General features: G+C 38.8%; 6 protein-coding genes and 1 long non-coding RNA gene across 7 annotated transcripts; 1 reads left to right on the top strand and 6 right to left on the bottom strand.

The window, feature by feature from the left end:
- Positions 1-4,253: 4,253 nt before the first annotated feature.
- On the bottom strand, positions 4,254-21,571 carry LOC109204381 (nuclear factor 7, brain-like). Its single transcript, XM_019365208.2, has 3 exons — positions 21,453-21,571; positions 18,715-18,719; positions 4,254-6,939 (listed from the first exon to the last, which is right to left on the bottom strand). Exon 3 carries the CDS (start codon positions 6,928-6,930, stop codon positions 5,491-5,493), a length of 1,440 nt encoding a protein of 479 aa, XP_019220753.1. The 5' UTR covers positions 6,931-6,939; positions 18,715-18,719; positions 21,453-21,571; the 3' UTR covers positions 4,254-5,490.
- Positions 18,929-21,438, bottom strand: LOC106096968 (nuclear factor 7, brain-like). The gene is made up of 2 exons (XM_025897111.1): positions 21,397-21,438; positions 18,929-21,048 (listed from the first exon to the last, which is right to left on the bottom strand). Exons 1-2 carry the CDS (start codon positions 21,436-21,438, stop codon positions 19,984-19,986), a joined length of 1,107 nt encoding a protein of 368 aa, XP_025752896.1. The 3' UTR covers positions 18,929-19,983.
- Positions 21,572-29,130: 7,559 nt separating the features above from the next.
- On the bottom strand, positions 29,131-31,403 carry LOC106096970 (nuclear factor 7, brain). The gene has a single exon (XM_013266286.3). The coding sequence runs from the start codon at positions 30,644-30,646 to the stop codon at positions 29,195-29,197; it is 1,452 nt and encodes a 483-aa protein (XP_013121740.2). The 5' UTR covers positions 30,647-31,403; the 3' UTR covers positions 29,131-29,194.
- A 2,332-nt stretch (positions 31,404-33,735) lies between these two features.
- On the top strand, positions 33,736-35,260 carry LOC106096973 (uncharacterized). The gene is made up of 2 exons (XR_003222423.1): positions 33,736-34,798; positions 34,957-35,260. It is a non-coding gene; the product is annotated as an uncharacterized LOC106096973 (long non-coding RNA).
- A 533-nt stretch (positions 35,261-35,793) lies between these two features.
- On the bottom strand, positions 35,794-44,326 carry LOC106096969 (tripartite motif-containing protein 35-like). The gene is made up of 3 exons (XM_025897110.1): positions 44,288-44,326; positions 42,928-43,957; positions 35,794-39,761 (listed from the first exon to the last, which is right to left on the bottom strand). Exons 1-3 carry the CDS (start codon positions 44,324-44,326, stop codon positions 38,278-38,280), a joined length of 2,553 nt encoding a protein of 850 aa, XP_025752895.1. The 3' UTR covers positions 35,794-38,277.
- A 6,358-nt stretch (positions 44,327-50,684) lies between these two features.
- Positions 50,685-51,824, bottom strand: LOC109204424 (zinc-binding protein A33-like). The gene has a single exon (XM_019365274.1). The coding sequence runs from the start codon at positions 51,822-51,824 to the stop codon at positions 50,685-50,687; it is 1,140 nt and encodes a 379-aa protein (XP_019220819.1).
- A 4,926-nt stretch (positions 51,825-56,750) lies between these two features.
- Positions 56,751-58,341, bottom strand: LOC102060415 (nuclear factor 7, brain-like). The gene has a single exon (XM_019366045.2). It carries the CDS (start codon positions 58,217-58,219, stop codon positions 56,789-56,791), a length of 1,431 nt encoding a protein of 476 aa, XP_019221590.1. The 5' UTR covers positions 58,220-58,341; the 3' UTR covers positions 56,751-56,788.
- Between the last annotated feature and the right edge of the window lie 6,413 nt (positions 58,342-64,754).

The following is a 64,754-nucleotide window of genomic DNA, read 5'->3' as shown; positions in this document are numbered from 1 at the left end:
TGACATGAAGTTTTTTCCAACTGACGTTTATCAAAATTAGTATTTAAAGACCAATAATTTATGTATAGGGAAAGATGCATCACTCTCCACTTTAAAATCCCATTCTCTCTTCTGAGAATATGTTAAACAACCAAGATTGAACCTAATCACATAACTTTAAAAAGAGGCTATTTAAAAAAAAAAGAAAAAAAGCTGTGGCTTTATATTTGCTGTGACCTAAATAAGTATCATGTACAGTTTATAATGTACTTTATGTAACTTTTAATTAGAATTAATAAAGCAGAACATTTGTCACCTTACAGCTTTTATCACATTTTGTTGAGATGGTGAAAATTTTGTTAAATAAATGTTTTTATTTTTTTCACACTGAGCAGCTGACATGTTGTACTGCACTCATGTCTCGTCCCATAAACTGGTTTCACCCTGCTCTAAAACAAACAGTCAACAGGACACATGTTTTTACTTGTTTTTACTTTGGTTTTGCTTTATTTTCTACTAAATGCTGGTATACTCGACCTTTCTCTCTCTATTTTCTCAGCTTTTTAAGTGCATAAAACTATTTTTGTCTCAAGATGATATAATGAAGATGATTATAATGATAAGGAATATTATATATAGATTATAGCACTGAGGATGACTATGAGGAAGTTGACAGTTATGATGATGATGTGATGATGATTATTTGGCATGCTTCTCTATGGGGCTCTGTGTTGCCAGTGCAGACTGGCTGCCTTTTGTACATAGCTGAGTGACCGTCAGCACCAAGAGTCACTGCTGCTTCAAACAGTAAAGATGCTCCAGCAGGGGGCGCTGTCACACAGAATAAAGCACAAACACACACTGACGGCAGCTTGATGCTTCTAATGTAGCTGCAGAATAACTTTAGATCAAACAGACAATCCAGTCAGAGACATCAGCAGTTCATCAGTGTAGAAGAAGAACCAGCTTCCATTCAGATTATTGATCAGAGCTGCACAGTTAGGACTAAAATGGCACTGATGCCTCTAATAAATCATCATCTGTTTGAATTATCAAAGGTGAAATAAGGAACAGTGATTCATTGTGCAGCCCTACATATAAACTACATGAAGTGTCCTCCTCTTGAGGCCAGTGTGAGCTCTGCTGCCTTCCTGTTATTTAGTCAGATGAAGCATCACTGAGATGAGCTGGAGCCACTCTGAACTTCTGCCATCTTCTTTTTACAGTCACTGACTGAGCTGCACTGACAACACTGAGCCGGCTTCTCTTCATAAGGTGTCTTTCACTCTTTCCCCACTCCCTCTGTTTCCAACCTTGTTCCATCATTTCTCTGCAGTTGGCTCTTTCTACTTTCCCTTTGTCTCTTTTTGTCACTTTGGGTTTCTTCTGTATAATAATATTAATCCTCTAGTTCTCTGATTCTTCTGATTATTGCTCTGTTCTCTTCCGTGCTTCACGTGTTTCTCTAACTTCAAGAAAATGTGTTAAGGTGTTATCAATAAAATGACAGTTTAAATAGAAAGTTCAGCGTCCTTCTGTGTTTACAGACACATCAGACTGCAGCCAGGCTTTGATATATTTTACTGACAGAAAAAAACCAGGAGATTAATGAACTTGTTTTTCTGATATTTTCACAATATTTGTTCATCAGGAGAAAAACTTGAACTCCACAGTTGGCAAGACTAATTAGGATTAAATAAAAATACAGAGGAAATGTCCTCAGCTTCAGTATTTGTTATCATCACTTACCTGATGAGTTTTTCATTGAGACTCTGCTTTCAAAATGTTCAGTGTTTTCAATATAACATCTTCAGTGAGTTTTGTAAATCCTCCATGCAACAATAATAATTAAAAAGACTCAAATTGCTGTCAAATACAGCAGGTGTACAAAAAGGAAGGAGAAAAAAACGTTATTTTTAGTGTTTCAGCCACTGAAACAACCAAAAGATGAACTAGTCAAATTGTTATTTAAATAGTTTTTGGTCAGTCATAGTCACTGTGATTTGGAGTGACAAACAGAAAAGTTTCATGTCAGGCTTCTCAGATTTCTGCCTGCAGGCCTGTAGTGACAGCTCTTGACCTTAAATGACAAGAAATGAATACATGACTGTTCTGTGTTTCAGTCATCAGCAGTTCATGTTGTACATTTCTTTTACTCCAAGAGATATTTTAGTGTTTTCTCACATAGAAAGAAGTTGATGGAATTGATCAAAGATTGAAAGATGAAACAAATACATTCACAATAATTTACACAAAAATTTCAAATAAACCAAAGGAAAGAAATTCACTGAGATCTCACTGAACTACGATGAAAAGTTCTAAAAGTCTAAAACATGTTATTATCAACTGTTTTGGCATCTCCTGCTTTTCCAATATTAAATGTTTCTCAATGAAAGTGTCTCTGTGAGTGCAGATGTGAGTCATGTCTTCAGGGTCATAGAAGGACACCTCCCCCCTGTCATAGTCCAGCTGGACTCTGATCCTCTGGAGACTCTTCTTCAGTGTGACAGTCTGACCAACAACATCAGGACTGCACAGTGGGGACTAAAATGGCACTGATGCCTCTAATAAATCATCATTCTGTTTGAATTATCAACGATTAAATAATAAACACAGTTTTTTTGTGCAGCCCTACACATAAACTACATGAAGTTTCCTCCTCTTACTTTCCCTTTTGTCTCTTATTGCCACTTTGGATTTCTTCTGTATAATAATATTAATCCTTAAATTCTCTGATTCTTCAGGTTATTGCTTTATTCTCTTAGGTGATGCACGTGTTTCTCTAACTTCATGAAGATGTGTTAGTGTGTTATCAATAAAATGACAGTTTCAATACAGTAAGAGTGTAGAGATCAAATTTCCTTTGATGTTTAGAGACAAATCAAAATGCAGCCAGACTGTACAAATGTTCAAGAATGATAAAATAAATGTTTCGGGTCAGTCAGTAGCAAAGAAAACAGTTTCATGAACACCTAATAACTTTAAAATCACTGTATATTTGGGGAAAAGGCAGAAAATCAACAAAAGATGAACAAGTAAAAATTTTAAACACCTTCAAACTGAATTTGCAACAAAATAAAAAAAATTACACTTATGATTCAGTTTTGCTCTCTGTGCTATGAAAATAATTTCAATCTCATTGTATAAATTGCTTCAGGTGCTAAATTTTTCTTTCTGCAATTTCTCACATAAAAATGACAACAGGAGTTGCCTGAATTGAAAAAACAAATAACCACAAAAAAGCTGTAACAAAAGCGAGAATGCTTGAAACAAGAGAAACCAACCCCGCTTGAACCCCGTCACTCTCGGTCAGCTCCCCTGTAGCACTGCTTTTTAATGTGGTTACATGAATATGTATAGTTTCATTAACATGTGACATCTTAAACAGGCATATATGTGAACAAAGAGTACCTGTCTGTGTGTGCTGGTGTGTGTGTGTGTGTGTGGGTCAAAATATGACCCTATGAACGACTCCTGAGAGCTGATGCCAGGAGTCTCCTGGGAGAAGTCCTCCTTGCTGCAATCAACTAAGACTTGACACTGAACAGATATGGAATGTGTATGAGTTATGCCAGAACACTATAGGGAGTAAACGTCTCCCCATCTCATCAAATCAAATCAAATCAAAGTTTATTTATATAGCACATTTCAAAGACCGAAGTACACCAAAGTGCTTTCCATAAGAGCAAAGTACAAATAAAATCAATATATAATAAAAATTATAAATATGAAAATAAAATGGTTACATAATCCAATGCAATCCGGATGCAAAATTACCCTAATTGACCTTAAATACAATATCGAACATATATGTTTTTAAACGTGATTTAAAAGACTGAATAGAGTCCGATGCGCGTATATGAAAGGGAAGTGTATTCCATAACCTAGGTGCTGCAACGGCGAAGGCACGATCACCTCTGGTTTTCAAACGAGACCTGGGTTGCACTAAGAGCAGTTGGTCAGATGATCTTAGTGCTCTTATGGGGCTATATGGGCAGAGAAGATCAGCTAGGTAATCAGGTGCCATATTATTTAGAATTTTGTAAGTAAGCAATAAAACTTTAAAATCAATTCTAAATTTAATGGGAAGCCAGTGTAAGTTTGCCAAAACAGGGGTAATAGAATCGTACTTTTTTGAGCCAGTCAAAAGGCGAGCTGCGGCATTTTGAACTAGCTGCAGCAGTTGAAGAAGGGAGAGTTGTAGACCCATATACAAGGAGTTACAGTAGTCTAGCCTTGTAGTAATGAAGGCATGAATAAGTTTCTCCAAATCCTTGTAGGGAATATAAGATTTAGCCTTGGAAATTAGGCGTAGTTGATGAAAGCTAGATTTAACCACACTGGATACCTGTTTATCTAGTTTAAATGAGCTATCCATAATGACTCCGAGGTTCCTAACAGCGTCAGTAAGATGACTAGCAGCAGGACCAAGTATGTCATTCAGCCGTCCTGGGGATGTATCTCTGTCAAAGACAATAATTTCTGTCTTCTTCTCGTTTAATGTAAGAAAATTTTGTGATAGCCATTCCTTAACATCCCTTAAATAATCAAGCAGAAGATGTAATGAGGAGGACGCAAGTCCTGTCAGATGAAGATAAATTTGAATATCGTCAGCATAACAATGGAAAGAGACATTATGTTTAGCAAATATGGAACTCAAAGGCAACAAGTACAAGGAAAACAACACAGGACCCAACACCGAGCCCTGGGGGACACCACAACGAAGGAGAGCAGGTGTGGAAGAATATTTTCCTATCATGACTGAGAATGACCTATTAGAGAAATAGGATTTAAACCATGTGAGGACAGTTCCTTTAAGGCCAACTACTTGTTCAAGCCTTGTCAAGATAATATCATGGTCAACAGCGTCAAATGCTGACGTCAAATCCAGTAAGACTAAGATTGCGGGACACCCCGTGTCAGTAATTAGAAGCAGGTCATTGAAAACCCTTAATAAAGCAGTTTCAGTACTATGGCGCTGTCTGAATCCAGACTGAAATTTTTCATATAGACCATTTCTCTCTAGATAAGTCTGAAGTTGTTGAAGCACTATTTTCTCTAGGATTTTTGACAAAAAAGGAAGTTTAGAAATCGGTCTGTAGTTCGCTAGCGTATTGTGATCAAGGCTGGATCTCTTTATGACTGGTTGCACGACTGCATGTTTAAAGGCAGTCGGAACACAGCCAGATGACAATGATAAGTTCATTAAAATTAGGATACAAGGCCCGATAGTATCGAACGCCTCCTTAATTATGCGCGAAGGGATGGTGTCAAGCAAAGAGTTTGAATTTTTCTGGGTATTAATTAATTCTTTTAACGTCGTGAGCGAAGCCAGTTCAAACCGATGGAAGGCAGCTGAACATACTGAGATTGGGGCATGATTTACAATCTCATGGTACACAGAGTCTTACTAAGGATGAGACATTCTATCAATATACAAACGATTGTATACCTCTAAACATAAATGATTATATGTTTCTAAGTACAAATGACAATCCTAAAATATTACTCTTACAACCTCGCTGCAGTTTTCAAAGAAATCTCAGTCTCACAGATTTTGATATCAGAGGTTTTGGCGTCTCCTGCCTCTCCAATACCAAAATATGGGAAGAGTTTCTCAGTGAAAGTGTCTCTGTGAGTGCAGATCAGAGTCATGTCTTCAGGGTCATAGAAGGACACCTCCCCCCTGTCATAGTCCAGCTGGACTCTGATCCTCTGGAGACTCTTCTTCACTCGCACAGTTTTACCATCACTATTATTGTATTCTCCACTGCGATGGAATAAACACCAGATTCCATATTTTGGTGAAACAAAAAACTCTCCCTTCCTCTCAACAGACTCTTTAGCTAAACCTATAACCCAGACAGGATGGTCTCCCACCTCCACCTCCCAGCTGTGTTTCCCTGAGCTGAAACCCTCAGAGCCAAAAATATTGGCATACTTATTGTTTCTCTCTGGATTATCAGGAAGCTGCTGATTTGTGTCTCCTTGTGTCACACTGGTCAGATCATCAGACAAATAGAGCCAGCAACTTGCAGTGTTTGGGTCCAGAATGACAGGACTGAAGTGGACCTTCTCCTTCATCTTCTCCCACACTCTGAAGGACAGGTTGCCCAGGTGTTTGGCCACATCTATCAGTGCTCCTGAGACCAGCTGTGGATCTGACACTGAGCTCTGGGCTCTGGCTCTGCTCTGAGTGTCTTTATAACTGCTGAGGAATGGCACGCTGTGTTTCTGCAGCTCTTCTTCAACAGCAGAGATGCTGTCTGACAGAGAGGAGATCTGCTCCTCAATCATCTTCATCTCTCTGCTGATAGTCCTCCCCTTCTGCTCCTCTTCCTCCCTCAGAGCTGCCAGTCTGGACTCCTCTTCCTCTTTCAGGAACTGCTGGAGCTTGTTGAACTCTGCTCTGATCTGCCTCTCTGTGGACAACAGCTGCTTCTTGGAGTGTTGAATCACTTCATTGTATGTTTCCTCCACTTGTTTGTATTTGTTCCTCTTGTCCTGCAGAGACTTTAAGTCAGATTTCAGCTGCTCCTTCAGGTCACTGACTGCTTCTTCTACAGGAACCACTTTGTGACTCTGGTGGAGAGAAAACTCACACACAGGACACACAGCTCTGTCTTCATCCTCACAGTACCAGTAAGGGACGTCTGGATATTTATCACACACCACCTCCTCCTTCTCTTCCTCCTCTTGTTGAGGTAAGCTCTCACTGTGCCTCTTAGCAAATGAGTCAGCAAGTTCTTTGAGAGAAACGTTTATAGATGGTTCATCTCTTGAAGATTTTCTTTTACAAATGGGACAGTTTTTGTTTTTAGCTTGTTCCCAGAATTTCTGCAGGCAGCTTGAACAGAAGTTGTGGCTGCAGCTCAGAGACACAGGATCTCTGAAAGTCTCTGAACACACATGGCAGCTCAGGTAACCTTCTAAAAGCAATTTCTCAGCCATCCCTGATAACTTAAAGGACAAGACTCACCTAAATACAGTCCCTTTGACTTTTGAGCTAATTTGTATTCGTCCGTACAGATCCCAACCTTTAATGTAATGTGTTCCGCTCAAAGCGACAAAGTGACTCTGTAGGTTTCATTTACTCTGTTACTGGTGGAGCTGAAATCAATGACCCCACCGTTTCACTCTGTCCTGACTAGATGGTGCAGTTTCTCACAGTGTTAAAGAAATACTGCATCAGACATGCTGATAGCTTCTCTATGTCTCCTAAGTTGTGCAGAAATAATATTCACATGTGTTCTCATATGATTTTTGTTAACTGAGCTTTTCAAAGCCCCTCTTTCAAGCCAACAATTAGCCATAAACAATTTTCTTTTTATTAAAATTCCCTCAGTCCTATCCTCACTGTGTGTCATTTTCACCCCTTTGAACATTTCACTGTGAGGTCTTTTTGTTATCAGTTTTCACTCTTTGTAAATCAAAACACTTGTGGTACCCTACCACAGCTACACACTGGTGAAGAAGTGTATTTTGCACATTTTTTATGTTTCATACAACAGCTGTAGTACTGAAGTTGTTTATATATTTGGGGGCAGAGTGTTGGAACCTATCCCAGGAGTCAGGTTTAAAGGTCGGCTACACTCTGGACAGGTGACAGCAAACTCCACAAAGAAAGCCCCCAGCATGGATTTGAACCCAGGACATTATAAAGTGTGAGGTGACATGAAGTTTTTTCCAACTGACGTTTATCAAAATTAGTATTTAAAGACCAATAATTTATGTATAGGGAAAGATGCAGCACTCTCCACTTTAAAATCCCATTCTCTCTTCTGAGAATATGTTAAACAACCAAGATTGAACCTAATCACATAACTTTAAAAAGAGGCTATTTAAAAAAAAAAGAAAAAAAGCTGTGGCTTTATATTTGCTGTGACCTAAATAAGTATCATGTACAGTTTATAATGTACTTTATGTAACTTTTAATTAGAATTAATAAAGCAGAACATTTGTCACCTTACAGCTTTTATCACATTTTGTTGAGATGGTGAAAATTTTGTTAAATAAATGTTTTTATTTTTTTCACACTGAGCAGCTGACATGTTGTACTGCACTCATGTCTCGTCCCATAAACTGGTTTCACCCTGCTCTAAAACAAACAGTCAACAGGACACATGTTTTTACTTGTTTTTACTTTGGTTTTGCTTTATTTTCTACTAAATGCTGGTATACTCGACCTTTCTCTCTCTATTTTCTCAGCTTTTTAAGTGCATAAAACTATTTTTGTCTCAAGATGATATAATGAAGATGATTATAATGATAAGAAATATTATATATAGATTATAGCACTGAGGATGACTATGAGGAAGTTGACAGTTATAATAATGCATTGGATTTATATAGCGCTTTTCAAGGCACCCAAAGCGCTTTACAATGACATTATTCATTCACGCTCACATTCACACACTGGTGGAGGCAAGCTACGGTTGTAGCCACAGCTGCCCTGGGCCAGACTGACAGAAGCGAGGCTGCCATATCGCACCATCGGCCCCTCTGGCCAACACCAGTAGGCGGTAGGGTAAAGTGTCTTGCCCAAGGACACAACGACCAGGACAGAGAGGCCGGGGATCGAACCGGTGACCTTCCGGTTACAGGTGCCCTTCCCAACCCCCTGAGCCACGGTCGCCTCAAATGATGGTGATGCTCCTCTATGGGGCTCTGTGTTGCCAGTGCAGACTGGCTGCCTTTTGTACATAGCTGAGTGACCGTCAGCACCAAGAGTCACTGCTGCTTCAAAGAGTAAAGATGCTCCAGCAGGGGGCGCTGTCACACAGAATAAAGCACAAACACACACTGACGGCAGCTTGATGCTTCTAATGTAGCTGCAGAATAACTTTAGATCAAACAGACAATCCAGTCAGAGACATCAGCAGTTCATCAGTGTAGAAGAAGAACCAGCTTCCATTCAGATTATTGATCAGGGCTGCACAGTTAGGACTAAAATGGCACTGATGCCTCTAATAAATCATCATTCTGTATGAATTATCAAAGGTGAAATAAGGAACAGTAATTCATTGTGCAGCCCTACATATAAACTACATGAAGTGTCCTCTTGAGGCCAGTGTGAGCTCTGCTGCCTTCCTGTTATTTAGTCAGATGAAGCATCACTGAGATGAGCTGGAGCCACTCTGAACTTCTGCCATCTTCTTTTTACAGTCACTGACTGAGCTGCACTGACAACACTGAGCCGGCTTCTCTTCATAGGGTGTCTTTCACTCTTTCCCCACTCCCTCTGTTTCCAACCTTGTTCCATCATTTCTCTGCAGTTGGCTCTTTCTACTTTCCCTTTGTCTCTTTTTGTCACTTTGGGTTTCTTCTGTATAATAATATTAATCCTCTAGTTCTCTGATTCTTCTGATTATTGCTCTGTTCTCTTCCGTGCTTCACGTGTTTCTCTAACTTCAAGAAAATGTGTTAAGGTGTTATCAATAAAATGACAGTTTAAATAGAAAGTTCAGCGTCCTTCTGTGTTTACAGACACATCAGACTGCAGCCAGGCTTTGATATATTTTACTGACAGAAAAAAATTAACAGGAGTTTAACACCATTTGTTTTAATTTATCTAATTAGCTTTTGTATTTAAACTATTATTTTCCAAATAACATCACTTTAGTTTTATTCAAATTTAATGATAATTTGTTTTTATCAAGCCAGAACTTCACTTTACTTATTTCATTTGTCATCTCATCCAATAAATGCTGCAGATCATCACCAGAGTAGAAAATGTTTGTATCGTCAGCAAAGAGATATAACTTTTGCTATTTTCATTCTGTCTGGAAATAGACCAGTTTGAAATGATAAATTACATATGTAACCACTATCATATCAATATCATTACAATCGAAAGATTTTTGATTTTTAAATTTTTTGACAATTTCAGAAACTTCATTTTCATCAACGGCTGTGCGAAACATTGAATGAGGATTTCTGTCTATCAGTATATCCGGTTTTTCCTCTGGTTTCACAGGATCAGTGATTGTTCTTGCTAAATTTGGTCCAGCAGTTACAAAGAATTCATTAAAGCTGGTTGCCACAACATCCATGTTGTATTCCTCATGGTCATTATCAATGAAATACTTGAGTTAGTTCTTTCATCTAGCCCATAGGTGTCAAACTCTGGCCCGCGGGCCAAATTTGGCCCGCAGCCTAATTACATTTGGCCCGCGAAGCCATGCCAAATTACTATTAGAGCTGGCCTACTGGTATTATACAGCTAATATATATATATATATATATATATATATATATATATATATATATATATATATATATATATCGTTTAGTATTAAGCTTTGCTTGTTCCATATTCAGTTTTTCAGCAAAACTTGTTTGAGTCCATAAGAAAAGATTCATTCTTATATCTGGAGGAAGATTTTTTTTTCAATAAATATTAATGTTAGCCCACGACTTTGTTCCAGTTTTGAATTTTGGCCCACTGTGTATTTGAGTTTGACACCCCTGATCTAGCCCCACGTTTTATAACACTGTTCAGTATTTCCCATAATCTTGTAATATTATTTCTATAATTATCTAATTGCTTCTTATAGTATTCCTTTTTACAATATCTAAGTATATTTATTCACCTATTTTTATGTCTTTTGTATGTGATTTCAGCATCTTCAGTTCTCTTTCTTAAGAAATCTTAGTATAGAGTGTTTTTCTTTATACATGCATTTTGCAGACCTTTTGTTATCCATGGACAGTGCATATATTTATGTTTCCTACTATACTGCTTTATTGGACAGTTGGTACAATAATGTAAATATTCTAAGGAATTCATCATACGCACTATTAATATTGTGTTTCTATACATTGTGTTAATAAATTCCTCAGTGGTTTTATGTTTATTTGGGATTAGCAAATCAATATTAAGATCTCCACAAATGAAAAGTTTTTCTGAGCTAATTCTGTAAATGTTTCTTCTATCCAGTCTTTAAATGTCTCAATACTACTACTTGGAGCTCTGTATATACAGCTAATGATTACATTTGTACTTTTTTCTTTAAGAATTTCAACTGTTATACATTCCAGTACATTATCAATTACTATCGTCATCTCATCCAGATTAAATTTCAAAGATTTGTCCACATACAAGGCCACTCCTCCTCCACCTTTGTTTCGTCGAGTTATAAATGTGAATTCACAAGCCTCCAGTTCAAAGTCTGTTCCTTTTTCCATATTGGTCCAAGTTTCTGATAAGGCAATGACACTAAATGGATGTGAAAACTGGTTAAGATATTCTTTGATATGATTAAAATTAGCATATAGACTTCTACAGTTCAAGTGGATAACTAATCATTTATTCTCAGTTTTAATCCTCTGATTGTACTCTTCATTTGTATAGTAGCAGCAGTCGTTATTGATAGATGAGAAGAAGTTGTCTGGATCTGTTTCATATTCCAAGTCCTGTGTATTGTGATCCATATAGTTAAATGTTTTCAGTTCTAGTTGATCATGTTCTGCAACTGTCTGACTGGTGCAGCTGTTTCTTCCAGATGTAGCTGAGTTGTTCCTTCCAGTGTGTGTCATAAGTAAGTAAGTGGTTGTTTGCTACTTTGTTTCTAGTCCAGATCATGTTGCTCACTGATATTTTTCGAGATCCACCATGTTTTTAATGGTCAGAACTTTCGCTTCCTCTCCATTTAGTTTAATATTTTACAGTTTGTTGTCCAAGTACTTTGAATTTTTCCCAGCTTCTTAAGGTATCGCACGTTTTTGGCTATTTCACACTGCAAAAACAGCTATACTTGAAACAAGCCAAATATTCTTAAATCTGACAAAATTTTCTTGTTTTGAGCAAAAAAATCTGCCAATGGGGTAAGCAAAAGTTGCTTGACTAGAATTCTTAAAACTAGCAAATTAACCTAACTGCCATATGCCTTTTAACTAGACAAAATTGTCTAAAATGTATGCTTGATTCAAGAAAATGTGACTTATTATAAGTAAAAGACACTTTGATATTTAGAAAATCTGTACCTAAAATGAGTATTATGCTTTCTTGAACAAGCTGTTTTCAAGAATTATTTGCTTACATTAAGATTCTACACCTTAATTTAGATTTTTCACATAAAAAAAACACCTTACTATAGGACAAATTTTCTTAAAACTGAATTGTTTCTTTCTTGATTGAGCTAACTATAAGAATTATGTTTCGAGTCTGAGAACAATAATCAGCCAAAATTCCTGAGAATAAGACACCATCTCTTCAAAAAGCTACTAAAAATAAGGGAATTTATCTTAAATTAAGACAGCAAAAGCACTCTTAGTTTTTGTGCTTTATTGACACTGCAATGGGTCAGTAACTCACTGAGGTCTGTTCCAGGAGAATCATGTCTAAAATTATACATTTCAGCAGGGTACTGTATAACATGGCCAATACAAGAAGTGCATATTCCAGATACTCTTAACATGACATGGCTGGTATCAAAAATAAATTTTGCTGAAGCTTAAAACAATCACTATTGCAAATCCTATATTACATAACATTTTAGAAGAACAAGTTTAACAACCACACAAACAAACATGTGTTTTACATTTGAACAACTTTTCTAGAGAAAAGAAAAAAAGAAAAACAATCTCACTGACTAACACTGAGTCTGATAAACAAGGCAGATGGAGTCTGTCATCTGAGAGACTCACTCAATGAATGACTTCCACTCACCAAGAGCCTTCCTGTAAGAGGGGGTTGAATCTGTGTTTGGTTAGATGTTCATCGATAAAGACGTTAGATCGTTTTAATTTTCTTTCTTGTTTCAGCAGTGTGTTCTTGTGCTTTCGATTTACAAACCTTAATATAATAGCAGGTTTGTTGTCGTTCTTCCTGGGAAGAGGGTGGCATGCTTCGACAGAGTTACAGTCCACGTCAATCCCTTTGGACTGCAGGAAAGCAGCCACCTGTTGTTCCGTGGTGCTACTGTCCAGCTCCCCAGGTTCCTCACTGCTGTCAGCGGTCACTGTTTGAGCCTATGACCGGGCTTTAATATGGAGCCCAGTGATGATAAAGTCCTTTGTCCCAGAGTATTGTTTAAGGTCAGCGACCCTACTTTCAGGGTATGCAATCTTTTTCTGTTTTTCTGCATTTTGGATGCGGAGGAGCTTTACCCCCTACACAATGTCAAGGATACTTTTCTGCTGCAACCTGATAGTGGGAATTTCCTCCATTACGAAGTCAAGAAACTTTTTAATGTCCTTGACTTCCTCACCTGTCGGAGTCCTCCTCGGCCCATGTTATCTGTTTCCACATAAACAGGTTCAGTCAGCTGCGGTCAGCTGTTAGCTTTGTCAGCTCTTAGCCTGATAGCTTGTTGGCTAGCCTGCAATTACCTCTTCAACTTTGACTGGACTTCTTAAAAACAAAATAAATACTGTAAATAAACCAAACCCAAATAATTTATACTCTTGTACTCTTGGATGTGTACAAAACTGAGTGACAAGTGCTGATCTGTTTTTATTATTAACCCAACTGTGAGTTTTGTAAATCGGGCCTCTGACATATGCCCTCCATACAATAATAATTCAAAAGAAAAACAAGTAAAAAAGTAAACTAAATTGAAACTGTTTTAAACAAAAACTAAACTGATATGAACAAACCCAGGGAGGAAACTAACTGAAAGTAAAATAAATTAATGGTAATAACTTTGCAACAACTAAAACAGATCTCTTACAAATAATCAGTCGTCATTTAAACAAACTTGAGGAGAAATATAAATCGTGTCAGAGATTATTAAGCAATGACAGAATTGTAAAACTGATAGGTTTGTAGCTTGAACCTATTCGCTGGAACGTTGAAGGCAATGTGATTACACAGCAAGCAAGACACGAGTAGGCAACATTCTTTATGTTTCACGTGCACGGGAGAGAACTGGACAGGCGCCGTTCCTTCGCTTGACCCCAGTTGCTCTCGTCCGTTCCCCCGTAACACTGCTCTTTTATTGTGGTTACATGAATATGCATAGGTTCATTAACATATGACATCTTATAGGTATACATGTGAACAAGGAATACCTTGTGTGTGTGTGAGCTGCTGACCAAAAGGGTCATAAAGCAGGAACAACATCCTAGGTCACAAAGAGGGTAACCTCCCCACACCCAATCTATGGTTCACCCTAGATAACACAGTGAAGCCATACAAAGGGCAGGAAGTTTTACCACATCAGACCTTCACAAGGATGTTTGCCTGTGATAAAACACTACAGCCCCCCACTCAGAACCTCGAGAATCTGGGGAGGGGAGAACAAAAGAATTCCTTTCAACACACAGTTAAAGTACAAATGGTAAGAATAAAAATGACAAACATTTAACAATTCACTCTAACAAAAACAGTCTCAAAAAATGCTTATTAAATAAAAGTATATAAGAGCTGATACTGACATGGTAAAGAAATAACAAGGGAATCATGACTGTCTGGTCAATTCCATACATTATTCTATTTTAAGAAGTTCGAAAACAAAACTAAAAAACAAGGCTAAAATATCAGCATGTTAACTGTTAAAAAACTACAACAAACAAACAAAAAGGTCAAATCAGACTATCGTTTTATATGTATAATATATTCTGTAAAGTCACATTTCCATTTATTCGCAGGGGATATACTGTAGTTTTTTTTTAAAAATGGTAAACAAAAATGTCAAAAAAAAATCTTAAATAGAGAGAGAAAAACAATCACTTCAACCTCATCGATAATTACAAAGGAATCTCAGTCTGACACATTTTGTCAGAGGTTTTGGCGTCTCCTGCCTCTGCAATATTAAAATATGGGAAGAGTTTCTCAGTGAAAGTGTCTCTGTGAGTGTAGATGTGAGTCATGTCTTCAGGGTCATAGAAGGACACCTCCCCCCTGTCATAGTCCAGCTGGACTCTGATCCTCAAAATATTCTTCTTCACTGTCACAGTCTGACCATCATCATCATCAGTGTATCTTTCACTGCGATGCAGTAAACACCAGACTCCATCTTTTGCTGAAGGAGACTGCTGGTTCTTGTCCACTGACTCTGTAACTAAACCTACAATCCAGTGATGATAATCCATCCACAAAACAAAAAAGGTTTTGATTGTACTAACAAAAATAAATAAATATATACAGCATGCAGCCCTGTCAGTACTGATATACACAGTAAACGAATAACAGATGAATTACTGCATCAGTATTTGGTCCTTTCTACACACTGATTGACATAAAGTGCTTGTGCCAGAGGTGGCAGGACTGAACGGATGGACTTTGCAGCACTGAAAACTGATTTTGTGGAGGTTTGACTTTTCATCAGCTCCACTCTACTTTGCTCATCCACCATTGGCTGCCTTCACATTTGTCTCGCCCCTATTGGTCAGACCAAGATAGAAAAAGACCGCTCAGTCGTCTTGGTGAACAGTCCTCAGGTTTTAATTTATTTTGAATATTTATTTATTTATTGTAGTCGACATTTTTACTGTGCTTATTTTTCTTTTTCTTTTCCTATTGTACAAATCATGCACTTGTGCAAGTACTGTCTGCAGTTGTTTAAAGAGACGATGCTTCATGTCAAAAACATGACTGCTTTAAATGGATAGTACACCCAATCTGCATTCTGCATGTGTTTTTGTGTAACGACCAACATGGTGGAAATGACTTTTGCTTTTTCTGCTGTTTTTCTTCTGGAGATTTACATTTTTTGCTGTTTTATGTTGTCCAGTTTTTCCTTCTACTTAATGTCATTACCACTTTTACAGAGTGGGATACATGTTTGCTTTTAAATTCATATGATGCAGGACTGTATTTTGTGTTAACTCGCCCACCAAACACTTCGCCTTTTTGATAGGATGGTGAAGATTTTGTCAGATTAACGTTTTGTTTATTTCCTGCAGTGAACAACAGAGATGTTGTATCATACTCGTGTTCATATCTAGTTCAGCCTGTTCTAATACTCAAAGGTCAAAGGTTACCTTTGACCACACATATGTGCGTGACCGTGCTAACATGACCCTGACCCCCTCCAGAAAAAGAAGAAAAAGCAGCATGTACAGTACAAAGGTGTCGTTCTTCTGTTCTTCTTTGTGTGTTTCTAAACTTTAAAATCATGATGAGATTCACATATTTAAAATGAGGGAGTTCACAGTATTACAAACTGCAACTAACAAGCAGAGTGACCAAGTATCAGCTGCTTTCAAAATGTTCAGTGTTTTCATCATAACATCTTCAGTCAGTTTTGTAAATCGTAAATTTGTCAAATACAGCAGGTGTCCAAAAAGAAGAAAAGAAAGGAGAACAGAAAACACCCACATTATTGCTACTGTTTCTTTCACTGAAACAACCAAATGATGAATCAGTCAAATAGTTATTTAAATAGTTTTTGGTCAGTCATAGTCACTGTGATTTGGAGTGACCACCAGAAAAGTTTCAGATCAGGCCCTTAACCTTAAATGACAAGAAATGAATACATGATTGTTCTGTGTTTCAGTCATCAGCAGTTCATGTTGTACATTTCTTTTACTCTAAGAAGTATTTCAGTGATTTCTCACATAGAAAGAAATTGATGGAATTGATCAAAGATTGAAAGATTAAAAAAATACATTCACAATCATTTACACAAAAATTAAAAATAAACCAAAAAAAAAGAAAAAAGAAAAAAGAAAATTACTGAGATCTCACTGAACTATGATGAAAACTCCCTTAGACTGTTTTGGCATCTCCTGCTTTTCAAATATTAAACGTGTCTCAGTGAAAGTGTCTCTGTGAGTGTAGATGTGAGTCATGTCTTCAGGGTCACAGTCTGACCAACAACATCTGTATATTGTCTATTGTTATATTAGAAACACCAAATGTCTAACTTTGGTAAAGCAGGATATTCTTCCTTCCTGTTAACTGAGCCTGTAATTCTATTAACTTTTATTTATATGATGCTAAATCAGAACAACATTCACCTTAAGAAGTTTTATATTGTAAGGGAAAGACCCTACAATAATACCAAGAAAACAAAGAAAATCCCAACAGTCATATGACTCTCTATGATTTTCAGTGATGGGAATAACGGCGTTACAAGTAACGGCGTTACTAACGGCGTTACTTTTTTCAGTAACGAGTAATCTAACTAATTACTATTCCTATCGTTACAACGCCGTTACAGTTACTAACAAGGTAACGCGGTCCGTTACTATTTTTCAACAAACAGTTGAAGCTGTGTTCAGTTCACCGCATCTTATATCAGCTGCAGGAAGTAGCTGTAAGTAATCTGGGCGCTACAGCTTTAAGCAGCTGCGCGCTCCCGCACGGACGGTAATCACGATCACTGTCTAGCACAACACCTGGAGCTAAGGAGGCAAAACAATCGAGTGCTGCTGTTTGACTGAGGAAGAATAAAGTATTCGTGGTAAGCCGATCACATGACCACTTAAAGACAAAGCAACAAGGTGCTAGTTTATAAATTGTGTCGATAGGCCACGTAAAACCAGAGTCATGATAAACGATATATACGCGGCGTTTTTTCCTCAATAGTTTCGCCACGTTAGCGCTAGCAAGCACTCTCTGCTTATGAGCAAAAAAACAAAACAAAACAGGGGAAGTTTTAGGAGTGACGGAGAGAGAAAGAGAGAGGGAGAGAGAGAAAGAGGGAGAGAGAAAGAGAGAGGGAGAGAGAGCAGGAAAAGAGAGAGAGAGAAAGAGAGAGCGAGTTTTGAGATGTGAGATTTGTGACGTTTAGCATGTTTGGAGTGTGTAGTTAATGTGTTGTCTTGTGTAGTTAGTGTGTAGTGTTGTGGATAGTTTTGTGTTGTGTGTCAGAACAATGAGGCGACTGCTGTCTCCAGGTAGAAACAGCAGTGATACACCTGCTGCTGTCAGACCTGCAGGTATCAGGCTGTGATGTTCTCCTTTATAGTGGACAGAAATGATTTTTTTGGAGTGGCACAAATAATTTGTGGCATCTTATTGAAGAACAGCTGATTGTTCTGTAAATAGTTTGAAATGGTTATTTAAAAAAAGGGTAAAAGGTAAATGGATGCAAATAACTTTGTTGTTTGCAAAACTTGTGCATAGGATTTTAAAATTGACAATTAATATTTGCATTTGAAGTTATAAAATATGATTCATTAAACATGTTTATGGTTGTTACAGTAAAAATATAACTTTTTCTACTCTGATTTTATGTTTTTTGTCTGATTTTAGATCAATTCTGGTTATACAGTATGACAAAATGAGAACATAACTGTAAATTCAGGCACGTGAGGTTGCGCTAAAAAGAATGATACCAAACAAGGCAAAGCAAATAGTTTTTAAAGGTAAAATGTGGAGAGAAAATCAAGAGTAGTAAAAAAATGGCCAATTATACCCTGGACGCCAGAGGGTTAAACGTTCTTTGTTTTTTGTTTTTTAAGTAACGCAATAGTTACTTTTCCAAGTAATTAATTACTTTTAGAATATTGTAACTCAGTTACTAACTCAGTTACTTTTTTGAAGAAGTAACTAGTAACTATAATTGAATTACTATTTGAAAGTAACTTGCCCAACACTGATGATTTTGGGCTTTGGCAACAGTAGGAAGGAAAAACTCCCTTTTAGCAGGAAGAAGCCTCCAGCAGAACCAAGTTCAGGGAGTGGGCAGCCATCTGCCACTTGTAGTCAAAGTAAAAACAAATAAAGGAACAAACATAATCAAACAGAAAGTCTAGTCAGAGACATCAGCAGTTCATCAGAAATTAAACAGAGACTGTTTGTGCAGCCCTACACATAAACTACATGAAGTGTCCTCCTCTTACTTTCCCTTTTATCTCTTATTGCCACTTTGGATTTCTTCTGTACAATAATATTAATCCTCTAGTTCTGTTTCCTCAGATTAGATGCTTTATTCTCTTATATGCTACATGTGTTTCTCTAACTTCAAGAAAATGTTTTAAAGTGTTATCAATAAAATGACAGTTTAAATAGAAAGTTCAGCGTCCTTCTGTGTTTACAGACACATCAGACTGCAGCCAGGCTTTGATATATTTATTGACAGAAAATAATCCAGGAAATCAGGGAACTCATGTTTCCAACATTTTCATCATATTTGCTCTGGAGGTAAAAAAGAGGAAATCCACAGTTAACAAGACTAAATCCTGAATGTGCTGATGTGATCTGGAACATGAAGTGAGAGTTCACAGAAACACACTGGAACAAACAGCAGCTCCAACTGTACAAATGTTCAACAATTATGAAATAAATGTTTTGGGTCAGTCAGTAGCAAAGAAAACAGTGTCTGTATCTGACAAAGTAATTTAAACAGAACTTAGGAACAATCTAAAAAACAAAGAATGAGCTTTAGTTTGTATGAATACAACTGAATAAATGTCAGACAGTCAACATTATTCTGCAATGACACATTTTAAAGAAAAACATGGCTGAACTATTACACCAATGTACACAGTTTGGTTTATTTTGCAACTTAATGCAAAACATGCTAAACACATTTAGATGAAGCAAATGACTTAAATTAATCACTGACAGTTAAGTATTAAAAGAAGACATTAGGATTATTTATGAGTCAAGTCTATTCATCATTTTGAAACCATTAAAACACAAATTGTCACGATGCTGTTATTAGCTGATGTGGATCTAAATAACTGATGAAGGAAAGGAAAGGGACATTTATCAGTGCTTGTTTATTAATGTCTGACACATGGAGGTATGTTCTACTTCGCACTGTTTAAATGTTTAAAAACTGTTTCATGAACACCCAATGACTTGAAACTGCTATATATTTGTCAAAAAAGGCAAAAAAATCAACCAAAAAAAGAACAAATAAATATAAAGTTTAAAGGACCTTCAAACTGAATTTGCAAGAAAACAAAGCAAAAATAACTTTTATCATTTAATTTTACTCTCTGTGTTTTGAAAATGATTTTTATCACATTGTATAAAATGCTTGATATACTAATCTTTCTTTCTTCAATTTCACATAAAAAATAAAAACAGGAGTTGCCTAAATTGAAAAACAAACAACCACAAAACAAGCTGTAACTAAAAGGATGAGACAAGAGAAAAAAAGTTCACAGAGAACTCGTTTTCAGAGAAATCTCAATCTGACAGATTTTGATATCAGAGGTTTGGGCGTCTCCTGCATTTCCAATGTAAAAATATGGGAAGAGTTTCTCAGTGAAAGTGTCTCTGTGGGTGTAGATCAGAGTCATGTCTTCAGGGTCATAGAAGGACACCTCCCCCCTGTCATAGTCCAGCTGGACTCTGATCCTCTGGAGACTCTTCTTCACTGTCACAGCACCATCACTATTACTGTATTCTCCACTGCGATACAATAAACACCATACTCCACATTCTGGTGACGCAAAATACTCTCCCTTCCTGTCAACTGACTCTTTACATAAACCTATAACCCAGTCAGGATGGTCTCCCACCTCCACCTCCCAGCTGTGTTTCCCTGAGCTGAAACCCTCAGAGCCAAAAACAGTTATGTAATAAATGTTTCTCTCTGGATTATCAGGAAACTGCTGTTTTGTGTCTCCATGTCTCACACTGGTCAGATCATCAGACAAACAGAGACAGGCATTTGCAGTGTTTGGGTCCAGAATGACAGGACTGAAGTGGACCTTCTCCTTCATCTTCTCCCACACTCTGAAGGACAGGTTGCCCAGGTGTTTGGCCACATCTATCAGTGCTCCTGAGACCAGCTGTGGATCTGACACTGAGCTCTGGGCTCTGGCTCTGCTCTGAGTGTCTTTATAACTGCTGAGGAATGGCACGCTGTGTTTCTGCAGCTCTTCTTCAACAGCACAGATGCTGTCTGACAGAGAGGAGATCTGCTCCTCAATCATCTTCATCTCTCTGCTGATAGTCCTCCCCTTCTGCTCCTCTTCCTCCCTCAGAGCTGCCAGTCTGGACTCCTCTTCCTCTTTCAGGAACTGCTGGAGCTTGTTGAACTCTGCTCTGATCTGCCTCTCTGTGGACAACAGCTGCTTCTTGATGTGTTCCTTCATTTCATTGTATGTTTCCTCCACTTGTTTGTATTTGTTCCTCTTGTCCTGCAGAGACTTTAAGTCAGATTTCAGCTGCTCCTTCAGGTCACTGACTGCTTCTTCTACAGGAACCACTTTGTGACTCTGGTGGAGAGAAAACTCACACACAGGACACACAGCTCTGTCTTCATCCTCACAGTACCAGTAAGGGACGTCTGGATGTTTATCACACACCACCTCCTCCTTCTCTTCCTCCTTTTCATCCTCATTTTCTTTTTCTGTCTCAGGTGAGCTCTCACTCTGCCTCTTAGCAAAGGAGTCAGCGAGTTCTTTGAGAGAAATGCTTATAGATGGTTCATCCCTTGAAGATTGTCTTTTACAAATGGGACAGTTTTTGTTTTTAGTTTGTTCCCAGAATTTCTGCAGGCAGCTTGAACAGAAGCTGTGGCTGCAGCTCAGAGACACAGGATCTCTGAAAGTCTCTGAACACACGTGGCAGCTCAGGTAATTTTCTAAAAGCAATTTCTCAGCCATCCCTGATAATTTACAGATTATTTAAAGGACAAGACTCACCGAAATACAGTCACTCTGACTTTTGAACTAAATTGTATTCGTCAGTACAGATCCCAACCTTTAATGTAATGTGTTCCCGGGTGATCGTCAAAGTGAGTCTTTAGGTTTCATTTACTCTCTTGTGGGTGGAGCTGATATCAATCACCCTGCATTTCACACTGTCTCCACTAGATGGCGCAGTTTTTCAGAGTGTTAAAGAAATATTGCATCAGACATGATCATCGCCTCTCTGTGTCTGTGAAGTTGTGCAGAAATATTGTTCAGTTGCGCTGCTGTTTTAAAGGCAGGTTAGACACTGAGCAGGTCAACAATCTGTGTCAGGGTTAAAAAAACATAGAGACAGACAGACAATTTAGGATCATCAGTTAACTTAACTTGCATGTGTTTGAACTGTGGGAGGAAGCCAGATTACTCAGACTGAACCCGCAGAGACACAGGAAGAACATCTAAACTCTGCAGAGAAAACCCCCACCCTGAATTTTAACCCAGGAACATGTTGCTGTGAGGTGACAGGACTCACCACTGCATCACTCTTCACTAGGACTAATCTGAAAATGTTTTAAACAACATGCAGTGGTAGGTCAACTGGTAAAGTGTGTGGTGACATTATTTCTTTTCTTTTCTTTTTGCCAAACCAGCATTTTATCCAAATAAAGTTTTAAAGACCAATAATTTATTCTTTGGGAAAGATGCATCACTTACCACTTTAATATCTCATTCTCTGTTCTGAGAATATATCAAACAACCGAGACTGAAACTGATCACATAATTTTTAAGAGACTTTATTCCAACTAAACTCTGTTTCGCAGTTCATGGTGTGTTTTGTTTCCCCTTTAATTAGAAATCATTAATAAGAGCAGCATCTCTTCTTGTCATGACGTCTCTCCTGCTGCCCAGGACCTAATGAATCAGTGTCCAGGGATGCCTCAGTCTACCCTGCAACAGTACAAATCACATCATACAACATGAGCATGCACTGCCTACACTGCCACTAGGAAATCATGATCTCCAGCAGGCCTGGGAATTAATAACCTGGCCCACTCACTCACTCGCTCACTCACTCGCTCACTCACTCACTCACTCAGTAGCTTGCAAGTATAATACATATATATATAATTCATATCTTTAAACTGGACTTACTGTCCAGTACAACCTTCAGGTAACATGAAAATATTATGTTTAAATTTTCTGTCAAAGACATTTATCTATTCATATGATGTAGGACTGTGTTTTGTGTGAACTCTCCCACCAAACACTTCACCTTTTTTATAGGATGGTGAAGATTTTGTCAGATTAACGTTTTGTTTATTTCCTGCAGTGAACAACAGAGATGTTGTATCATACTCGTGTTCATTTCTAGTTCAGCCTGTTCTAATACTCAAAGGTCAAAGGTTACCTTTGACCACACATATGTGCCTGACCGTGCTAACATGACCCTGACGCCCTCCAGAAAAAGAAGAAAAAGCAGCATGTACAGTACAAAGGTGTCGTTCTTCTGTTCTTCTTTGTGTGTTTCTAAACTTTAAAATCATGATCACATATTTAAAATGAGGGAGTTCACAGTATTACACAACTGCAACTAACAAGCAGAGTAGCTGGCCTGTTTTTCTTTGCATGACAGTCAACAGGACACTTGTTTTTACTTGTTTTTTGGTGTTTTTCTTTTTATTTGGGTTCATTTTCTACTGAATGCTGGTATACTCGACCTTTCTCGCTCTATTTTCGCAGCTTTTTAAGTGCATATAACTATTTTTGTCTCAAGATGATGATGAAGATGATTATAATGATAAGGAATATTATATATAGATTATAGCACTGAGGATGACTATGAGGAAGTTGACAGTTATGATGATGATGATGTGATGATGATTATTTGGCATGCTTCTCTATGGGGCTCTGTGTTGCCAGTGCAGACTGGCTGCCTTTTGTACATAGCTGAGTGACCGTCAGCACCAAGAGTCACTGCTGCTTCAAACAGTAAAGATGCTCCAGCAGGGGGCGCTGTCACACAGAATAAAGCACAAACACACACTGACGGCAGCTTGATGCTTCTAATGTAGCTGCAGAATAACTTTAGATCAAACAGACAATCCAGTCAGAGACATCAGCAGTTCATCAGTGTAGAAGAAGAACCAGCTTCCATTCAGATTATTGATCAGGGCTGCACAGTTAGGACTAAAATGGCACTGATGCCTCTAATAAATCATCATTCTGTATGAATTCTGTGTTTACAGACATGTTATTTGGGGGAGGGGGCAAGAGATCAAATTTGATATGTTTTAGTCAATCAGCTTGTTTTTCTGACATTTTTATCATATTTGTTCATCAGGTGAAAAACTGAAAGAAAAAGAAAAAAGGTTAACAAGACTAAATCCAGAATGTGCTGATGTTTTGTTTCACATCTGGAACATGAACGAGTCTGAAAACACAGAACAAACAGCAGCTCCAACTGAAAAAAAAATTAAAATAAAGATAAAAATAAACAAAAATAAACAATAATATGTTGCAATGATTATGTAGCAAAAATTACACATATTTGCTCATATGCTCATCTTTGGTGTCTTTATTTAAACTGTTTTCTCCTGGTTTATTCAGATCAAGGTTACTAGAAACATACTAAAAACTACATGAGAAAAGAAAAACAAGTGTTTAATTAAAAAAGTAAAACCTAGACTCTTTAAAAACAAATTAAATTCTGTGAATAAAACATATCAAAATAATTTATACACTTGTACTCTGGATGTGTACAAGACTGTGTGACAACTGCTGACCTGCTTTTATTATTACACCAACCAGTGGCAGTCCTAGCCTGTTTGGTGCCCTGGGCGAACACTCCCTCTGGCGAGTGACAGATATGAAGAGAGAGAAAGTATGCATAGTATGCAAACGGCTACCAAACAGTCATCATAATTTGTCATACAATGAGAACAGGACAAATCAACAATTGACACTGACTAATCAACATTAAAATCTGTAACATAATGTTTATGTTACAGAGTTTAGTCTGTTACTGTCACTATTTTTACCATTTCTTCTTGGAGCAACTGTAACCCACATAATTTCCTTAGGGATTAATAAAGTATTCTGAATATGATTCTGATTGTTTCAGGATGACCTGCCATTATCCAATGACACATCTGCTTACCTGTATCTTTTGCTCGTTTCTCCTCCTCTTCTTTTCTCATTTTTATAAACTGAGCACCTGATGGCTTTGAACTTTTCTTGTCCATCTTCCATTGGTTTTAATTTTGCACTCCAGTATGAACACCCCTCCCCCAACTCGAGGATCACCATAACATAACCTAATAGACCTACACCTTAGTTCACAGATTCACTTTGTCTAGGGTTTATTTCTGGGATTTCGCACAACCCAGGATTCAAATCATGAATACATAATGGGCTTGGATTTACATCATTATGATTAAAATGTGCTCTATTTGGAAGCAGCATGTCTCCCGGGTTATGTGTGAGACTTTAAATCATCAAACTGTAAATTATAAATTTTAAATTGTTATTACTCCCTTTACCCCTGGTCCTAAAGTGTATATTTATTTTCTTACTCTTCTTATATTTATTGTTTGTTTACTTGCACTGCTGTAACTGGAGCCTCGTTGTCTCGTGTCTCTATATACTGGACTGTATGTAGCGGAGATGACAATAAAGTTTACTTTGACTTCAGCAGTAAACAGGCGCACCGAGGGCTCTCGCGCTCACTTTTCGCGTATAGAATTTCGAAAAAACATTGGTGCAAATTATAAGTCTGCATCATGATGTCTGCTGTTTTCGTGTTTGTTGGTTTGTTTTAATTTTGTTTTATTTTGCGAGTTGGTTATTAGATGCTGCTCCAGCCAGCCAGAGAATCCCCCGCCGCCCCGCCCTCTCCTCTCTGTGCTGCAAGCAGCAGGCGCACCTCGCAAACGGAGGACGCCCAGCAAATGGGCGATAGAAAACCGATCGGTGCCTGTGCCATTCCCAATATGCGCTGGCTGATGTCGGGGCAGCATGAGTACGAGCAATTTTTTTTTTTTTTTTTTTTTTTTTGCCGATGCCAGTGGCGGAGCGGGGGGGGGGTGGCTTACTGGGCTTAAGCCCGGGTTGTTTTTCCAGAAGCACGGGGTCTTTTGGAGTGTAATTTTTTCATAGTTAGATGCCTGGCTGACAACTGTATAAAACAAAAAACTACACACAATATTCGAAGCACATAGTGCACACTTTGGAAATTTACGACTGTGCGTAAATCCTCCCTAATATTGGTATGATCCGAGCTCAGGCACTAAGCGACTGAGCAGGGGGCAGGGGGAGCTGCTGCGCTGTTGGAGAAACGGAGCGAGGCAGACAGAGGAGAACTGAAGTCTGACCAGGTACCAAAGCAAATCGTTCGTACTGTACAAATAATGTAAATATGACGGTGTATCACGAAAGATTGATATCAAACTGATCACTTGACCCATATTACGTTACTTGCTCTTCAAGTGAATCAACAAATGGCGAAATGAAAAGCAGAACAACAACAACGCTGTTTCTTTAGAGAGTCTTAGCTTACATGTGTGTTTATTTCATATTTTCAGTTGTTACCCTGCACGGCTAAATAAATCGGTTTCAGTAATGTACTGATATACAAGAATGGACATAAGGAGCTTCTTTCAAAGAAAAAACTCTGGTAGATGTTATTTTATATATTATGCTTTGTATGTTGTTCAGTATATTTCTATGCAAAACAAGAGGAATTTCAATACACAGCAGTATATTCACAGTTTAAACCAGATATTTACATACACTTTATGGAAAACACAAGAACATTTTTTTACTGTACAACATCAATTTAGAGTAAACTTGTTTTGTTTTGGATAAATAAATATTGAAATATCTTTTGAATTAGTTAAATGACAGAATAAAAAGAGGGAGCTGTCTATTTTTTATCACTTTCATCAAATTTAGGAGAACATATACACTAAGTTTATTGTTAATTAATAAGAAAACGCCAGACGATTCCATTCTGAGCTTAAGAAGCTTCTGATAGGTTAGTAGAGTCCATGTGAGTAAATTGGTGGCACACCTGTGGATGCATATAAGGCAAAACACAGAGCCTGTTTCTTTGACATGGGAAAATCAAGAGATGTCAACCAAAACACCAGGAAAAGAATTGTGGAGCTCCATAAGTGTGGCTCAATTTTGAATACAATTTGGTGCCATTTACAATTAAGAAATACAGACGATTTCTCTCTTTACTCTTAAAGTTAACAAATATGTTTTTTATATTTATCAATCTAAAAAAAATTAAACATTTAGTCTGATTTGATGTTACAATTAAAAAAAGTGTTTGTGTTTTGATCTGAAGAGTGTGTAAATATCTGGTTTCCACTATATATTTGATGATTGTCAGCACAAAGAGGGAGAGAGAGGAACAGAGAGGGAGATGGAGAATGAGGACAGAACAGAGATGGAACAAGAGCAGGTGAGACACACCTGTTAGTCAAATGGCTGTTTACCAAAAGTATCACCGTATCATAGGTACTCATGTATCTCGTACCTAGTGTTTCTTTTTAGGTTTGTTATTTTTCAAGTTATATATTTATTAAGTTATGCAGGCTTGTTTGCACAACGAGGCTAAATAATTATATCAACTTTTCTGAATCTAAATAGTGGACTTTGGTAGAATTAAAAAAATAAGTGTAGTGCAGGTCTATGATGATTTTTAGTGATACTATCATCTAGTTCTGATTCTGGTTCTGTCTTGGTTAAGTCCTAAGTAGTCCTGGTTTTGAACTGTTGTAGTCCTGTTTTAATTCTGGATCAAAAACTAGTTTAAGGTGTCCTGCATATGTGATATATATTTTTCCCTATATGAAGTCATTCTTTTTTGAACAAAACTCAAAACAGAGCCAATTAATCTTTCAGTCATTTCTAGCCCCCCCCCAAAAAAAAAAAAAATTCCACATGCATACTACCCGTTAGGGCTAAGCCCCAGGTGTTTCAAATGTCTGGCTCCACCTCTGGCCGATGCCCGTGATGCCGCCCCCCACCACGATGTCGCCCGTATCTAAAACCGCTACTGACACCAACAGTGAGCTTTCTAAATCGTGCCTCTGACATATGCCCTGAATACAACAATAATTAAAAAGACTGAAACTAATAAAAGAAAAACAAAGAGTAAAGTAAATATGTAGCTTTAAACAAAAACTAAACTGATATGAGCAAACCCAGACTGGAAACTAACTGATACTAACTGTAATAACTTTGCAACAATTAAAACGGTTCTTTTACAATTAATCAGTCGTCATTTGAACAAACATGAGGAGTAATATAAATCATGTCTGCAATTATTAAACAAGGACAGAATTGTAAAACAGCCTCAAAAATATTTACTAAATAAAAGTATATAAGAGTTGATGCTGACATGTATGGCATAAAAATTACAAGGCAATCATGACTGTTTGGTCAATTCTTTTAAGAAGTTCAAAAACTAAAACAAATAAAACAAGGCTAAACTATCAGCATTTTAACCGATAAACTCCCCCAAAAAGGTCAAATCAGTTTCTTCCATGGTTTTATATGAATAATATCATTTGTACACTGAGTTTCCGTTTATTCTATTGGGATATACAGTAGGGGTGCAACGATACACAAAATTCACGGTTGGGTTGGGTTCGATACTTTGGTGTCACGGTTCGATATTTTTCCGATACAAAAAAATGTTCATGCCTTTTTAATTTGTCATTTATTTAAATTATAAATATATATTTTAACTCAAAAGTACAGTTTTTAAATTTAATGTTGCTGAAACAACAAAATAATAATAATAAAAAAAAACTATCTGATCGAGAAATCACTCATCTTTGGAAAAGAGAGTTTATTACAGAGAAATGGCTCTTTCCAAAATAAAAGCTATACTATACGCTTCTTCTGGGCTATATTCTCAGCAGCATGTTAAACATATCAGGTCCCCATAAGGAGAATCATGTGCTAACGGCTGTCTAAATGACTCGGGTAAAGTTTGTAGCATGTGTGCTTGTTGTTTTTGTCTGCTTCCACTTGACTTTGCACTAGGATGATGTCGGCGTAAATGTGCAGTCATATTCGTTGTGTTCCCACTAGTGCTGTCAGTGTTAATCTTGTTAAAATGACATTAACGCCATAACGCGGCAAATCTCCGTTAATGAGTTACCACGGATCGCCCCGTGCGTGGGGCTGGACGGCGTCAACACGTTAACAAGCTAACTGCGCTAACACACTAGTTCCCACCAATTGAGCATTGCGTGGCACATCCGACATACTGTTTTACTTTTGTCCATAACGCGCTTACCATCAGGGTCATACTTCACATGAAAACCAAGATAGTTCCAAACGCCAGATCTGAATGAGGGTGGGGGAGGTTCAATTTCGGGTAGCGTTGAGGCAGTTGCCATGTTGCAACGAGCTTCGCTTCTGTCTTGCTAGCTTGCGCTGCGCTTAGTGGATCTGCACTCGACAGTGCAGCCTAGGCGGAGTAGTCGAACGCAGATCCACTGAGCGCTCAACACAGACAGCATCGTCAGAAGAAAAGTTGATAAAATAAATAAAAAAATTTGTATTGTTCGATACATATGCGTACCGAACTGAAAGCACTGTATCGAACGGTTCAATATCGATACGAGTATTGTTGCACCCCTAATATACAGTATTTAAAATCAATGTAAATAAAAATGTCAAATAAGTTCTTAAAGAGTAGGAAAAAAAATCACTTCGATCTCATCGATGTTTTCAATGTTATGCGAGTGTTACAGATTTTGATATCAGAGGTTTTGGCGTCTCCTATCGTTCCAATATTAAAATATGGGAAGAGTTTCTCAGTGAAAGTGTCTCTGTGAGCGTAGATCAGAGTCATGTCTTCAGGGTCATAGAAGGACACCTCCCCCCTGTCATAGTCCAGCTGGACTCTGATCCTCTGGAGACTCTTCTTCACTGTCACAGTCTTGTCAGCACAAATACTGTATTTTCCACTCTCATAATTTAAACACCAAATCCCAAATTCTGCTGATGCAGAAGATTCATTCTTATCAGCCGACTCTTTAATTAAACCCACAATCCAGTCAGGATGGTCTCCCACCTCCACCTCCCACCTGTGTTTCCCTGAGCTGAAGCCCTCAGAGCCAAAAACGTCAAAGTAATAAGTGTTTCTCTCTGGATTATCAGGAAGCTGCTGCCATGTGTCTCCATGTCTCACACTGGTCAGATCATCAGACAGATAGAGACAGCAGTGTGCAGTGTTTGGGTCCAGAATGACAGGACTGAAGTGGACCTTCTCCTTCATCTTCTCCCACACTCTGAAGGACAGGTTGCCCAGGTGTTTGGCCACATCTATCAGTGCTCCTGAGACCAGCTGTGGATCTGACACTGAGCTCTGGGCTCTGGCTCTGCTCTGAGTGTCTTTATAACTGCTGAGGAATGGCATGCTGTGTTTCTGCAGCTCTTCTTCAACAGCAGAGATGCTGTCTGACAGAGAGGAGATCTGCTCCTCAATCATCTTCATCTCTCTGCTGATAGTCCTCCCCTTCTGCTCCTCTTCCTCCCTCAGAGCTGCCAGTCTGGACTCCTCTTCCTCTTTCAGGAACTGCTGGAGCTTGTTGAACTCTGCTCTGATCTGCCTCTCTGTGGACAACAGCTGCTTCTTCATGTATTCACTCATTTCATTGTATGTTTCCTCCACTTGTTTGTATTTGTTCCTCTTGTCCTGCAGAGACTTTAAGTCAGATTTCAGCTGCTCCTTCAGGTCACTGACTGCTTCTTCTACAGGAACCACTTTGTGACTCTGGTGGAGAGAAAACTCACACACAGGACACACAGCTCTGTCTTCATCCTCACAGTACCAGTAAGGGACCTCTGGATGTTTATCACACACCACCTCCTCCTTCTCTTTCTCCTTTTCTTTTTCTGTCTCAGGTGAGCTCTCACTCTGCCTCTTAGCAAAGGAGTCAGCAAGTTCTCTGAGAGAAACGTTTATAGATGGTTCATTCTTTGAAGATTTCCTTTTACAAATGGGACAGTTTTTGTTTTCAGTTTGTTCCCAGAATTTCTGCAGGCAGCTTGAACAGAAGTTGTGGCTGCAGCTCAGAGACACAGGATCTCTGAAAGTCTCTGAACATACATGGCAGCTCAGGTAGTTTTCAACAAGTGTGTCTTTCTCCGCCATTTTTCAAGGATTTTTTTTTTTTTATCAGAAGACTCACCGAAATACGACCAGTTTCACTTATAATTCCGCCAAATCGTGTTCTTCGGTCCAGAGCGAAGGGTTTAACGTAATGGCGTCCGTATTGTGAACGACAGAGCCAAGTTTCATTTACTCTGTTAGGGGTGGAGCTGATAGTAATGCACTTGCTATTGTATTACATGCAGACAATTATTAAAGTAATTTCTCAGCCATCCCTGCTAGTTTACATGTCAAGACTCACCAAAATAAAGTTCGTCTGACTTTGCGTTATTTTGTGCTCGTCAGTACAGATCCCAACCTTTAATGTAATGACATCCCGATCAGATCGACAAAGTGAATCTAAGTTTCATTTACTCTGTTATGGGTGGAGCTGATACCGATGATCCTCTCATTGGACTATGTCCCCACTATACGGTGTAGCTTCGCACTGTAATTACCACGTTTATTCAAAGACTTCTCTCCAAATCAAACCCTAGACTAAATACACAGAATTGACAAAATAAAGATTCTGCATAAAATAACACAGCTCGTAAAATAACCGGAGTAAAAGATAAAACTAATGAATACTTCGTTGGTTGCATGTTGCAAAGGGAATTAGTCACCATTCTTCTGAGGTTTCCTTGTAAGTGCCCTATTGTCGGGTTAGTTTAACTTTTACCAAGGACACTGCATGTTCCTGCAAGTGGTGTGCAGAACGATACTGAAATATTTGTCTTCTAGAATTAATTCTCCTATTAAAAATATTGATATTTTAGTAATACTGGGAACATTTGAGTGTATCAATAACAGGAACCAGGTTCAAAGTAACTATTGTTACAATACCTATGATACTAAAATGATTAAAAGCATATAATGCATGTATTTTACCTTGTTGCTATTTTTCAGCTGAAGCTAGATTCCATGTTTACTCTCCCAGTTTCTCCTTAGTTCACCTTTCTATATCAGTAACCTTTACACTTCCTTTTAATGTTCCACAACCCCTTTTGTATGTGTGTTTTGTTATCTTTCCATAATGCACGTCAAGTGCCTTTAAAAATAACTCATACATTTTTACAGGAAGTTACCAAACAGTTTGAGTAACAAACGAGATCATTACCAATTTTCAAAACTTTACAACACAGCACTCTGGGGGTCATTTTACACCATTTGGTACAATTATGGGATCATTTGGTAAATTAATATTTACTTTAATGGTTTTCTGTGGTTTTAGGCTGAAGTCAGCTGCGGTGTTAAGCTGAATGAACAGACTCTATGGCAGAACACACAGAAGCGCAGGGAATGCAGGAAATGCTCTTTATTTACATTTTCTGAATTATTTACACAGGGTGGGAGATTGTGTACACCAAGGGTGTAGATTTGGTTTTGGCATTGGTGGGGACGGATGATTCAACCACCGAACCCTGCCCTGTTTCTTTGTTTTCCTTTTGGTTTTTGCTTCTTGATAAAAAAGGAGAAATATACTTGCCTACATATGCTATTCTACATGCTTTTAAACCATTTAAAATTACAATTCATAGTTTTATATGTGAATTAAATAATGTTCAATTACTTTTAAACAAATGACTAAGTATTTTAGACTTTCGTTTACTTCAGCCATATTCCATATAAATCAGGTATCATACAAAAATAAAAATAGCTTCAAATACAGTCATGACAATAAAAGAGTATGACTTTAAGGACTTAACAACATTACTTCAGTTATAGTACACCAACATCTGTTATACTTTGGCACTAAGGGAACACTGAGTGACCTGGTGGTTTTTGTCCATAAAACTACTCATCTAAGATCACCACAAAGTAAAAGATCTCTCAGCAAAATTATGCAACATTTTAGGCACTATTGCCCCGATCAAATCAGTGAGCTGGGATTTTTGATTCTAAACATGAACCACTGTTACAGCAACAGACATGGACTACTGGTGTCCCACACAACAACTCAATGTCCACTATGTGAAGGAGCCAAACACATGCCTTCTCCTCTTGTTAACTGAGATAAACTGCTGGCATATTGGTTTTACATCTATACTGTCCAGTCTCTCCTGGTGGACATGGCATACAGCATTGTTTAATCTCATTTGAGTCATTGTTGACCTTAGCCATGTTTTTAGTCTTCTGAGAGCACTGAAGCTTCTTTCAGCCTCAGTACATGTGTTTTATCCTCAGATTAAAATTATTATTATGTGCCTGATGTGCCTCACCTTTTGCCCTGGCTCTTCCCCTCTGACTGCACTAGGACATATTGCCACCTGATAAAATAACACATTGATTCGTGCCATATAAAAAGTGAGACATGTCAATTCAGATTCTTTGTCAGATATACACTAATGAATCAATTTACATCAGCAGCCTAACAATTGTCATGATAATAAATACTAGTTAATCTATAGCACCGAATCATCAGTCAGTCACCTGTGACCTCGCCTCTTCACCTCTGTCTGAGCTACAACATGGCAGAGCTGCCTCTGTCACCTGATAAATAACAGTGAGACATTCCAAATACATGCAGTCACACATGTGCTTCAAATACAGTAATGAACCAACAAGTCATCATCCAATTTCACCTGTGATCTTGTATCACCATTACTCACTGAGCTTTGTGTTGGTTCTTCTGTCACCTGACAAATAGGACATACATGACAATAAGAATAAAATGTGTAGCTGCTTCAGTGTTTCTGTCAATGTGTGCAGATCTTGACTCATCAGTAATGTTTGTAGGGTGAGTGCATTTTTAAAACAATTTGTGCAAACTGCACTACAAGGTGGAATATTTGCAAAATCATGACTACCTCATGATATTTTGTCTCAAAAATTAACCCTATGAATATGTCAGTACCATTAGGATGAAATTATTGTGTCACCAACATTTTAACGTTAGACATATAATTTTAACAGCCTCTGTAAACTAATATCCTGGCTTGCTCGAGGCTGCCGTTTTCTCTGACAGTTTCAATCAAAATTAGAAATGCTACTCTGGGAGACTGAGATAACTAATAGTGCTGCATGTTGTGCAGTTATTTTCCAAGACACGTTATTCATGGTTACATACAATTTTAGACTGTTGTGGGCCAAAGCCTAGCATAGCCTGTAACGTTATTATGACGGACACATTTTATGAATGAACTTGGCTTTAAGTGACTGACAGGTTTCTTTGAAAAATACTTTCTTATTGTAAGGACGAGAAAGACATTGTGGACAAAACAGGACACCCCCCAATAATCTTTAGTTACAATATTATAGTTAGTTAAATGGTCTGATTGTTCAAATATGTATTTTCTTTGACTGTTGTAAAATAATGTGTGCCCCAGTCTCCAAAAATGACATAGTGCAGGAAGGGTAGTTATTCCTCCGTTACACCACAAGAGGGAGTATCCCCTAAAATGAGCAGCTCTAGCGGGAGTAAATAAGCCCACCCACTAACCATAAGGCTGTGCGCCTATAAGAGTTGTGTGAGACTGCAAAAGTGTGTAACATTGTGCTATGTCCATATATATATTTGCAGGTAAGCAGATACAAGATGGTAAATAACTTAAAATGTATCTACAGATGAGTCCACGGGGTTGCAGAGAATGTGGGAAAGTTGGCCGTTAATCCCCATTATGTGTCATTAGTATATAAGTTATTGGTAGCGATGTGAATTAGCCGTGACGCTAACGATTAGCAGCTAGAGATAATTCATTAGTTTGCGCGGAAACCTCGTTGCGCTTTTGTGGATTTATACCTGTACCGGGCTGTAATCACAGCAGATATAGACTGGTGGATCACACTATCTTTTGTTTATGTTTATTTCATTGTTGTACTGTAAGAAGTATTAGTGTTTTGAGTTAAAAGACTAACCATAAGGCATTGCGCCTATAAGAGTTGTGTGAGACTGCAAAAGTGTGTAACGTTGTGCTATGTCTACATATATATTTGCAGTAAAGGCGAAATCACAAAGCTACACTGGTTTTGATTCATCTTAACCCAAGTGTGCAACATTATATCCAGGTTCTTCCTTTTTGCTGCCATCCTCCTCTCCTCCTTGCAGGTCCTCGAAGCGCAGGCTTGCCGCTGCTAAAACTAAACAGAGCTCCCTGAAAGGCACAGCCAATCACATTGGCCATATTTGTCACATGACGTAGGACTCCAGTAGAGAACGTAATTTAACTTTTTCTGCACCGCTGGGTGAATGAGACGTTGACAGATCGTATTTTTCTTTCTATCGGTGTTAGGTTTAATGTATGTGTTGTAGGTTGCCATTTAAAAATCTACACAATGCCATTTAGAAAGCTAAAATTCTTCTGTTTGCTATCTAGGTAACCTACGCATATGACTACGTGCATGACATTGATAAGGGGAACAAGCAGCCTTGAGAAGAACAGATTCTACCGGCAACAATCTGGGAGAGCTGCACTCCCATCATATAACCACACACAATGTATAATCACGCTTGCACAGTACAATCACACTTTGTAACCAGTTATAGTAATTTTTCATAGGTAATACAGCAACAAGCTTTATGAATATTCATGTGTGTAACCAATAAAAACAACCTGCAGGGGGAAAGCAAGTTGAAGTGGGTTGGAGACAACTGCTTCCCTCTCGCGAGTGAAAACTTGAGCTCTGTGTGACCTCGTTCCTGAGTGAGTTTCTGTTTATCCAGCAGTATCAGGGGTAAAATTCTGACAATTGGGTTTGTTTTTCTTTACTCGAAGAGATCAAATTATTGGTGGGCACAATTCAATAATCGCTGGATATTGGTGGGGACATGTCCCTTCCGTCCATGCCAAGTCTATGCCCTTGGTGTACACTGATAAATAAACGGAGGGAAACCAGGGAAGGGGGCTGACACGCACTCAGAGGGAAAGGGGTAATCTGCGCGTGCAGGGTGGATCTACGAGAAAAAGGAAAACAAAGCTTTAGGGGAAGATACCATAGATTCTCTAACTTTAAGAAGATGTGTTAAGATCTTAGCAATAAAATGACAGTTTGAATACAGTAAGAGTTAAACCATAAGAGTTAAGATAAAATTTCCTTCAATGTTTATAGACAAATCAGAATGCAGCCAGACTTTGATATTTTTTATTGACAGAAATAATCCAGGAGATCACTGAAATCAGGAATCTGACATTTCCATCATATTTGTTCTGCAGGTGAAAAAGAGGATATCCACAGTTAACGAGACTAGATCCTGAATGTGCTGATGTGATCTGGAATATGAAGTTGGACTTCACAGAAACACACTGGAACAAACAGCAGCTCCAACTGGTCGAATGTTCACAAATTATGAAATAAATGTTTCTGGTCAGTCAGTAGCAAAGAAAACCACGATTCTGTCAATGCCACAGATATTTAACTGTTTTTCAGCTCGCATGTTATTAAGGGACGTCATGTCAATGGGGAATTGCTCTAATAAGACTTTTTTTTAAGACACAATGGTACACTGTTGGGCCATAAATATTTCAAAAACATAATAGCTTTCCACTTTGGCCTCCTGCCCTGGTTTCTATAGATACACTTTATCTAACGTGCAGTATTGGCTATTTGGTTGGTTGATGAAGTACCTTTCAATGCCCCCTCAGAGGGCCTCGTTCAGGTCAAAGGTATGCACAGCCTGGCTTTTAATAAGGATGGGGCATACTGGAACTAAAGAGGTGTTACTTAATGGTCTATAAAACTTGAAACAAGGTTCCATGATGTAAGCCAAGGAGGCTTTAAAATGAACTCTAGGCTTAACATGAAACATTATACAATGTTTGTTGCAGGCCTGTTTTGGCATTGTGGATATATCATGTTAACTCTGGGGTATTTTTTTTTATATTTTTTTTGTTCGCTCAGACTAATCACAGTGCTCAAACCAATGCAGGGCACTTGCACATATTGCGTCTCCCTTCGTCTTATCAGCACTGTGAATATGTAACTGTCTCACATATTGATTTCTTATCAAACGCTGCTTCAGAGACAGACTCAGGAACTGAAATCTGAGGAATAATATGAATAGTATCTGACAAAGCAAATTACACAGGACTTGGGAACAATCTACAAAAAAGAATGAGCTTTAGTTTGTATGAATACAACTGAATAAATGTCAGAAAGTTAACATTATTCTGCAATGACACATTCTAAAGAAAACATGGCTGAATGTACACAGTTTGGCTTATTTTGCAACATAATGGAGAACATGCCATAAGAAACACATTTAAATGAAACAGATCACTTAAATTATTCACAGACAGTTAAATATCAAAAGATGACATTAGGATTATTTATGAGTCAAGTCTATTTATCATTTTGAAACCATTAAAAGACAAATTGTCACAATGCTGTTATTAGCTGATATGGATCTAAATAATTGATGAAGGAAAGGAAAGTGGCATTTATCAGTGCTTGCTTATCAATGCCACATCAATTTTGCACTGTTTATATATTTAAAAAACTGTTTCATGAACACACAGTGACTTTAAAGCTGCTACATATTGGCAAAAAAGGCAGAAAATCAACAAAAAATGAACAAGTAAATAAAAAGATTTTAACACATTCAAAGTGAATATTAAACAAAACAGACAAATGACATTTATGATTCAGTTTTGCTGTCTGTCTTTTGAAAATCATTTCTATCCCATTGTATAAATTCATGCAGGTTCTAAATCTTTCTTTCTGCAATTTCTCACATAGGAAAGAACAACAGGAGTTGCCTAAATTGAAAAACAAATAACCACAAAACAAGCTGTAACAAAAGCAAGAAAGCTTCAGAGAAGAGAAAACAAAACTAAAAGAATCACAGAGACCTCGTTGCAGTTTTAAACCGTAATATGATTTTTACTGTTTTACTTATCTGTTTTATTGGGTTGAGTTGAAAATGTAAGGTGTATTATGAATTGTCCCTGACAAAGCAATTTACACAGAATTTAGGAATAGTCTAAGAAACAAAGAATGAGCTTTAGTTTGTATGAATACAACTGAATAATCTTTTAGAATGTGTCATTGCAGATTATTCTAAAGAAATTATTATGTCATCATACACAGCTTGGTTTATTTTGTCGTGATGAAGAACATACCATAAGAATCACATGTAAATAAGGACAATCCTTTACTGAAATTCATCACTGATTGTGAAGTACCAAAAGAAAAGAAGACACTGGGTTTATTTATTAGTCAGTTTTAGCACATTCTGAACACACATATTGGCCAGACAGTTTTTTGCTGATATGGATCTCAATAACTTGTAAAGGGAATCAAAGTGACATTTATCAGCATCTATTGAGCTCTCTAGCATCAATTTTGCACGGTTTCAATGTTAAAAACAGTTTTATGATCAGTTAAACAACTTTAAAACTGTCATAAATCTGGCAAAAACAGAAGGGAATCCAAGAAAAATAAAACAAATGGAGAAGACGGCTCTTGTCAGTTTTATATCATCCAACATTTGATGCATTAATTCTGAAATTGGATTGTTAAACTTAATTTGAAAACTAAAAGGATCTGAGCTACATTTGTAATTTCATTTTTAAAGTGCTAAAATTTTATTCCTGCATTTTTCACATAAAAATGCCTTGAGAACAAAAAAACAAATAACCACAAAACAAGTTGTAAAAAAGAAAGAAAACACGAGAGAAGGGAAAAAATTCACCAAGACCTCATTGAAAAGACATTGCTAAAGAAATCCAGACACTTTTCTTTCCAAGCTCCTTAGACCTCACTGAAGTTTTCAAAGAAATCTCAGTCTGACAGATTTTGATATCAGAGGTTTTGGCATCTTCTGCCTTTCCAATAGTAAAATGTGGGAAGAGTTTCTCAGTAAAAGTGTCTCTGTGAGTGTAGATGTGAGTCATGTCTTCAGGGTCATAGAAGGACACCTCCCCCCTGTCATAGTCCAGCTGGACTCTGATCCTCTGGAGACTCTTCTTCACAGTCACAATCTGACCATCACCATTAGTGTATTTTCCCCTGTAATGTGTTAAACACCAGACTCCATATTCTGGTGAAGCAGATGGCTCATTTTTGTCAACTGACTCTTTAACTAAACCTACAAAATAGCTAGGATGGTCTCCCACCTCCACCTCCCAGCTGTGTTTCCCTGAGCTGAAACCCTCAGAGCCAAAAACAGTTATGTAATAAGTGTTTCTCTCTGGATTATCAGGAAGCTGCTGTTTTGTGTCTCCATTCCTCACACTGGTCAGATCATCAGACAGATAGAGACAGGCATTTGCAGTGTTTGGGTCCAGAATGACAGGACTGAAGTGGACCTTCTCCTTCATCTTGTCCCACACTCTGAAGGACAGGTTGCCCAGGTGTTTGGCCACATCTATCAGTGCTCCTGAGACCAGCTGTGGATCTGACACTGAGCTCTGGGCTCTGGCTCTGCTCTGAGTGTCTTTATAACTGCTGAGGAATGGCACGCTGTGTTTCTGCAGCTCTTCTTCAACAGCACAGATGCTGTCTGACAGAGAGGAGATCTGCTCCTCAATCATCTTCATCTCTCTGCTGATAGTCCTCCCCTTCTGCTCCTCTTCCTCCCTCAGAGCTGCCAGTCTGGACTCCTCTTCCTCTTTCAGGAACTGCTGGAGCTTGTTGAACTCTGCTCTGATCTGCCTCTCTGTGGACAACAGCTGCTTCTTGGAGTGTTGAATCACTTCATTGTATGTTTCCTCCACTTGTTTGTATTTGTTCCTCTTGTCCTGCAGAGACTTTAAGTCAGATTTCAGCTGCTCCTTCAGGTCACTGACTGCTTCTTCTACAGGAACCACTTTGTGACTCTGGTGGAGAGAAAACTCACACACAGGACACACAGCTCTGTCTTCATCCTCACAGTACCAGTAAGGGACGTCTGGATGTTTATCACACACCACCTCCTCCTTCTCTTCCTCCTTCTCTTCCTCCTTTTCTTTTTCTGTCTCAGGTGAGCTCTCACTCTGCCTCTTAGTAAAGGAGTCAGCAAGTTCTTTTAGAGAAATGTTTATAGCTTTTTGATCCCTTGAAGATTTTCTTATACAAATGGGACAGTTTTTGTTTTTAGCTTGTTCCCAGAACTTTTGCAGGCAGTTTGAACAGAAGTTGTGGTTGCAGCTCAGAGACACAGGATCTCTGAAAGTCTCTGAACACACATGGCAGCACAAGTAACCTTATACCTAACCCCTAATGTGCTGATGGATGTTTCATATCTGGAACATGAAACAAGTCCGAAAAAAGTGAGCAGCAGCTCCAAGTGGGAAAAAAGGATCATGGGGAAAAAAAGAACAAAATATTAAACAAAACAAACAAACAAACAAAAACGATAACGTGATTAACCTGAAGATGGATAATTGCAACAATTAAAACAGATGTCTTACAAATAATCAGTCGTCATTTAAACCAGAGGTTCCCAAAGTGTGGGGCCCGCCCCCTAGGGGGGCGCAGAGCCATTGCAGGGGGGGCGCAGTATGAAAAGAAAAAAAAAAATAAGAGCGCTTGGACACTGTGGACAGGTTTTTGACGGGGCTCCCACATAAACGCAAAGCAGGAGATGAAGCATCGCCAAATATGTTTCCAAACCAACTTCCTTCCAAGCCAAAGACAGGAAAATATGGTGAAGGATATCTTCCCTTTGGCTTCACCTGCACAAGTGCCAAGGTAGGTCTCCCCTGCAAAATTAGTTTCCCTGCGTCGGGAGCACGCGCTGGGCTCTCCAAATCACGGACAAACAGGATCCCACATTCTTGATTTTTAGTTCACAAACACTTCTTGTAATAACTAACTACTCCTGACATTTTGGACATGTTAGCTCTTTATACAGTAAAGTTACAGCGGGATACAAATAATATCAGGCTCATCCTGCCGTAATTTGTTCCCCCTGTTCAAATCACGGACAAACAGTATCCCACAGCTGTTTTTGAACCCATTTTGCACAGAGAGACATTTTTTGAAAAATGCATTGATAGCAATGTTGAATATTATTACACAGGGAAAAAACAACTACATGTAAAATAATCACACCATGACGCCTCTGCCTTTCTAAACGGAGGGACATTAACTGCGTGTGTATATGTCAGCGTGTAAAACCTGCAGATAGTCAGATTAACAGTATTTTGTCTCTATCTGCCATTCTGCAATTCATCTCATGTAAACAATAACGTGGCGCACAGCGTGACGTGAAAAAAGGCACATACCTTTGTCGTTGCGTGACGAACTCTGTATTCCTCGTCCACACGTAAACGCAAAAAAGGAGTTTTAAATAATCTCCGTTTTCGGTGAATCGCAACGCCGTTTACGTGTTGACGAAAAGCCCAAACGCATAGAAACAGCTGAGTTTTCAAAAATACCTGTGTAGGTGTGGACGTAGCGTAAAAGAGTTAGTAGTATATTTTATTACTACCTGTAATTTATTGCTGTTTACTTGTATTTGCTTAATTGTTTACTAAATGTTTGAGGTGTGAAATAAACCGCAATGGAGCAAAATATGGGTGTGTGTGTTTGGAGGATGTGTTTGTGCGGGGGGGGGGGTTAGGTGGTGGGGGGCGCGAACATTTTTCTTGTAAAAAAGGGGGGCCTGGCAAAAAAAGTTTGGGAACCACTGATTTAAACAAACCGGAGGAGTGATATAAATCTTATTTAAGAATATCAAACAAGGACGGAATTGTAAAACAGGCTAAAAAAATATTTAAAACAAAAAGTATATAAGAGTTGATACTGATGTGTGGTAAAGAAATAACAAGGAACAAAAAATAACAAATCATTGAACTCTGAACTTCTGCTCTCTGCTATCTCCACTCACTGCCTGAGCCGCACAGATATCACTGAGCCGGGTTCTCTTCACAGAGTTTCTTCCTAAACTTACTCCATCATTTCTCTTCGGGTGGCTGTTTCTAGGTTCTCTTTGTCTCTTTTTGTCACTTTGGATTTCTTCTGTATAATAATATTAATCCTCTATGTCTCTCATTTTTCTGATTATTGTGGTGTTATTTATCAAATTGTAATTAAATTCTGTGTTTGAAGAAATATCGAACTGTAGCGAGGAGTTTATATATATGCAGTTTATATTATAAGTTTATATTTATATTTATATTATGCAGTTACATTGGCTTCCCGTCGAATTTAGAGTCCATTTTAAGATTTTGGTTTTAACTTTTAAGGCTCTTCAACAACAAGCACCACCATATATTATTGAGCTTTTACAGCCCTATGCCCCTAGTAGGTCTCTGAGGTCGAGTAGTCAGGGCCTACTTGTCACTCCGTATACGAGACTGAAAACTAGGGGTGATAGAGCTTTTGCTACTGTGGCCGCCAGACTCTGGAATTCCCTTCCTCAGGACTTACGATCCGCTGATTCATTGATTACTTTTAAAAAACAGCTGAAAACACATCTTTTTAAAATTGCTTTTTGCTAACTTTGTTTGTATTTTGTCTTTTTAATCTGTTATATCTTGTAAAGCACTTTGTGATTTCTATCTAGAAATGTGCTATATAAATAAAATTTTACTTAATTACTTACTTACTTACTTTTTTATTGACAGAAAAACTCAAAAGATCAATAAACTTGTGATTCTGACATTTTATCATATTTGCAATACCTGCACTTTAAAAAAAAAACAAAAAACCAGGAAATCCAGAGTTAACACAGGAAAATCCTGAATGTGCTGATGTGTTGTTTCACATCTGGAATATGAAGTGGGAGTTTCCAGAAACACACTGGGACAAACAACAGCTCCAACTGTACAAATTTTACAGATTTATGAAATAAATGTTGCTGTTCAGCCATCAATGCACATCCACAGTTAGGTAACTCTGCTTCTCAGTGTTACATTTATGTTGTATTAAAACAGAGACAAATAGAAATCCAGATTTACTTTGTATGAAGAAAACAGAAAAATATACAGAAGATTTTGAGACAGTAATCTGCACTGATGTGCATTACAGCAGAATAAGTGTTGCATTAAAGTCCACAGTTGGATTCATTTTGCACAGTAACACATAGTGTGTTATTACAAATTTAACAAGAAAAATAACACAATTTCCCAAATACTTTAAAACAGAGATTAGAGTTTCATATAAATATATTACTGTCCATTTGAATCTGTGAATGTGCTGCTATATTTGGGAGACATTGGCCTTGAAAGATTATATTATAATATCATAAAATATCATATTAGTTACAGATATTTATCTGATTCATTACATGTTGGGCACTGTTTAAAAACTACAAACTGGACGAACTACGGCAAACTACATTCATGACTTTGTTTAATATAAAATATTATAATATATAATAATTTTAAACCTCCTTTAAGTTTTCAAAGAAATCTCAGTCTCACAGATTTTGATATCAGATGTTTTTCGACTTCCATCCTCTCCAAAACTGAAATATGGGAAGAGTTTCTCAGTGAAAGTGTCTCTGTGGGTGTAGATCAGAGTCATGTCTTCAGGGTCATAGAAGGACACCTCCCCCCTGTCATAGTCCAGCTGGACTCTGATCCTCTGGAGACTCTTCTTCAGTGTGAGAGGCTGACCGTCACGGTTAAAGTATTTTCCATTACAATACAACAAACACCAGAATCCACAGTCTGGTGAGCCAAAACACATCCCCTTCCTGTCAAGTGACTCTTTAGCTAAACCTACAAAATAGCTAGGATGGTCTCCCACCTCCACCTCCCAGCTGTGTTTCCCTGAGCTGAAACCCTCAGAGCCAAAAACAGTTATGTAATAAGTGTTTCTCTCTGGATTATCAGGAAGCTGCTGTTTTGTGTCTCCATTCCTCACACTGGTCAGATCATCAGACAGATAGAGACAGGCATTTGCAGTGTTTGGGTCCAGAATGACAGGAGTGAAGTGGACCTTCTCCTTCATCTTCTCCCACACTCTGAAGGACAGGTTGCCCAGGTGTTTGGCCACATCTATCAGTGCTCCTGAGACCAGCTGTGGATCTGACACTGAGCTCTGGGCTCTGGCTCTGCTCTGAGTGTCTTTATAACTGCTGAGGAATGGCACGCTGTGTTTCTGCAGCTCTTCTTCAACAGCAGAGATGCTGTCTGACAGAGAGGAGATCTGCTCCTCAATCATCTTCATCTCTCTGCTGATAGTCCTCCCCTTCTGCTCCTCTTCCTCCCTCAGAGCTGCCAGTCTGGACTCCTCTTCCTCTTTCAGGAACTGCTGGAGCTTGTTGAACTCTGCTCTGATCTGCCTCTCTGTGGACAACAGCTGCTTCTTCGTGTGTTCCCTCATTTCATTGTATGTTTCCTCCACTTGTTTGTATTTGTTCCTCTTGTCCTGCAGAGACTTTAAGTCAGATTTCAGCTGCTCCTTCAGGTCACTGACTGCTTCTTCTACAGGAACCACTTTGTGACTCTGGTGGAGAGAAAAGTCACAGACAGGACACACAGCTCTCTGCTCGTCCACACAGAACAGTTTAGGCACTTCCTCATGTTTACTGCACACCACTGTTAATTTCTTCTCTCCCTTTTCTGTCTCAGATGATCCAGATTTCTGTCTCCCAGCAAATGAATCAGCAAGTTCTTTCAGTGTAAAGTTCACATCTGGATGATCCTTTGAAGATTTTCTTTTACAAATGGGACAGTTTTTGTTTTTAGTTTGTTCCCAGAATTTCTGCAGGCAGCTTGAACAGAAGTTGTGGTTGCAGCTCAGAGACACAGGATCTCTGAAAGTCTCTGAACACACATGGCAGCTTAGGTAATTTTCCACAAGTTTCTCAGCCATTTCAGCTAGTTTCCTGGTGTTCTTAAATGTTCAAACTTACCAAAATACAGCCGCTGACTAGTATTCTAGGTACTTTGTCTTGTCCAGTACAGAATGTACTAATGTAATGGCGTCTTCGCACTGAATGACAAAACGTGTCTGTTAGTTTCATTTACGCAAAGGTGGAGCAGGTAACTGCAATGAACCTGGTATTTGACTTTGTCCCCACTAGATGATGTAGTTGTTATGTTTTCAACCAGACTACAAAACACTGGTAGGTCCTGAAGAAAAACAGAGACTTAAACTGAGAGTCTGTTGTTTATTTCACCAGCTTAGCGTGATACAATCACACTTGTAACCAAAAAAATACATTAAAAAACTATTATCAACAGAAACTTTTTAATTTCACAACATATGATGCCAAAATGATTAAATTCAATACAAAAGAGTTCCAATCGCCTCAGCCGATCAATTGGAACCGCCAAAAGTCTAATAATTAGGGGTGCAACAATACATGTATCTGTATTGAACCGTTCGATACAGTGCTTTCGGTTCAGTACGCATATGTATTGAACAATATACAATTTTTAATTCATTTGATCAACTTCTCTTCTGACGATGCTGTCTGTGTTGAGAGCTCAGTGGATCTGCGTTCGACTACTCTGCCTAGGCCAGGGGTCGGCAACCTGCGGCTCTTTAGTCCTTATACTGCGGCTCCGCCTGGATTGGACAAATAAATTAGAAGTATTTAGCTGAAGTGTATTTTATTTATGTTAGTTCTTTTTAACTCGTAGTTCTAAATTGGAAGATTATTGTGATATTGAAATATAAAAATAAAATTATATTCTATTATTTTTTCATCGCTCAAAATAAGAGTCACACTCGCGGAAGCCGGTATACCCGCCGAAACGCCATGCATTTATCGAGACTTTCAACCCCAGGTAGGCCAATTATGGATCTTCGGATCCACATTATGTCAGCAGCTGTTCTCCACCGTGAACTATGTTAAAGACAAACACCGTTCATGCCTGACAGATGACAGCTTACAGTCCTGCGTAAACTGACTTCGTATAGCCCCGATTTGCGGACTCTGTGCGCAGAGGTTCGGGAGCAGAAGTCCCATTGTAAACAAATCACGGCAGACCCGACGATGTTTCCATGAGCATGCTTTTGAGAATCTCTTTATTGAGCACTTTTCACACACGGTTGCTGTACGCATACAGCCGGCTGTAGCTTTTCAGCTCACAGCCCGACATACACCACCAACAACACAACAGCACAGATATAGCGCAGACGTAAAGGCGGCGAGGCGTGATTGCGGGTGTCGCTCAGGTGCGTCCGCCTCCCCTGCAGCGGCGCTGCAAACCACGCCCCGCCGCACGCATTAACCAGGTAAAATACATATTTAGGCAGAATTTTGCAAATATCTATTTTTCATTTTTCAGCAGCATAGTGCTTTTTTCCAATTATTTTTTAAAAGTCAGGTCAAGGCTCCAAAAGCCCAAAGGCGATATAAGGGTGGCGGCTGACAACAGTTTTTGTTTGCTACATGGATCATTTTAGTTCAGGTTGGTGTCTTTCCTTTTGTTATATTTCTTTAAGAGTTCAAAATGTGTTGATTACATAAATATAATTTAATTTTCTCTGTAGCACTTCATGGATTTCATAAGCAGCACACTTTAGTTGTTCACACAAAGCATAAAGATAAAAAAACAATATATACAGTGTTATCTTAATTTTAGATGTCAAAAACTATTTGTGGCTCCCAGTGTTTTCTTTTGCGTGGAAACCCGGTCCAAATGGCTCTTTGGGTGTAAAAGGTTGCAGACCCCTGGCCTAGGCTGTATTATCGAGCGCAGATCCACTGAGCGCCGTCCATATGCATTCACTCAAGCTAGCGAGACCATGTTGCAACGAGCTTAAAGAAGTTAAGCTCGTTGCAACATGGCAACTGCCTCAACACTACCCGAAATTGAACCTCCTCCACCGTGATTCACATCTGACGTTTGGAACTATTTTGGTTTTCATGTGAAGTATGACCCTGATGGTAAGCGCGTCGTGGACAAAAGTACAACAGTATGTCGGATGTGCCACGCAATGCTCAGTTACATCAGTGGGAACACAACGAATATGACTGCACATTTACGCCGACATTACCCTAGTGCGAAGACAAGAGGAAGCAGACAAAAACAACAACAAGCATGCATGCTACAAACTTTACCCGAGTCATTTAGACAGCCGTTAGCACATGATTCTAAGAGGGCAAAAGAAATAGGGGAATTGCTACTTTTATTGCTGTTGACATGCGACCCTTTTCTGTTGTAGAAAACCTACCTACCTGCTAGCACTCCAGAAGATGAGTGTGAGGGGAGGTCTATCAGAGAGTGGTTCATTTTATGGGGACCTGATATGTTTAATATGCTGCTGAGAATATATCCCAGAAGAAGGGTATAGTATAGCTTTTATTTTGGAAAGAGCCATTTCTCTGTAATAAACTCTTTTCCACAGATGAGTGATTTCTCGATCAGATTTATTTTTTTTATCATTTTGTTGTTTCAGCAACATTTAATTTAAAAACTTTACTTTTGAGTTAAAAGAAATATTTATAATTTTAATAAATTACAAATTTTTAAAAAAAGCATGAACATTTTTTTTGTATCAAAAACTATCGAACCGTGACACCAAAATATTGAACCAAACCGAACCGTGAATTTTGTGTATCGTTGCACCCCTACTAATAATGGTCAGTTAAAATCCAAAAGCCGGCAGCGTCCTCACATGTCCACTCCACCACCTCGCTCCGCTGTCAGCCCGGATGGGCAGAGCTCCTAACTCTACTTGAAACACATGACTAGTATCTCGCCATCCAATGAGATATGACGCTCTCCCGTCACCTCTTCACTTCCTGCCGACAATGTTTCTTTCTATTTTTATCTCCATCTGCACAGCCGCAATCTCTTCCAGCCGTCGAGTTGCTTCGTCCGCCTTGCCAGGCCTTCTTATTGGTCTGTTTGTGACTGCAAGGTGAACCGTGATTTGTCAATCGCACAGTCCTTCCAGGGCATAAACTCTCTCTCACAGGTGTGTAGAATTAGTGATAGGGGAGGTGGGGAGTCTCCTGGAAACAAGTCAACAAATGTCACAATAAAAGCATGCAATCAAACTGCAAGAATATGTGAGAGACATCGACGGTCTCTCTGATTCTTTTTGTCTTGGTACAGATCACGCAGAGATGTTTCCATGTTTTACACAATTCTTTTATTACCCATTTTCCTTACAGATGCATCTGGAGATCAGCACACTGCATCCTAATGATCTAAAGCATTCCACACCACAGTTACAGTTATAACCTCTGGTCTCCTCCCCCCTACAATAAACACCCAGACAATGGAAAAACACTGGTACAGTGACCAGGGGTACTGACACCCTGACCCCCATCTCCTTTTAAGGTAGTGTCCGTTTGTCACTTTTCTGCTCTGCACAAATGAGCAAAATTCAAATTTCAAGAGCCTTGAATTAATACAGTGGTTCCCAAACTTTTTTTGCCAGGCCCCCCTTTTTTACAAGAAAAATGTTCGCGCCCCCCACCACCTAACCCCCCCCCCCGCACAAACACATCCTCCAAACACACACACCCATATTTTGCTCCATTGCGGTTTATTTCACACCTCAAACATTTAGTAAACAATTAAGCAAATACAAGTAAACAGCAATAAATTACAGGTAGTAATAAAATATACTACTAACTCTTTTACGCTACGTCCACACCTACACAGGTATTTTTGAAAACTCAGCTGTTTCTATGCGTTTGGGCTTTTCGTCAACACGTAAACGGCGTTGCGATTCACCGAAAACGGAGATTATTTAAAACTCCTTTTTTGCGTTTACGTGTGGACGAGGAATACAGAGTTCGTCACGCAACGACAAAGGTATGTGCCTTTTTTCACGTCACGCTGTGCGCCACGTTATTGTTTACATGAGATGAATTGCAGAATGGCAGATAGAGACAAAATACTGTTAATCTGACTATCTGCAGGTTTTACACGCTGACATATACACACGCAGTTACTGTCCCTCCGTTTAGAAAGGCAGAGGCGTCATGGTGTGATTATTTTACATGTAGTTGTTTTTTCCCTGTGTAATAATATTCAACATTGCTATCAATGCATTTTTCAAAAAATGTCTCTCTGTGCAAAATGGGTTCAAAAACAGCTGTGGGATACTGTTTGTCCGTGATTTGAACAGGGGGAACAAATTACGGCAGGATGAGCCTGATATTATTTGTATCCCGCTGTAACTTTACTGTATAAAGAGCTAACATGTCCAAAATGTCAGGAGTAGTTAGTTATTACAAGAAGTGTTTGTGAACTAAAAATCAAGAATGTGGGATCCTGTTTGTCCGTGATTTGGAGAGCCCAGCGCGTGCTCCCGACGCAGGGAAACTAATTTTGCAGGGGAGACCTACCTTGGCACTTGTGCAGGTGAAGCCAAAGGGAAGATATCCTTCACCATATTTTCCTGTCTTTGGCTTGGAAGGAAGTTGGTTTGGAAACATATTTGGCGATGCTTCATCTCCTGCTTTGCGTTTATGTGGGAGCCCCGTCAAAAACCTGTCCACAGTGTCCAAGCGCTCTTATTTTTTTTTTCTTTTCATACTGCGCCCCCCCCTGCAATGGCTCTGCGCCCCCCTAGGGGGCGGGCCCCACACTTTGGGAACCTCTGAATTAATAAATACTGATTACCTGTCCAGTCATACACATAAACTACATGAAGTGTTGTCCTCTTAATCTGAGCATGAACTCTGCTGCCTTCCTGTCATTTAGTCAGATAAAGCATCATTGAACTCTGAACTTCTGCTGTCTGCTATCTCCAGTCACTGCCTGAGCCGCACGGACATCACTGAGACGGCTTCTCTTCACAGGGTGTCTTTCCAAACTCACTCCATCATTTCTCTTCAGGTGGCTGTTTCTAGTTTCCCTTTGTCTCTTTTTGTCACTTTGGATTTCTTCAGTACAATAATATTAATCCTCTATGTCTCTGTTTTTTCTGATTATTGTGGTGTTATTTATCAGATTATAATTCAGTATGAAATTCTGTTTTTGAAGAAATATCAGACTGTAGCCAGGAGTTTATATTTTTTATTGATAGAAAACTCAAGAGATCAATAGACTCATGATTTTGACATTTTATCATATTTGCAATACCTGCATTTAAAAAAAGAAGAAAAAAAACAGGAAATCCACAGTTAACACAACAAAATCCTGAATGTGCTGATGTGTTGTTTCACATCTGGAATATGAAGTGGGAGTTTCCAGAAACACACTGGGACAAACAACAGCTCCAACTGTACAAATTTTACAGATTTATGAAATAAATGTTGCTGTTCAGCCATCAATGCACATCCACAGTTAGGTAACTCTGCTTCCCAGTGTTACATTTATGTTGTATTAAAACAGAGACAAATAGAAATCCAGATTTACTTTGTATGAAGAAAACAGAAAAATATACAGAAGATTTTGAGACAGTAATCTGCACTGATGTGCATTACAGCAGAATAAGTGTTGCATTAAAGTCCACAGTTGGATTCGTTGTGCACAGTAACACATAGTGTGTTATTACAATAACAAGAAAAAATAACACAATTTCCCAAATGCTTTAACCTCCTAGGACCTGGCATCCACATATGTGGACATCACATTTTGGGTTATTTAGACCAAAATACTGAATTTTTCTCTACAAGAGCCTGATATCCACTTATGAGGACCTTATACTGCTAATGTTCTATCACAATTTTAAATGAATATCCTCATATGTGGCTCTTATTTTTATTAAAAACAAAAATAAGGTAAAAAAAAAAAATCTGGTAATTCTTTGTCTTTACATTGATCGGGCCCCAATGTGACCAAATATCAAAGAGAAATTAAAAAGTGCATGCCGTGGAAGAGTTCGGGTCTTAGGAGGTTAAAACAGAGATTAGAGTTTAATATAGATATATTAGTGTTCACTTGAATCTGTTAAAGTGCTGCTATAATTGAGAGACACTGACTTTGATAAATGATATCAAAATATCATAAAATATCATCCTAGTTACAAATATTTATCTGAATCATCATATGTTTGGAAATATTTAAATGTTTAAAAATGATGAAAAAGTAAGAGACTTTAAACAGAGAGGGGCAAATACCAAAATCAAAGAAAGTGACATTGATATAAGCTACCAGGATCATTGTTATCAATCTCATATTAAGTGGATGATATTTGAAACCAACTGTTAAATAATATTGCATAGTCTCAAAAACCAGACAAACTACATTCATGACTTTGTTTAATATAAAATATTCTAATGTATAATAATTTTAGACCTCCTTCAAGTTTTCAGTCAAATCTCAGTCTGACAGATTTTGATATCAGATGTTTTTCGACTTCCATCCTCTCCAAAACTGAAATATGGGAAGAGTTTCTCAGTGAAAGTGTCTCTGTGGGTGTAGATCAGAGTCATGTCTTCAGGGTCATAGAAGGACACCTCCCCCCTGTCATAGTCCAGCTGGACTCTGATCTTCTGGAGACTCTTCTTCAGTGTGAGAGGCTGACCGTCACGGTTAAAGTATTTTCCACTACAATACAACAAACACCAGAATCCACAGTCTGGTGAGCCAAAACACATCCCCTTCCTGTCAAGTGACTCTTTAGCTAAACCTACAAAATAGCTAGGATGGTCTCCCACCTCCACCTCCCAGCTGTGTTTCCCTGAGCTGAAACTCTCATAACCAATAACAGTTATGTAATAAGTGTTTCTCTCTGGATTATCAGGAAGCTGCTGTTTTGTGTCTCCATTCCTCACACTGGTCAGATCATCAGACAGATAGAGACAGGCATTTGCAGTGTTTGGGTCCAGAATGACAGGAGTGAAGTGGACCTTCTCCTTCATCTTCTCCCACACTCTGAAGGACAGGTTGCCCAGGTGTTTGGCCACATCTATCAGTGCTCCTGAGACCAGCTGTGGATCTGACACTGAGCTCTGGGCTCTGGCTCTGTTCTGAGTGTCTTTATAACTGCTGAGGAATGGCACGCTGTGTTTCTGCAGCTCTTCTTCAACAGCAGAGATGCTGTCTGACAGAGAGGAGATCTGCTCCTCAATCATCTTCATCTCTCTGCTGATAGTCCTCCCCTTCTGCTCCTCTTCCTCCATCAGAGCTGCCAGTCTGGACTCCTCTTCCTCTTTCAGGAACTGCTGGAGCTTGTTGAACTCTGCTCTGATCTGCCTCTCTGTGGACAACAGCTGCTTCTTGGAGTGTTGAATCACTTCATTGTATGTTTCCTCCACTTGTTTGTATTTGTTTCTCTTGTCCTGCAGAGACTTTAAGTCAGATTTCAGCTGCTCCTTCAGGTCACTGACTGCTTCTTCTACAGGAACCACTTTGTGACTCTGGTGGTGAGGAAAGTCACACACGGTACACACAGCTCTCTGCTCGTCCACACAGAACAGTTTAGATTCTTTTTGGTGTTGATTGCAAGACATTTCCGCCATCTTCTTTTCTTTTACTGTATCGGATAATCGAGCTGTATTTATCCCATCATACTTATCAGCCACTTCATTCTGATCAAAGTTGGCCAGATGGGTAAGAGAATGCATTTGATCTTCCATGTGGTTTGAGGCTCTCCTTTTACAAATAGGACAGATTTTGTTTTTGACTTGTTCTCAAAATTGTTGCAGGCAGCTTGAACAGAAGTTGTGGTTACAGATCAGAGACACAGCATCCTTGAAAATCTATGAACACAAAACTCCTCACAGTTTTCCTCCTACTGTCCACCAAGTAAGCACAGACTGGTAACAGACACCAAACCCTGTAATGACTACTTGGTTTCAACAGTATCTTCAAATTTCATCTAAATCATTCATTGGTTGATCATTAACTGCACTGTGCTAGCTTTTACTGCCCTTATGGAGAATGGGATCTGTCCCGAAACAACCATAAACTTACCTACTGACTCAAAACTCTCGAGAATCTTTTTTTGGGGATAAAATTATTACTTTTTTAGTTTAAGTTATTTGTGTTTTCCAGGCAAATGTCAAACATTTGTTTGCATTATAAATCTCCCCTTTTATTGTGGATTGCAGCTCTTTCTTTGGATGTTGCTTCACAGCTTTTATTGTCCTCCTGTTGCAGCCTTGATGTCAACAGTTATTACCTCGTGTAATGTTATAGACAAAGGAGTTCTTCATACTTCCCTGTGGTTTATGATTTTATTTTATTTTTTTGCAATAAGTCATTGTATAGGCTCAGTTCCAAAAAAGGCCAAATTTCAATGTACAAACTTTTTTAAACTTACATTTATTTTTAAAAACAAATATTTTTATTTTTAAAACAGATTTTAAAGTTGGAGGTTTTTTCATCTTTTGCCTCCAAATATGAAAATAATGGAAGTGTTTCTGTAAATGCAGGTCTGAGCCCTGTTTTCAATTGATATTTGTCCTTTTGTGTTCACAGACACATCAAACTGGAGCCAGGCTTCTCAGTTTTTTCCCATCTGACATATGAAGTGAGAGTTTAAAGAAACAGCAGCTCCAACCGAACAAATGCTCAAGGATTACTAAAGTAATGTTAGTACTGAATCGTTATAACAGACATCCATCTAGATTCTAGATGGTTAATCAGAAGAAAATCACTTATCATTAAAAAAATAAAAGATTAAAAAAAAATAAAGGTTGGCTAGCTTCCACTTGGATTTAACTCCACCAGCATGGACCTCTCTGTGTGGTGTTTGCATATTCTCCATGTCCAGAGTCTCTCGTCCCATAACAGCTCAGATAGGCAGCAGTCCCCACCATCCGCCCACCCCACTTGGATAAATGGAAGAAAACGGATGGATGTTCTGAGCTTTTAAAAACCACAGAAAACAAATATTTGTGAAAGTCAGATTTTATTACATTTTTTCTAATCTGTTGGATTCCATTGGTAACTGTTAGGATGCCTGGGTCGTTGACCCAGGGTTTTTGGGTTTATTATATTATTTATAATTTCTAGTCTTTGGTTTCTTTGAGTTCTGTCTTATGGTTTATGTCTCTGTCTTCTCTAGTTGCTCTGTCTCCCCTGTCAGCTGTATCCCCTTGTCTAGTTCGCGTTTCTGTGTATCCTTAGTTGCTATATCCCCGTGTCCAGTCAGTGTCTGTGTCTGCCCTGGTCCCATGTCTCTGTTCCCTCTGTTGTAGTGCCTGCCTGTGAGTCTGTGTCTGTGTTATGTTTCCTGTTTTATTTTGAAGGTCCATGTCTTATGTTAATATATCTGGTTTTGCTTTCCTTGTCTCGTTAGTCCTGATTTGCCCCAGCTGTGTTTCCCTCCTGTTGCCCATTCCCTGATTGCTCCCTCTATGTATTTAAGCCCTGTGTTTCAGTTTGTCATTGTCGCGATCCACCGTTTATTTTGCTGTGTGTTTTGTCTGCTTGCCTGCGTTTATTTTTTGCACTCTGGAAGTTTGTTATTTTGAGTTCAGCATTAAAGCTGTTGTGAGTTCACCTTTTGACTTCGAGCGTCTGCACTATGGGTCCACCATTCCTGCCTGCACACAGCCTACACCTAACAGTAACTCCAGTATTAGTACTCATTAACTGATTACACGTAAATGTAACCTGATGCCTTTCAGTCCAGGTGTGGCTGAAGAGCCCTAAATTTTTTTTAATTATTAATAGAAAACTGATGTAGAGCTTGAGCAGTGTTCATCAGATACATTACATTTCCATGCTTGTTTCCACCAGCTCTAGATTTGCCCAAAATTTTTAAAGAGAAACACAAAAACATCATAAAAACATTTATTGACTGAGAAAATCAGCGATCACTGATTCTCTTTTTTCAAATGAAACCTTGCCTTAAACTCTGTGCTGAGGAAACACAGTTCAGTAACAGATGCCAAGCCCTGCATTGGTTTCTAAATACTCTACTTGATACTCAGATTTCATCTGGATTTTTTATCAGTTAGTTATTAACTGGATTCTGCTGTCTTATATTACCTTTAGGCAGAACAGGATGCAGCTGAGACATGTATCATGGACTTCAAACCCTGGAGATTTTGCTTGACTATCATTTAAACAAATTATTTTTACCTCATAAGCCATTTGTGTTTTTCAAGCTCACTGTCAAACATGAGCTTCATGTATGTCATAAATCTCCTCTTTGACTTTGGTTTATGGTTCTTTCTTTGGACTTTGCTTCACAGCTTTTATTGTCCTCCTGCAGCTTTGATCTCAACATGTATTACATTGTGTATTGTAAGAGGACCAGGGATTTCTCATGTACTTCACTGTGGTTCATGACTTTATTTTGATTCATTTTTTACAATAAATGTTTGTATGGTGGTGGCGATTTTACTACATTGCTGTTTGTTCATGTCTGTACAGTAGTACAGAAATGTAGTAGCAGCTTAATAACCTCCTGACTAAAATGTGAGGAGTAAATGCTAAAATTCCCCAAACAACCTCAAGCTCTTTTTTTTAATATATGCAGGACTATATTGTGAAAATCAGGACAATTATTCTTTTACATTAAAGACTTTTTGTTGAAATTCATTTTGTGGATCTATTTTCCAAATTTGGAGAATGAAAAAAATACATTAAATATTTAGCATCTCATTTTATTCTTTGTGGTTATGAGGATCATTATTTTGCATGCTGTTCTATGGGTTTCTTATGTACATAGCTGAGAGGAGATGAGACTCATTCGCTGCTGTTTCACTGACCCTGCATGTTAATGCTGCACAACATGTAGCTGCACAATAACTTTGGTGTCAGATCAAACAGACAAGCCAGTCAGTCAAGTTTTTTTAAGCTTGGAATAAAAAAAACAGCTTCCATTCAGATGAAATGGCACAAATACCTTTAATGAATCCCACAAAACAAAAAAGATTTTGATTGTACTAACAAAACCAAATAAATATATACAGAATGCAGTACAGCCAGTACTGATATATGTATTAAACAGACAACAGATGAATTAGTATTTGGTCCATTTACACAGTAGCACATTATATTGTATTTAAAATGGTAAAAAAAATATTTTCCATAACTGAATGATTTGACAGTGAGCTCTGAATAACTAACCTGTCCAAAACATCAGCAGCAAAGGTCCAGAGCTCCAGGGCTACAACAGTTAACTCACCTATAAGCTGTCTTGAAATGAGCCCCCTATTATGTTACAGCTGGCTTGAAATTGAATTAAACTGAACTATTTTAATTTAGCCACATTGGAGGGTTTTTGTGCATGAATGATCTGTTTAAGGTCATCACAAACCAGCTCAATCTGATTTATATCTGCACTCTGACTAGGACACTCTAAAACCTTCCTTTTATGCACTTATTTATTATTTGCATCATTTAAAGGTGGACTTGCTTGTTTTGTATCCTCCTGCATAATCCAAGTGAACTTAAATTTCAGAGCACTGATGGCCGAAAATTTTCCTTCAGGATTCTGAATTTCCAGGATTTAAATAGTAATAATAACAATAATAATAAATTTTATTTATGAGCGCCTTTCAAGTCACCCAAGGACACTTTACAATAGGATAAAACACATAGTAAAACAATGGCAAAATAAGAACAATAAAACAAAGGCACAAGATAAAATTAACAAACAGTGAATTCACAGTGAATATGCAGATTTGAACAGATAAGTTTTGAGTTGGGATTTAAACTGGGGGAGAGAACCAATGTTTCTTATTTCTGGGGACAGAGAGTTCCACAGCCTGGGAGCAGAGCACCTGAAAGCTCTGATTCCCATGGTGGTGAGGCGGAAGGAAGGTACAGCAAGCTGGATAGAAGAAGATAGTAGATAGCTAAATTCATGGTTTCACTCATTACAGCAAGTTGTCCAGATCCTGAAGCAGAAAAGTACCCTTTATGACTCTTAATATGATGTATGTTTTATGAAATGCCGTTAGTTTTATGGCAGATACAAAGGAATGTGAACCTTCCAAGAAGTTCAACTTTTATCTCATCAGTCAACAGAATATTTTCTTAAAAACACACAGCAAGATGTAATTTGGGAAATGTGAGATGAGCTTTTGTGTTTGTTTTGGTCAGCAGTAGTTTTCACTTTGGAAGTCTCCTATAGATGCCATTTTAAACCCAGTCTCTTTCTTATTGTTGAATCATGAACTCTGATATTAACTGAGGTAAGTGAAGTCTGCGATTCTTTGTTCTGGATTCTTTTGTGACCTCCTGGAGTAATTTTGGTAGGCTGGCCACGACTGGGAAAGTTCACCACTGTTGTAAGTTTTCTCCATTTGTGGATATTGGCTCACAGCGTGGTTCACTGGGGTCCCAAGGTCTCATGATTGGCTTTAGAACTCTTTCCTACCTGACGGATGTCAGTGAGTTTGTTTCTCATCTCTTCTTGAGGGTCTTTATATTGTGTCAATATTTACAAAAAAAACAGACATAATGATGGCCACAAATTAAATATCAAACCAAAACAGAAATACTCCCCTCAACTTTACAATGAAATGTTAGTTGGGCAGATTTTGATATCAGAGGTTTTGGCATCTCCTTTTTTCCCCACATTAAAATATGGGAAGAGTTTCTCAGTGAAAGTGTCTCTGTGGGTGCAGATCTGACTCATGTCTTCAGGGTCATAGAAGGACACCTCCCCCCTGTCATAGTCCAGCTGGACTCTGATCCTCTGGAGACTCTTCTTCACTGTCACAGTCTGACCATCACCATTAGTGTATTTTCCACTACGGTGCACTAAACACCAGACTCCAGAATGTGGTGAAACAGAAGATTCAATCTTATCAGCTGACTCTTTAATTAAACCCACTATCCAGTCAGGATGGTCTCCCACCTCCACCTCCCAGCTGTGTTTCCCTGAGCTGAAGCCCTCAGAGCCAAAAACAGTGATATAATTAGTGTTTCTCTCTGGATTATCAGGAAGCTCATGCTTCGTATCTCCATGTCTCACACTGGTCAGATCATCAGACAGATAGAGCCAGCGGTTTGCAGTGTTTGGGTCCAGAATGACAGGACTGAAGTGGACCTTCTCCTTCATCTTCTCCCACACTCTGAAGGACAGGTTGCCTAGGTGTTTGGCCACATCTATCAGTGCTCCTGAGACCAGCTGTGGATCTGACACTGAGCTCTGGGCTCTGGCTCTGCTCTGAGTGTCTTTATAACTGCTGAGGAATGGCACCCTGTGTTTCTGCAGCTCTTCTTCAACAGCAGAGATGCTGTCTGACAGAGAGGAGATCTGCTCCTCAATCATCTTCATCTCTCTGCTGATATTCCTCCTCTTCTGCTCCTCTTCCTCCCTCAGAGCTGCCAGTCTGGACTCCTCTTCCTCTTTCAGGAACTGCTGGAGCTTGTTGAACTCTGCTCTGATCTGCCTCTCTGTGGACAACAGCTGCTTCTTCATGTGTTCCCTCATTTCATTGTATGTTTCCTCCACTTGTTTGTATTTGTTCCTCTTGTCCTGCAGAGACTTTAAGTCAGATTTCAGCTGCTCCTTCAGGTCACTGACTGCTTCTTCTACAGGAACCACTTTGTGACTCTGGTGGAGAGAAAACTCACACACAGGACACACAGCTCTGTCTTCATCCTCACAGTACCAGTAAGGGACGTCTGGATGTTTATCACACACCACCTCCTCCTTCTCTTCCTCCTTTTCTTTTTCTGTCTCAGGTGAGCTCTCACTCTGCCTCTTAGCAAAGGAGTCAGCAAGTTCTTTGAGAGAAACGTTTATACATGTTTGATCCTTTGAAGATTTTCTTTTACAAATGGGACAGTTTTTGTTTTTAGTTTGTTCCCAGAATTTCTGCAGGCAGCTTGAACAGAAGCTGTGGCTGCAGCTCAGAGACACAGGATCTCTGAATGTCTCTGAACACACATGGCAGCTCAAGAAATTTTCTACGATTGCAAGTTTCTCGGTCATTTCCACTGATTTTCAGATATTTCATTTTAGTTTATAACAAAAGTCACCAAAACAAAATCCTTTTCAGTTATAATCCACTCACTGTCAGTTCGTCAGTTCAGTTCCCAGCATTCAAAAATGTCTCCGTTCCATTCGATACTGTTGACCATAATATCCTATTAGAGCGATTAGAACATGCTGTAGGTATTACAGGTACTGCACTGCAGTGGTTTGTATCATATCTATCTAATAGACTCCAATTTGTACATGTAAATGGAGAGTCCTCTTCAGACACTAAGGTCAATTATGGTGTTCCACAGGGTTCAGTGCTAGGACCAATTCTATTTACATTATACATGCTTCCCCTAGGCAACATCATTAGAAGACATAGCATAAATTTTCACTGCTATGCAGATGACACGCAGCTCTATCTATCCATGAAGCCAGGTAACACACACCAATTAGTTAAACTGCAGGAATGTCTTAAAGACATAAAGACCTGGATGGCCGCTAACTTTCTGCTTCTTAATTCAGATAAACTGAGGTTATTGTACTCGGCCCTGAAAATCTTAGAAATATGGTATCTAAGCAGATTCTTACTCTGGATGGCATTACCTTGGCCTCCAGTAACACTGTGAGGAACCTTGGAGTCATTTTTGACCAGGACATGTCCTTCAACGCACATATTAAACAAATATGTAAGACTGCTTTCTTCCATTTGCGCAACATCTCTAAAATTAGAAATATCCTGTCTCAGAGTGATGCTGAAAAACTAGTTCATGCATTTATTACTTCCAGGCTGGACTACTGTAATTCTTTATTATCAGGAAGTCCTAAAAACTCGCTGAAAAGCCTTCAGCTAATCCAAAATGCTGCAGCAAGAGTACTGACAGGGACTAGAAAGAGAGAGCAGATTTCTCCTGTTTTGGCTTCCCTTCATTGGCTTCCTGTTAAATCCAGAATTGAATTCAAAATCCTGCTCCTCACATACAAGGTCTTAAATAATCAGGCCCCATCTTATCTTAATGACCTTGTAGTACCATATCACCCTATTAGAGCACTTCGCTCTTGCACTGCAGGCCTACTTGTTGTTCCTAGAGTATTTAAAAGTAGAATGGGAGGCAGAGCCTTCAGTTTTCAGGCCCCTCTTCTGTGGAACCAACTTCCAGTTTGGATTCGGGAGACAGACACTATCTCTACTTTCAAGATTAGGCTTAAAACTTTCCTTTTTGCTAAAGCATATAGTTAGGGCTGGACCAGGTGACCCTGAATCCTCCCTTAGTTATGCTGCAATAGACGTAGGCTGCCGGGGATTCCCATGATGCATTGAGTTTTTCCCTTCCAGTCACCTTTCTCACTCACTATGTGCTAATAGACCTCTCTGCATCGAATCATATCTGTTATTAATCTCTGTCTCTCTTCCACAGCATGTCTTTCATCCTGTTTTCCTTCTTTCACCCCAACCGGTCGCAGCAGATGGCCGCCCCTCCCTGAGCCTGGTTCTGCCGGAGGTTTCTTCCTGTTAAAAGGGAGTTTTCCTTCCCACTGTCGCCAAAGTGCTTGCTCATAGGGGGTCATATGATTGTTGGGTTTTTCTCTGTATTTATTATTGTGCTATCTACTGTACAATATAAAGCGCCTTGAGGCGACTTTTGTTGTGATTTGGCGCTATATAAATAAAATTGAATTGAATTGAATTGAATCCGTTGTGATAAAGAAGTGAGTTTCATTTCCTCTGTAATGGGTGGAACTGATAGTAATGAACCTATCATTTGACTCAGTCCCCACTAGATGTTGCTATTTCTTTGTTATAGATGTTAAAGGAAAATTCCATGCTAAAGAAGAACCATGTGAAACTGTGGTGAAATTTTAAGTGTGACTATATAAATTATGCTACGATTTTGGCTAAACTGATATATATTTAAGAATTTTTAGCTCCTCTTCTCAGAGGTCCATTGTTGTTTTTTGTTAATTGCTTGCAAACCAAAGAATCAAACAAGAACAAATCCTATGAATTACATTTCCTTCTATGCATAATGTGTCTCTGTTGTAAAAATATATTTAAAAATAGCATTGAATTTATCATGTAATCTGTTAGAAAACCCCAAAGTTGATTCTGTTTATCTGGACGTAGTATTTTGTGGGAGAAACGTTCGTCACTCATCCAAGTGACTTCTTCAGTCTCAGCTGACTGCAGGTTTTCTCCAATCTATAAACAGTACATTTGCATAATGACTGAAACCAGTCCACTGAAGGAACAATGGGCTGGGAGGTCAGTGGTTGTTGATCAATGGTCATGAGAATTTGCATAATTAAGATTAAGGAACTTAAAGATTAAGGAAGATTTAAAATTGGAGATTTACTTTCCTGGATGATTGAGAATGCATCAAGATGTTAGAAAATCTTTTTTGTGTAATCTCTATCTTTAAATTATTTCGATGTTCCTTTAGTTTACATGAGTCTGACCCATGATTGAATCATAACTGGTGGTGTAAGAAAAAAAAAAGCATGAGCATCATAGAATCCTAGTAAATCACAGCGTTCACCACCTCTTTGACAGATTTGTGACATCAGAGGTTTTCACATCACTAACCTGAGTTCTTCTACTCTTTTTTTTTTCAGCTTCAGATGGTCACCGTTTGTAAGACCTACTTTATCAGAGGCACTTCAATGAGTGAATGAGCTTCAGCAAGGGTGCAGTTACTCAAAGGGATGGTGAGTCTTTGTGTCAGTGAGTCATCTACTAATCAGAGAGTCAGCAGTTCAATCCTGTCTCCTCCTCCTGCAAGATACTGAACCCTGAGTTTACCCTGATGACTGTGTGTGTGTGTGTTAGGAAGAAAATGCGTAGGCGTAGAGTGTGAATGGGTAGTGAGGCTTCTAGTAAAAAGTACTTAAAATGTGCAAATATAGTACGAAAGTACCATGTAAGTACCAGTCCATTTACAAAATAAAGCACAATCACACACTGGTGGCAGACTGATGGTACTAATGTAACTACACAATAACTTAAGTGTCAAATCAAACAGACAATCCAGTCAGAGACATCAGCAGTTCATCAGTATAAAGAAGAACCAGTTTCCATTCAGATTATTGATCAGGGCTGCACAGTTAGGACTGAAATGGCACTGATGTCATTAAACATAATAGATCAGGAATCTACAGGATTGATTGTGCAGCCCTGCATTAGTGTAGTGGTATGTATAAGTCTCTATTGTAGCACTGTGATGTTTGGCAGATATTACCCAAAATCTGTGGCTGTAACTGCAGCCATCACAACGGAAACAATCATCTGCAACCATGCAGCTGCACTGCTTCTTAAAGTTGAGCTGCATGTGAGGATAGAACAGACACAGAAACCACATCCTCAAGAATGAACAATAAATGGACCTTCCCATAGAGAATAATTCTATCTACATCAGTGACCTTCATGTAAAGGAAAGATGTGTCCGGGAGAGAAGCCAGCACCACCGAGTCAGATCAGAAATGATCACAATCAAATTTTCCCCCGTCCCTTAAACTTCTGTCCTGTTTCTACACGGACTGATCTGCTGCTCAGTGTCCATCGCTCCCTCCTTTTAAATCCTGTTTATCAGTTTGAATCAGATGTGTCAGTCTGAGGGTGAACACAATCTAAATAAATTTAAATATAACCAGGTTGAAGGCTTTTTACTAAAAATGTAAATAATTAATTGTTGTCTGAAAGTAATATGATATGAAGGGTATATGGATTCCCAAGAGCTGGAGTGGGGAACCTCTTTTCTTTGCCAAGGTCTTTAATGTTGAAAACTGCATGACACACTGGCAGACAGAAAAGACAGTTCGGTGAAATATCAATTCTGGGATCTGGAACACGGAAAGTAGAATATCTGAACAATGGAACCAGCTAACCTCAAACACCGGTTATTATTTGCATAGCTCCTGTGTTTTTTCACCACTGGTTTGTACACACGTACAGAAAGACATTACTATGACATCCACTTCAAACTGGCCTACACAGTTGTAACACACCCAATAAAAAAAGATTCTAGGTCTGACCAACCGTCTCAGCCGTGGGCAAAAAGATGACAGTCAATAAAATTCTAAAAGATAATTTATTGACAAATAATCAAGAGATAAAAGATAAAACAGTCCAGTGTCCCCTTTATGAATCAAATAAAACACACAATCTCAAGGCCAGAGCCAGCTATGCCACATTGCCAGTTGCACTCCACGTGTTGCTTTCAACAGGGTTAGAAGTTGTCCTCTGAGACCCACCACCCTGCAAGCATATAGCCAGTGGTCACTCCAGCCTCTGCAACTCTGCTGCCTTTAGGCTGTGGCATACAGTAGGCCCTGGCCTGCACGGAGAGACAAAATGACACATTTACTATAGAATTCATAGCGCAAAACCATCCATACCAAACATACCAGATTTCATCACATAACATACCTGCACAGACAAAATGACACAGCAGTGTTTGTAGTGTGGGCTATAAGTAGACCAGTGTATCAGTGCAATCAAGTACACCTGCTCTAATTAGTCCAACCCATTCCAGCCATTAGCTCACCAAAAATGTGACACACACACACACACCACAACCACTCCCAACCCAGTGCAACTTCACACAATAATATGGAGCTGAATTAACACAGGCACATTAGTCTACCATGTTACACAATGATGCTATGATACATGATATTGAGACACACAATTCTAATCTGATATGACTTCTTAGCAAATTTACAGCAAATAGAACAAAGCACAAATTCATTTTTTAATTTGATCTTTTTTATTATTAATTTTATTTTCTTTTGTTTAGTGGTTTGGTGCTGTTTCTTAACTCAAAATGTCCTGTTGTAATTGGACATTTTGAGTTAAGAACACACCAAAGCCCAACAACACTTCCCTCATGGTGCTTTATATTGTAAGGTCAAGACCCTACATAATGCACAAAAACTCCAACCCCCTAGAGCAAGCACTTTGGCGACAGTGGGAAGGAAAAACTCACTTTTAAAAGAGAGAAACCTCCGGCAGAACCAGGCTCTGGGATGGGGTGGCCATCTGCTCGGCCGTTGGTGATGAGGAAGGAAGTTGGGAAAAGAAAGTGGTTATTTTTAACCACTCTGGTTTTAAATTAAATTTAGATTGCCCAATGTAAATGCATATTTTAAGCCAATTTAAGTGCAGTTTGGATGAGAAACTGCACGTTTCAGTTCAATTTTAGCGTGCACATGAGAAGCCCTACGATGACTTTTGGCTCCTCAGTTTGGCATGTGTTTTGAAGGTTTGACGATTGCTTCGTCAACCACTGGTTGTTGACTTCATTAAGAGGACTGGAGAAGGCCACTGTCATGGAGTTCATTGTACACCGTCAGGCTGAGCTGTTCAATGTTTCTAAGACATTTTGTAGTTTTGGACAAACTTGTTCCAGATCTATGGGAAAGCCTCTGGTTAATGAAATCTGATGCTCCGGGATGCCATGTGCTGTCTCATTTTCTTGGCTTATAATGTGCATTACCAGATCTTGGTGAAATTTTTCACCATCCTGTACTCTTCCTGTTTTTAGAGACACTGAGTACTCTTCTTGGTAAAGCCAACAGGTGTTTGGTGAAGGTTGGGACAGTGATATTATCAACTGTCCTCAGATTAAAATCAGATATTTTTCCTTGCAGTTGTGGTTTTGCAAGATCCTTGAGAATGGCCTGTCTATCTTTTCAGCCATTTTGGGGATAGGTCCAATGTTCAGCTCAATTTCAGGCCAGATTCTCTCATCAGGCGATCGCTGATGCAGTCAGGAGTCAGGCGCTCGTGAGAGCTTGTATGGAGAGACTTTTTCTATGGCCTGTGAAACCACCAACTGAATAACTCTGTGGACACACAACTTTTCCCCATGTTCAGGTTTTCGTGTTGACTCCGCTTTCTCGGCGCTCTGATACCCTCCTGCATTTCTAATGAGGAGGACTCTGGGGTTGCCGTGTCTTCATCTCTGTCTCAGCCTCCGCTAATTCTTTTCTCTGCGTGTCCAGTTGTTCTGCATTTCTTTGTGTCCTTCACCAGTTTCTGATCTTCCAGGACTTCTCTTTTTCTTCCTCCAGATTTCTGTCTGTGTTTTTGATTCCACTGATTTCCTTCAGAGGGCCTCGTGTTTCTGAAGCTTTGCGAGCTCGGCGACAGACTGTCCTTCTCCTGTTTCAGGATCAGATTTCACTGTCCCTCTGCCTATGCTGCTCTTTCAGACAGTTCTTCTCAAGGTCAAAGATGCTGGTCTTTTCCTGATCTGAAGAAGTCTGTTCTCTGTTTCTTCTCTAGCTTGGATCTCATATGGTCCAGCTTGGTACGCATCAGTGAAATCTGGGCCATCAGCTGTTGATTTGCTGTCTGGCTGTCTTTGAATCCTCTTTTAAAGTTGATTTTCCGACAGAGTGTTTAGAAAGGCTTTCTTAACCTGAATAAGGTTGTCCAGAGCACTTTTGCAGAGTGCACACAAAGTTCTTTCTTCTTGCCTTCTGAAGCTGTGCAAACTCAGCAGAACAGACTGTCCTGTCCTGTTTGAGGATTAGGATTTCGCTGTCC

Source organism: Oreochromis niloticus, linkage group LG12 (genome assembly GCF_001858045.2).
Source record: "Oreochromis niloticus isolate F11D_XX linkage group LG12, O_niloticus_UMD_NMBU, whole genome shotgun sequence".
Lineage (NCBI taxonomy): Eukaryota > Metazoa > Chordata > Actinopteri > Cichliformes > Cichlidae > Oreochromis > Oreochromis niloticus.
The sequence above is the reverse complement of the archived record's forward strand: the minus strand, read 5'-3'. Positions and strand labels throughout refer to the sequence as shown.

What these genes read in the sequence shown, in the direction of transcription:
- LOC109204381 (XM_019365208.2), bottom strand. Translation starts at nt 6,930, where the DNA reads ATGGCTGAGAAATTGCTTTTAGAAGGTTACCTGAGCTGCCATGTGTGT.
- LOC106096968 (XM_025897111.1), bottom strand. Translation starts at nt 21,438, where the DNA reads ATGGCTGAGAAATTGCTTTTAGAAAATTACCTGAGCTGCCAC. An exon ending in AAAATTACCTGAGCTGCCAC is followed by an intron (nt 21,049 to 21,396) that starts GTGTGTTCAGAG and finishes TCTCTCCACCAG; the next exon opens with AGTCACAAAGTGGTTCCTGT.
- LOC106096970 (XM_013266286.3), bottom strand. Translation starts at nt 30,646, where the DNA reads ATGGCGGAGAAAGACACACTTGTTGAAAACTACCTGAGCTGCCATGTA.
- LOC106096969 (XM_025897110.1), bottom strand. Translation starts at nt 44,326, where the DNA reads ATGGCTGAGAAACTTGTGGAAAATTACCTAAGCTGCCAT. An exon ending in AAAATTACCTAAGCTGCCAT is followed by an intron (nt 43,958 to 44,287) that starts GTGTGTTCAGAG and finishes TCTCTCCACCAG; the next exon opens with AGTCACAAAGTGGTTCCTGT. An exon ending in AACATCTGATATCAAAATCT is followed by an intron (nt 39,762 to 42,927) that starts GTGAGACTGAGA and finishes GTTAGGTATAAG; the next exon opens with GTTACTTGTGCTGCCATGTG.
- LOC109204424 (XM_019365274.1), bottom strand. Translation starts at nt 51,824, where the DNA reads ATGTCTTGCAATCAACACCAAAAAGAATCTAAACTGTTCTGTGTGGAC.
- LOC102060415 (XM_019366045.2), bottom strand. Translation starts at nt 58,219, where the DNA reads ATGACCGAGAAACTTGCAATCGTAGAAAATTTCTTGAGCTGCCATGTG.